This window comes from Argiope bruennichi, chromosome 6 (genome assembly GCF_947563725.1).
Source record: "Argiope bruennichi chromosome 6, qqArgBrue1.1, whole genome shotgun sequence".
In the NCBI taxonomy this organism is placed as follows: Eukaryota; Metazoa; Arthropoda; class Arachnida; order Araneae; family Araneidae; genus Argiope; species Argiope bruennichi.
Window position 1 is genome coordinate 116,335,256 of NC_079156.1, and position 72,089 is coordinate 116,407,344.

Genomic DNA, 72,089 nt, shown 5'->3' on the forward strand with positions numbered 1-72,089 from the left:
TGTTGACTGAATTAATCTGAATTATGGCGGACAAATTTCTGACAAAAAATATTATCTTATGGATTTTCTGTCATGTTTTTCGAATTTAGCAATCGTGAAATCGATTGTTTCCGGGTCATAAATACCGGCAATAGTATAAAAATAAAAGAAAATGCTTTAGTGAGGGAAAAAAAAAAGATTATGCAGTATTTTTAAAAATCTTAGTATGGTGATATTAGTAACGTATCGAAAGTAATTATTTAATCATGAATCAAATAGTATTCGTCGGAAAATGATATTATAAATACTTAGTTATTCTTTTCGTAGTTTTCCTGATAACAAGGATTATTCCGTTTCTGTTACATGAGAATGATGAATTTCCTGCTAGTTCCTTTTTTTCTCAATAGTTGGCACTTTAATCTGCTGTGGTAACTTCATAATCCAGATAGCAACCTCCGAAAGAGAGTGTACACTTTTTGTCCAGTAGCTTTGTTACTTGTCTATGAACCCTAACGCTGCGAGTTCGAACCTCAAACTTGCACATTGGTAACCCTAATTCTGAACAATCGTATCCTTCGTTCAGCTGCCGTGACTCCATCTACTGGCAATAACCACTCACCATAATGCTTGAAGCGATAACACGTTCGTCAGTCGCCATAACGCCTGGTGCGATAATCACGTTCGTCGCTCTCCATAACTGGCGCGATAAACTCCACCGACTCACTGGAGGGGGAGTATTGTGGTCGTAACTTCATAAGCCAGATAACAACCTCCGGAAAAGAGTCTTTTGTCTAGTGGCTTTGCTACTCGGCTATGAACCCTAACGTTGCGAGTTCGAACCTCAAACTTGCACAAATCGAATGGAATTCAATGTTAAATGAGATACCGTTAGCGTCTATGAGAATGACGAATAAATTCAATTTTCTGGTTATGAAATTATGTTCATTGAACTCTAATACTGCCTAATAGAATATTTTTGATAAAAAAAATATGAAAAATAAATTGAATAAGAATAACAGAAATTGAAGCCAATTATTTATATATTTTATGATCTATGTAAATAAGTTTTCATTATGCAGCAATTACCTGGGTAAATATTAAAAATAGACATGAATGTGATAAATCTATTCATTACTCTCGCTCACATTAATACTAAAGTTTTCCCTGGTAATATAAATAATAATCGATTAATCGTAACATATATATAAATCGGCATAATAAATTTGATGAAAATTTTCAGCAACACAAGAAGAGCACAAAGAATAACATTGCTATGTTTTATGGTAATTTTTCCAAATTTCATCTATAATCAAACTAACACTGAATTTCATCTGGCAACAGAATTTGTAAGAATTTAATTTAAAATTTACTTTGATAGAATATCTATGATAATGGCGCTGGATTTTAATATAATTTTAAAAGCGAACCTGAATCTATTTCTTTTATTTTTATTTTACGGCATGAATATGCAACATATGTATCGGTGAGAACAATTTGATTTAAATTTTAAACTAAAAATTTAATTTAATTGATTTAAATTTTAAAGTTGTCAGACGCAGTGCGCTTTCAAAAGAATGCTAGAGGCTTTAATGGCAGCTGATAGCTACAATGAAAATGAAATGAAATTCTAAATTCAATGATCGAAAATAAAATTAAAAGTAACTAGAAAACAGCTCCATAAATATATTGTTGGATACAGCCGATTATACGAATTTAAAAAGAGAATTAGTTGTTCATAATGAGAATAAGTAGGATTTTGAGAATGTAATTATCTGTTAAAAAAATGACTATGTTGAAAAGGTAATTCTTAAATATAGTGACAAATATGATAGTGAATAAATATAGTGATAGGGAATTCTTAAACATAGTGATAATGACACATCATAAGACGTTAATAATGTATCATTATTGTGTAAATTACCTCAAAAAATGTTACGGAATGGCTTGGTTTTACAAGTCCGCTTTCAAATATATAAATATATAATTATCAACCTTTTCTCTAAAGAACAAGTTCCAATATTTAATCCAATCGACTCAAGAAGGGTGTTTTAATGTTGCCGAAAGTTTCAAGAATAATGAAATGCATCTGTTTGCAGCTAAATTCCATTATTCTTGAAATAATTATTTTTTCAACAACAAGGAAAAGAATATATAACAAAGCTTTAAATCAACAGTCGCGCATGCCTCGTTCACGATTTTAGGGATGAATAGCGGAGAAGTTGAACTTGAAGCTCTTAACCAACAGATCTAACAATGTCGAAAGTAAGATGCTAAACAGATGCAGATATATAAAATGATTACAGAAAAAATAGAACATTAAATTATATAACAATAATGAATGTTTGAAGAGATGGGAAAAAAAAAGCGGAAAAGCGAAAAAAATCCCTTTTTTATAACAGAATTCTCGGTAAAGTTGATCAGAGAATGATAATATGCCTGTCAAAGCAAAGAGTATCATTCATTTCATTTCTCTGAGACGACCACTTTTCGACGATTCTATCTCATTAAGGGGAGAGACGCTGAGGGGTGAGAGCATTTCCGAAATTCTTCGTCATTCTTTGACCTTGATTTTCGTTCTATTAGACACTTTTTTGTTCAATTTTTTTCCACATGTATGTGAATTTCGTGCCATTTCTAACCGCATTATTTTAATTCAATCTGTGAATAATTCAAGTTTATTTTATTGTTAAATGTAAACATCCCTTCCTCATCTTTCCTCTCACTCCTATTTTGAAGAAATAAACCAATCCTAAGGCATGCGCAAAAGCGCGGAGGATTTTAAAATCCGTTGTCAAGCAATAGTAAATTGGAAGAAGACAGGCAGTAGTAAATAACAGATGTACTTTCGATTATTGCCTCGAATTACAAATGCTGGCAAACAGTTCATTCAAAAGAGCTGCAAGAATAGCCAAAGTCACACTTACGTAATGCTCTATGACAGAAATATATAAAACGAAGTTCTTCTTTAGTCTAACTCTGTCGTACTCATGTCGACAGGAAGATTAAATAAAAATTATTTTCATGATTCCTCATTGTCCAAATCAGGTGCTTGACAAATCAATGAAGTAAAAGTTATCTAACATATCCCCATCCCCACATAACACAATGAAAGCTTTTGAATTCATCAAGAAAATAGTTAATTAAAAATCAACGAGTAAAGGTATTTCGATCGTTTTTCCTTAAATTAGATGTAAATCTTAAAATAATGACCTGAATAAAACTAAAAAAAGATAAGATAATTAAAATTTTGAAGCAGTACATTTTGTAATTTAATAAATTTTAACGATTCTGCGCAATTTTTGTCCTTATTTAAGTGTTACAACAGTAGCGCCTTATTAGACGCTACTGTTTGACCTAAATCTACCTACCAAATCTGTCACATGTTTACCTCAGAGATCGGGAATGTAAAACTAGGAGTAGTTTTTTGAATATTTAATTAGAATTTTGATTAATTAAAAGTTAAACGAAATTATGGCATTTTTTCGAGATAACGTTCGAAAGTATTATAGCACAAAAATGATTTTTACATCAAGTTGAAGTTTAAAAAATTATTTATGATATCAATATTTTAATCTGCAAATTAAGTTTTTACCTTTAGTGACTTTTAAAAAAAATATTTTAGCCATATTTTCAACAATTTATTTTGCGACAAATAAAAATAAAATTTAACCTGCACGAACGGCAGGGGAAAAATTACCTTATGTCAACGTGTTGCAATCACGTTGACAAAAGTTCAAATTAAAAAAAAAATAAGTTAACTATTACTGCAAATTAAAGCCATAAAAGTGTAATTTTCCTCACATGCCTGCATGAAATAGAATAAATATGAAATATATTTCCTAAAAAATGAATACGAAAAAAAAATTTCTGTGACGTTTTAAAATAGCTAGATTGTAAAATCAGTACTTCATTTTTATTTAAGGTATACATAGTTTAATATATATAAGATACCCACTCCAAACAGGGCCCAACAGCTAATTTGCAAACCTTTAGTAATGCTAGCAAAGTGGTCTAAATGATATTTAAATAATTATATTTTATGCAGTTTGAATATATTCTGATGTATTACGAACCTACTTTTCTAACATATTGATCTTTTGTATTTGAAGACAGATTGGATTTAATGTACTTGAATTGTAACCTTTTAAAAAAATTAATATTCATACTTGGTATTTTTCACACACAAACACACTTGGAATAGAATTAATACTATTTAGCTAATTTTAATCTAAAATATCATCCGGATTAAAATGAGCATATATTTTTATTTCATGTTTTGTTTTTCTGCCGAATTCTTTTCTGTCACTTTCTATTATTTCATTGATAAATTTCATTCATGATGTTGAAAAATGTGAAATTCGTTCGAGTCAGAAAGGCTCAAGTAGGTCAAGGTAGATTACTGCACAGGCCACTTTCGGTTTCTTAGAAATCGCTCTCGATTTCTCAGTACTTTCGAAATCATTACGAAAAGGATGTCGTTGCTATCGATCTGAAATGTATCAGGTGGTTAACTGATACCACTGGACTCGATATCTTTTTATTTTTGACAACGCTTTGCGATGACTTTTGTCAATTGTTAAGACACCATGTCCTCTAGAGCTTGAGGACGTGCTGATTGTCATTTGTGTGGTCAATATTGTTTTCTTTTTGACCCAATTTCCCCCTCATTGCTAAAATGGTACGTAAATACATCCGTTACACGATAGTGTGTGTTGAAACAGTACTTGACCTAAACTGTAACGAGAATATTTTCTTTGGGATTTCTATATTTCATTATTTAAAAAATATATTTTTTAAGCATATTGTTTAACAATAATACAAAGACAAGTAAGAATTCTGAACGAATATTAAATGTATCACGAATGATAACATAAAAACATAGAAAGAATACAAAAGCTATAGATAAAAGTCACTATTAATATTATAGTAAAAAATAATTTTTCATCATTTAAAAATTAAAAAAAAAATCTTTTTAATGATGTCATTTTTTTATAATTTTTTTTCTATATTTCATTATTTAAAAAATATATTTTTTAAGCATATTGTTTAACAATAATACAAAGACAAGTAAGAATTCTGAACGAATATTAAATGTATCACGAATGATAACATAAAAACATAGAAATGTATCACGAATGATAACATAAAAACATAGAAATGTATCACGAATGATAACATAAAAACATAGAAATGTATCACGAATGATAACATAAAAACATAGAAATGTATCACGAATGATAACATAAAAACATAGAAAGAATACAAAAGCTATAGATAAAAGTCACTATTAATATTATAGTAAAAAATAATTTTTCATCATTTAAAAATTTAAAAAAAAAAATCTTTTTAATGATGTCATTTTTTTTATAATTTTTTTTCTATATTTCATTATTTAAAAAATATATTTTTTAAGCATATTGTTTAACAATAAAACAAAGACAAGTAAGAATTCTGAACGAATATTAAATGTATCACGAATGATAACATAAAAACATAGAAATGTATCACGAATGATAACATAAAAACATAGAAATGTATCACGAATGATAACATAAAAACATAGAAATGTATCACGAATGATAACATAAAAACATAGAAAGAATACAAAAGCTATAGATAAAAGTCACTATTAATATTATAGTAAAAAATAATTTTTCATGATTTAAAAATTAAAAAAAAACATTTTAATGATACCATTTTTTACTTATAATTTCTTTCTATATTTCAACTTTTTAAAAAAAATATTTTAAGCATATTGTTCAGTAAGAATACAAATATACGTAAGGCTCCTGAACGCATATTAAGTGTATCACCAATGATAATAGAAAAACACAGAAAGAAGGCTAAAGCTATTGATAAAAATCGCAAACAGTATTATAGTACAAAAATAATTATTATATCATCTAAAAATTAAAGAAATATCTTTTGCCTTATAAACTTTTTTTATATTTCATAATTAAAAAAAAAACACATTTTCAGCACTTTTTTCAATAAGAATACAAAATACGTAAGAATTCCGAACAATACGTAATACGTAGCAATTCCGATGGCAAATAAACGTAAGAATTCCGGAGGCAAATATATAATATAATATAATAAATATAGCGACGTAAGGCTTCTGAAATAGTATGAATTATTTATCTACCAAAATGTGAAACTTAAAAATATTTTGCTGAAAAATCTATTAAGAGCATATTACAAAAATATTAAAATTTAGTGACTATTAATCCTGTAGAATCACCTGGTAGCCAAAATTGGCTAGTATTTTATAAACTGCAAACGTATCGTTCATTGATTTATGTATTTTGTTTTATCTTAATCTAACTTTACCTTGGAGACGACTTTTTAGAAAATGTGTCAGGACTATGTTTCAACGCTTCTGCAATTTTCTGAAGAAATGCTTATCTGTGTTTTCTGCATCTTATTTGCATCTGTAAATTTTTCCGAAATCAAATCAGGGGAACTGTTGTAGTGGTAAACTTATAAAGCATCTATTTAAATCAATGAGAGAAGGAATATTCACAATATATAAAATATATCACATTAAAGAATAAAAGGCCTACATGATTCATATAGGAAACATAATTATTAGAAATCGAGTCTCAAACCCAAGGTCTTCTGCCTAAAACCTGACCGCTAATTACTGCGTCATCCTCTCACGGTGCTAATCCCATCCTATCTTTGAGTTTATTAATTAGAGTTCTCTAATTTACAAGAGTAAATTAGAGAAAACTATTTCTCAAAAAAAAAAAAAAAAACCTTCGTGATTCTAAGTACAAATGAAACTTAATTCTACTGAATCATCCATTAGTCACAAAGGAATGAAGCTTCTAATGATTGTTTCCTAGAAATTTGTAACTTGATTTTTCTGTTTCCTATTATGAGATGAAATAAGTAACAAATGATTTTCTTATTTTTTTAAAATATCACCCGAATTGAGTTTTTCTGAGAACAATTTTCATTGCAATTATCTTTTCTATCAGGAATCTGTCCCATCCTACTTTTCTAAGTGATAATTTCAATACCACGAATCTAAGATTTAAGTGGGGGAAAAAAGCCACAGCATGATTTTTCAGGCAATTTATTCTGCAAGAAAATAATCTTTTGTTGATATCATCAAACAAACGGACATGTTTAGAAGATTCATAGCAGCATTTTTTTCACTGATATTTTATGAAATATGAAAGTAACACATAATGCTAATATGCAGTTCATTATTTTTGACATTCTAAATATGACCTAACCCACTATACATAGGATGGCTACAGTCGTCAAATTTTTTGGGAACAATAGGAAATGACGTCTATAGCCGTTCATTAAGATTTCGTTAATAACCAGAATAGAGCTACGTCACGACATATTAATTCATTCGGCTTGAACTGAATAATCCAACTGCCACGACAGCACAGTCAGACACTAATGTAAACGCAAAATAGCCTCCATTATGGCACAGCTCATGTATCCATCCTTCATGAAGGAGGTACGATTCGACATCGGTATTAAAGCAACTCAGTCCCATAACATTTTTCTCTCACAGGGGAAGAGAGAACCTGCTTACTTATATGACAACTTCTTATCTTCAAATCTGAGATGTCCTGAGTGTGATTGATTTAGTTAATAAAATTATTATTAGAGCATATTTAATACATTTTCTAAATAATGTGGATCAGCGATTTATTGTTAGCCTAATTATATTGAGTGTATTAGGGGATCTATGTGTTGCAATCAGTTTTCAATTGGAAATATAAAATATGAGATATCTATTTCTGGTAAAAAGGTATCTGCATTGGCAAGACAATAGTAATCTCTCTACTACTTCGGCTTTCCCAATGCTTGAAATTCCTATACATGTGCGAGGACCCAATATAAAATGTACGAAAGCCTTTACAGGTAAGCTTGTCATACAAATCTAAATACTGAAAATCAAAGGAGCGTTTTGAGCATGCGGAGTGAACGTACAGGAGAAAAGAATGCAGAATATTTTGATGAAGGCGCTATTTTTAATTTTCACTATATATTAAGTTACTTTTTGCGAATATTGACTTATAATTTTTCACTTAATTCACACAATAATGTGGTAGATTTAAAATAAATAGTATTTACGCTTTGTACGTACAGGGGAAAAGAATGCAGAATATTTCGATGAAGGCGCTATTTTTAATTTTCACTATATATTAAGTTACTTTTTGCGAATATTGACTTATAATTTTTCACTTAATTCACACAATAATGTGGTAGATTTAAAATAAATAGTATTTACGCTTTGTACGTACAGGGGAAAAGAATGCAGAATATTTCGATGAAGGCGCTATTTTTAATTTTCACTATATATTAAGTTACTTTTTGCAAATATTGACTTATAATTTTTCACTTAATTCACGCAATAATGTGGTAGATTTAAAATAAATAGTATTTACGCTTTGTACGTACAGGAGAAAAGAATGCAGAATATTTCGATGAAGGCGCTATTTTTAATTTTCACTATATATTAAGTTACTTTTTGCGAATATTGACTTATAATTTTTCACTTAATTCACGCAATAATGTGGTAGATTTAAAATAAATAGTATTTACGCTTTGTACGTACAGGAGAAAAGAATGCAGAATATTTCGATGAAGGCGCTATTTTTAATTTTCACTATATATTAAGTTACTTTTTGCAAATATTGACTTATAATTTTTCACTTAATTCACGCAATAATGTGGTAGATTTAAAATAAATAGTATTTACGCTTTGTACGTACAGGAGAAAAGAATGCAGAATATTTCGATGAAGGCGCTATTTTTAATTTTCACTATATATTAAGTTACTTTTTGCGAATATTGACTTATAATTTTTCACTTAATTCACACAATAATGTGGTAGATTTAAAATAAATAGTATTTACGCTTTGTACGTACAGGGGAAAAGAATGCAGAATATTTCGATGAAGGCGCTATTTTTAATTTTCACTATATATTAAGTTACTTTTTGCAAATATTGACTTATAATTTTTCACTTAATTCACGCAATAATGTGGTAGATTTAAAATAAATAGTATTTACGCTTTGTACGTACAGGAGAAAAGAATGCAGAATATTTCGATGAAGGCGCTATTTTTAATTTTCACTATATATTAAGTTACTTTTTGCGAATATTGACATAATTTTTCACTTAATTCACACATTAATGTGGTAGATTTAAAATAAATAGTATTTACGCTTTGTACGTACAGGAGAAAAGAATGCAGAATATTTCGATGAAGGCGCTATTTTTAATTTTCACTATATATTAAGTTACTTTTTGCGAATATTGACTTATAATTTTTCACTTAATTCACGCAATAATGTGGTAGATTTAAAATAAATAGTATTTACGCTTTGTACGTACAGGAGAAAAGAATGCAGAATATTTCGATGAAGGCGCTATTTTTAATTTTCACTATATATTAAGTTACTTTTTGCGAATATTGACTTATAATTTTTCACTTAATTCACACAATAATGTGGTAGATTTAAAATAAATAGTATTTACGCTTTGTACGTACAGGGGAAAAGAATGCAGAATATTTCGATGAAGGCGCTATTTTTAATTTTCACTATATATTAAGTTACTTTTTGCAAATATTGACTTATAATTTTTCACTTAATTCACGCAATAATGTGGTAGATTTAAAATAAATAGTATTTACGCTTTGTACGTATAGGAGAAAAGAATGCAGAATATTTCGATGAAGGCGCTATTTTTAATTTTCACTATATATTAAGTTACTTTTTGCGAATATTGACTTATAATTTTTCACTTAATTCACACAATAATGTGGTAGATTTAAAATAAATAGTATTTACGCTTTGTACGTACAGGGGAAAAGAATGCAGAATATTTCGATGAAGGCGCTATTTTTAATTTTCACTATATATTAAGTTACTTTTTGCGAATATTGACTTATAATTTTTCACTTAATTCACGCAATAATGTGGTAGATTTAAAATAAATAGTATTTACGCTTTGTACGTACAGGAGAAAAGAATGCAGAATATTTCGATGAAGGCGCTATTTTTAATTTTCACTATATATTAAGTTACTTTTTGCGAATATTGACTTATAATTTTTCACTTAATTCACGCAATAATGTGGTAGATTTAAAATAAATAGTATTTACGCTTTGTACGTACAGGAGAAAAGAATGCAGAATATTTCGATGAAGGCGCTATTTTTAATTTTCACTATATATTAAGTTACTTTTTGCGAATATTGACTTATAATCTTTCACTTAATTCACACAATAATGTGGTAGATTTAAAATAAATAGTATTTACGCTTTCAAATGAAGGAATTCATTTGAAATTGATTTCAGTTTGACCTGCTCAGAGGAAAGAAACCATTCTTTTGTATACTAAGAAAAGGCATTGCAAAGACTATTCTGTGTCTTTGCTAATAATAAAGATGTGTGTGTGCGTGCGTGCGTGCTAGCGCTCTATGGCCAGACCTTTGACCTAGTGTTTTCAAACTTAGTAAATATATATTTTGGAAGGGGAAAATGTGCATTTTGTAATGATTTTTTTTGTGAAATTTTAATTAAAATTTTTATTAATTGAAAATTAAGCATAATCTTCACATTTGCAAGCGATAACTTCCGAATATCATATTGCCCCAAAATAAATTTTATACTGTTTTAAAATTTAAAAAAATGTCTTTGTAACGATATTTCAATATTTAGCGATTTTATATCTGCCTAATTTGTATAGTTTACAAAACAATATTAAAAAAAAAACGAATTTACTATGCAACAAAATTTAGAAAATATATGAACAATGCGTATGCGTTTTAAATAACCTTTTGATGGTCGTGGAACTGGTCTCCATTAGAAAAGTTAATATTCTAAATGAATGGAGCTTAAGAATAATAACTAAAATAACACAGTTTTAATGTCAGGAAATTTGATGAAATGATTTAATTAAATATATTATAATAAATTCCTCCATCGAACTAGGTGGTCAGCAAAGAAGTCTAGTATTTTAAGAAATGTAATTATTGCTCAGAAAAAAAAATTAAATCTTCCTTCGATTTAAAGTCTTCGGAAATTTTGTAATATCGAAAAATTTCGTAATGTCGATTTGAAGTTAAGATGAAGCAAATGACGTTTCCTTATTTCCGAAAAGTGAGACATGTGCCGGAAACCTAAAGGCTTCGGCTTGTTGCCGATAGCAAAGACAGGAGCGTTCTGCCTCATATTTTATTTTAAAATTGCCAATATGAGCTGTTTTGTGTTTATTTAAGTCTTGCAGTCAAATAAAGAAAGCTGTCTTTGAGTTTTGCCGCTTTTTACTTTGACTGAATTGGAGCAAAATGTGATGCAGATTTGTGTATCAAGAACTCAAACCAACTGTGGTTGTGTTCTTTGTTTGCGTTTTCGAGTTATCAGGCATCTACGGATAGACTAACAAATGTCCGGACAGACTAACAAATACATAAAAAGGTGTTTTAAACACTTTAATGCTTGCGCTCAGAGAGGCATGGACGTTATATTTTATGTTAATACTGGAGTAGAAATTATTTATAATATACTTTAAATAAAAAAAGTGAAAATTTCGTTACCTATGATTAAATAATATTATAATTAGATATTGCAAATTAAATTTTCACCTTTAATACTTGGCGAGTTTGGCGACAAGTTGGTTCGCCGGGATTAATGGTTGCTAAAAATTTCAATTGTTTCACCGGCAAAATATTCTTAGACTTCAAATTTTTAGACTTCACTTAACTGAAATTATTTTAAAAAAGACTTGCACCATTCTTTTTATCGTATTTTATATTTCCCTAATTTTCTATCTACATCCTAATACAACCAATATATCAAAGGAAAGAGCAGCAGTATTTAGAAATAGGCCTATTTTAAAGAATTTTCACTACTGTATGATTCAAAAGTTAAATTTTAATTTTAAGTGCAAGGCAATATCAAAGCAATTATTAAAAGCCTACTTTATACTGAACATGGAAAAGTTAACCGAATTTTCATACCTTGTTCCAACAGCGGAATAAAGCAAGGCCGAAATATTAGCAGCAACAATGTCAAGTTTCACTTGTTAACAATGTGAAATATTTAAGTTTCACTTGAGCAATGAAATATATCGTTTAAAAAGTTTTATTAAAACTAATTAAAAGTAGATTAAGTTGTATGGTAAAAAAAAATTTAGTGTAATAAGAAAGAAATTTTTGCATTTTAATATACTGTAGAAATCATTTTGTATTGTACTATTTTCAGAAGTTACCTTGGGAAAACGGCTACATTTCGCTTAATTTTTAACTAATTGAAATTCTAATTAAAATTTCAAAAATAAATTGCTCCGATCTGCATTCCCCCTGCACTATAACTCTATATGTGCCAAGTTTAGTAACTCTAAATTAAAAAAAGTCTGTATACTATCCTAAACGCCATTATTCTTATATTATTTAATATATTATTATAATTAAAATTAATTATAATAATGATAATTTATTATATTATTTAATGCAAATTTTTCTAAATAATGAAGTGAACTAATTAAAATTCCATTTAAAATTTACCCTCATCTTTAGAAAAAAAATTCAGTAAACTTTTGATTACCTTTGATTATTTAACCCAATATTTCACAAAAATCACTAAAAAGGAGATGTTGTTTCTGCATTGGGAAAAAAAAAAACCTTTTTTATAAAAAAAAAAAGTAGTTTAGTTATATTAACGTTCTGTTGTACAGCAACACTAAGAACTATTTTGGGATGGACCTCGTAATTTTGAACCGCCGTCAGATGACGAGGACGACACCTAAGTTGGCCCCCTCTCTCCACACCACACCTGCAGGAGGACGTTTGGCCTGACGAATTTAACGTGCAACAGACCCCCTTACACGGTGGGTCTTCGACAGAATCGGGTCTCGAACCTAAAACCTAACGGTTCACGAGCCGAGACCTTACCACCAAGCCACGAGACCTTGTGAAAACAAAAGTAAACTTATTGATTATAAATACGAAATTTTACTATCAATCGCGACTGTGTTTAAAAAAACTCTTACAGCATATAAAAAAATTTCCTACTGCATATAAAAAAAATTGTAAATAAGGAAGCAAAGCAATTAAAATTCCACTTAAAATTTACCCTCATTTTTTGGAAAAAAATGGAGTAAACTTTTAATTACTTTTAATTATTTATCTCCAAAATATTTCAGCATCAAAAAACAGTTTTTTTAAAAAGTCAACTTATAGTTTTTAAATACGAAATTTTACTGATAATCGCGACTGTGTTTAAAAATCTCCTACTGCGTATAAAAAATTTACAAAAACAATTTTGTGTCCATTTCTTTTTTTTTTTTTTCGATCAGTTTGAGTATTGATTATCCACGTTTGTTGCATTATATAATTCCATGGATAATTTGGATTTACAGCACAGCAGACACCAATTTACAACTAAGTTATAGCTATCCATCTTATTAATAGCCCGGAAAAATTAAAGCAGTCCACAGACGATAATTACCATTGAAAAATATAAAATACATAACTAGTTCTACTAACCTAATTTTGCAGGTATAAACAATAAAATAAAAAGTGTAGTTAAAGATCAAATGTGCACGTGAACTGGGAGCGCAAGTCTGAGGTTCATCCAACCGTCCAAGACAACCGCAAAAAATGTTTATATAATTCCAGCGGGAAACCGAAAATATTGTTTATCGCCATCTGGAAACAAAGTAGACCTTGAAAAGGTAGCGTGGAGGTTAAATGTCAGCTCCGTTGATTATACGGTCGCCAGGTAATGTTGATGTCAGTGGTTCGTCTTTAGTGACGTCACGGCGGGCTTTTCCGGTGCCTTATCGAAACCGGAATGCTGCGGAGGGCAGGATGTGTTTAGTTCTCGCAATTCGGCTTCGCTAGGCGCTGGTAAGTACTACGTTTTCTCTTCACCTGTTGTAGAAAATATACATTGTATGAATTTTATCCTTGTTGAAATTCTTAAAAATTTAAATAGGGATTCATAAAGTTTGATCGCAAAATGCAAGAATGCATGCAAGCAATTATTTATGAATTGAAGCAGTGAATTATCGCCAGGAATCATATCACTCGAAATTCACCTTGAACTTCCGTTATTTTACGTAGCACCTGCCGGTGCATTGCCTTCCAGTTCTAAATAAACTTTGAAATTTCTAAGAAGGCATAAAGTGTTAGAAATTGATTGTTCGGAAAATACTTATTTATGAATTCCAGTATTAATCATTAACTTTTCTTTGGGATACAAAAGATAATTAGTTGCTTATATTGCGCTATAGGTTGCATTCGCTGGTTAATTCTTTAGAAAATATTATTTTTTTGTTGATTAGCAACAACAAATTTTTTTTTACCGTCTTAGTGAAGATTTTTCTATATTGTTTGATAAAAGAAATGTATTATAGGTGCTTGAATCCTAAAAACCCAATATGCACCACAATGGCTGTATTAAGGAAGACAATAGAGTATTAAATGTTAGTGACAATTAACTGAACTTTCTGAAATCTCTTAGTATTGTATAACAGCATAAATTAGAAAAAATTGTTACAGTATAATTTATATTTAAAGCTATCTTTTTGCTGCAATTGAATTTAGAAAAATCCTAATTTGAATTGTCTTAAATATTTCATTTAGATTTCATGTTTATAAAATTAGACTGCCTCATTCCTTTGGGGTTTTTTAAAATTTTCTTTATTAGACATCTTTTTTTTTTGAGTAAATATAAAATTTGATGAAATAAGGCTTTTCTATAGTATGAGAACTTTAATTATAATATAGCAATTCAGTTTTAACATTTGGGGTTGAATTTCTGTGTCAATATTCTATCATTTTTATGATTAGTTAAAAACCATTGTTTTTTCGACGAATTTTTAAATTCTAACTAATTATATTAATATTAAATATTATCAGATATTATTTTATGCATTTAATTTTTTTTTAATTTTATGCATTTTTGAATTAACAAAATGTAGTTTAGTAATATAATATTAATTTCAACCGTTTATTTTTGAATTTTTTTTCATATTTTTTCTATTTCTTTTTCATCAGCATGAATTAATATATTCTTATAATGAAGCGTACTTGAAGAAAATTGTGCAAATATTTTGTTTTTCAATAAAATATTTAAATTAAAAGAATCATATAATTTTGTCTAATGCGTGTTATAAATTGTCATTTATATTTGCACTATATTAACAATGCAGTTTATTAGGGTATCATTAAATACCATTTAAAAAAAATACATATTACAGTTTACATTATAGAGAACTTTCTGGTTTTACTTCGAGTTCAATGCAAAATTCTGGTTTTACTTTGAGTTCAATGCAAAACTTCATTTATTTCTTACAGCAATATTCTCTTCTTTTATAACTACACAGTTTGGGGCAGTTGATCTTTTCAAGAATTTTATCAAAAATGTTTGAGTGACAAATATTTAAATGCTTTTAATTATTATTATTATTTATTTGAAGTATTATTATTTTTATAGGCTTTTTTCATTTTTAAATTCACCCCAGGAAGGCGCGATCATGTAGATGAGAAGCGGTTGTAGAAGTCAATTGTATATTGATAATGACGTGATTGTTCTGGTCTCACTTCCGATGACAAGACATTTCTTGCAAGAGGGAAGGTTGGACAGACTAGTGTGGTCATATTGTAGCTAATATCCGTGTTATCGAGATGACAATAAACGATTGAAGTTATAAATGAGTGAAATGAAATTATTCAAGTGTAAAATCAAACTAAATTTTATAGAAAATAGAACTGATTTTGCCGGCGTCCTGGCATAGGGGTAGAAAGTCTTCCCCGTGATCTGGGGGTCCTGGGTTCGAGTCCCTGTTCGGGCATGTTTGTTCATCTGTTCTATGTGTGAATATGCCCCCCCCCCTGTAAAATGGGGCTGTGCAAGCGAATGTGATGCATGAGTAGCTAAGACGTACTCTTGGCCCTAGTTGGCACTACTAAAAAAGAAGAGACGCACCCGCGGCTTAAAATCGCCGATTTCGTGAGCGGGAATGTCCATATCAAGTGCCATTAGAAACAACAACATAACTCACTTTGAAAAGAAATTAAGAAGGCTTCAATCTTATTTCCTCTTTCAGTAATAATAATGAAAATAAAAAAAATTGATTAAATTTCTTAAGGCGTTTTTACAGCGAACATGTCCGATTTCTTCAGTATATTTCATACAATTTGTTTAGATTTATGCACCAGTTTGAGGCCACACAAGATCTTTAGTTTTATGCAATTATCTGATGATAAAACTATACTTGTACCGACATCCCCAGTTCCAAATTTCTAATTCAAGCCAACATTAAAATCAATTGTCTATGTGAAATATTTGACACAATCGCATCTCAAACGCATGATCCACCGATCTTTCCAGATGTTCAGTCTTTTCAAAAAATTTAAAACTTTAATATGAGTATGGAGTTGTATATGATATAAAAATATTTATAAAACTTTCATTTTATTAATTTTGAAAAAAAAATTATTTTACTATTTATGACAACTGTCTTTGGCTGGCTGAGAAATAATAAGATTAGTTTTATCTGCATGGCTTCGACAAAAAACAGATTTAAAGCTGGCCTTCTTATACTAAGGCTTTGACCTCGGATAATCAGGATTGCATGAAGTTTGGAGTAGCAAAACATTAAACACTTTTTTATACACGATTTTCTTGTATTAGCAGACAAAAAAGTTACCGCATTTGTTCGGAAATTTTCGAAAACTTATCTATGTATTCTCTTCGAAGCGTTCTTGTATATTCTCCAATAAAGCTCCCGTCTCCTCTCCCTTCCATAAAACTGCAAACTTTGTGTCAAACCTCAAATCAGACGAAAAATAGTTAAGAAATATGCATCTTCCGCATAACTCTAGTATTCTTAAAGAATCTATCGCGAAAAAATGCATTTTGAACGCCTTTTTGTCAATCGATTGAAATTCCAATTTGACACAAAACTACATTAATTGCCTTCACAAGATAATATACCGAATTTCATTGATGCAAATGAATTCGAATAAATGAATGCAAATTATTGTATGCAAATGAATCCGAAAATGGACTGACAAATGGGCAACCATTAGATAGATTCAATTCGAAAGTTGAAAAATATATATATTTTAGATGCGAAATCTGTGTATCAAATATTATCTACACAGCTCCTAGCGTTTTGCAGTCATAGAATTCGTTGTACTCTAGCCAGCTAGATAGACTTCATCTGAATCGATTTCATTCAAAATTTGAATGCAATTTGAAAATTCGGTTGCAATTCCAAATACCAAATTTCAGCCAACCAGCGAAAAACTCTGAGTTATCGTGTCCATAGATAAATTGACAAATAGACAGATATAATGCCAAAAATGTGTTTTTCAGACACGGTGACATCTCAATCATAAGTTAGTCAAAATCTTGAGCTCTTTTCTACAATTATCATATTTTGTCTATTCTTTGTATACGATACAGTAAAAGAGGAATATAAACTTAAATGTGAAAATTAAAATTTACTATCGCATTATCGACATTCTATTGCTTGTAAACGAATTTTATACAGGTGAGATCCACTGGAGCATGTTGTAACCACAATTAGGAAAAATAGAATCTTATTGCCGATTAAAACAACTGCAATTCATGACTTACGACTGTGATTTATATTTTCTATCTAATTAGATTCTTCTTTCTCGACTATCTCTTGATTATATTCGAGGAGGAGTAATCCATTCGAATAATAATTTCGAATAATTAGCATTTGAGTTTATTGACTTGACTTGATTGACAAAATACAGACTTGTCTATTCATCTGTTCAGCGAGCAAGACATTTGGTGTTCACTCTTTAAATATCTTTGGCATTGAGTAAATTTTGCGCTTTCCTTTGACTGATATTGATCATGTACTCGAAATTATTCAAATTAAAACTCAAAAATCGTCTAAATTTCAGAATATTATTTTCAAAAATTCTTTTGTCAAGGCCTTCAAATTTGACTGTAAATTAGTGTGGTTTAGATATTTTTTTGAAACTATTTATTCAAGTCAACAGTAGAAGCTAATTTGTGTCTAAGCATTTAAATTGCTTTAAAATAATAAAGCAAAATATTCGTAATTCACTTAATTTAAAATTATTTTTAATTTAAATTTTTATCTGCTATATATAGAAAACAATTCCTCTGGAAAATGTCCTGCAACTAAATGCTTTGTTATTTAAATTTCTTACTTAAAACTACTTACACTAGTGTAGAGACTGAGTCAAAATACATGAAAAATGAATGTCTGGTTTGGGAAATTAATGAGGGGGAACTCTCAGAATTTGCATTGCCTAAGGGCCCCTACTAAGCTTAATCCGGCTCTGGTTCGAAATTATAATATTCTTTATAATTCCTTAGCAAAATATAAATAAGGCTTAAACTCTGGTTAGTCATATATAAGTTAATCCTAAAGTTAAATGGCTTCTATAGAAATAAATTGCAATTTCCAGTTGTAAAATGTTTGCTATCTATTACTGTTTAGTTTTAGAAAGAAGTTCGTAGAAGAAGAATAAAACAGATAATTACGCAATTTTTGGTAGGCACAATTTTATTTCAAAATGCAGAAAATGAGATTTATTTTTATTTATAAAATCTAGGTTGCAACTTTTTAAAATTCAGAATAAGTATCAACGTGCATCAAAATTTCAAGACAAGTGCCGGCTAGAAGAAATGAAATGAAATATGTAATTTGATGAGCTTTGCTATTAAGACGTACAATAAGAAAAAATGAAAATTTTTTGAATGGTTATATCAATTCGATTCTTATCTTAATAAAGTAAAATATTTTTAATGAAGAAGGAAATTAATAAAGTGTAGAAATAACAATAATTAAACACAGCAGAGTTCAAGAGCTAGAAAACAGTGGATTTATTTGATTTGAAGAGCATAAGTTCTAACGCATACAATTCTATTTCTACTACTATATGAAGTTTAATGCTATGAGAAGGAATAAGAAATTATTTTCAACAATTAATGTGTTAACAACAAGTCCGTAAACTTAAGATACAGGATATACATTTTATTGATTGAACCTATTGCTCTCATTTCTGCTACTTGTCTAAGGGGCCCCTTTCATTAGAATGTTATTTATCTTGCGTTTGGTTCTGTGACGTAACTAAGTGTCGCAAATATAAGTATACAGCTTTAACTGGACATCAACAGCAGATGGTGCTGCATATAAAAAATTGATTGATTTTTAATTTAAAATATGCGGATTATAACAAGAGAAAGTATTGCGCTTGTTAAAAATTTCAGTGAAATTTGATTTTCCATCTTTTATGCCCTATTATATGGTTTGGCACACCATAGTTATCTAAGTGGGATAATCTCGGTTTCATATAAAACCATCGGCCCCTTTTGAGGTCATCAATAAAGTTGGAACTTCTTCATGGGTTCAAACAGATGAAATATGAAGATGCAATGTCCAGGCTGCATCGTGGTTGCTTCGAAGGTTCTCAAACAAATCTTTTCAGTTTTTGCACGAACGGAGTAAAACTGCACAAATTGTTGAAAAGTTTTCGAATGGGGTGTTTTAGACCACTCGCCTTACAGCCAGCCGGGACTCGAATTCTCATATTTTCATTTGTTTGGATCCATGAAGAAATTCCTCTGCTTTCAGTAGTTTGATTCCGGTGACGACTTCAAATGGGCCGATGGTGTTCTAGGAGACTGGAATTTTCAAACTGGCTCGGCACTGGACCAAATGCCTCAATGTGAATGGCTTATATCGAAAAGTAATAAATTGGTAATATTGTTATTCATTGTACTTTTTATAAGAGTGTACAAAATTATGTTCATTAATTATTAGTACTCTTTATTATATTCGCCGTTGTACCCTTAATCTCCTTATACTTTCTAGATACGTTGTTCGGAATAAAAAAAACTAATATAAAGAACTCTTAGGAATTAGCTCGCAATGCGCTCGAAATGAAACATGGTAATAGAAATCTCGTATTTGATTATAACACCAAATTGTAAATTTCTATCAAATTTTGGATGACAAACACATTTTTAAAGTTTTTGCCATTTGATATGGATCAAATCCCCTCCTGCTGGTGTGGTGTAGAAATTTGGATATGAGAGGGACAGCTCAGGTGGTGTCCTCGTCATCTGACCGGGAATCAAAATTACTAGGTCTGTCCCAAATTAGCCCTAGGACTGCATTAAAACTGGACCTTAATACAACTAAACTTGCCATTTGATATATATAAAGATGTTCATCTCAAATTTGCGTCTAATATACAGAATACTATGCAAAAAAAAAAAAAGTGTGTTTTGAAAATTATATGCTGTCATAATATGAATATTATTGCATTTTAAATAATGATGATGCACTTCGCGTAAATGCAAAATAATACGAAATAGCTTTAGTATGGAGCTCTATAGTATGATTAAAGAACTAAATATAATGCAATTTTGTGATATTTAATATGTAAATATAGTTAGTTACCTACTTGATAGTGAATAAGTATCTTCTATGGCACGCAAATTTGGAATTTTCTTTTCAAATATAAAGGAAAGGTTTGAGGGCGCACGAAAAAAACTAAATAATGGGAATTGCCATGACAGCATTGGAAGGAATTAAGCCTGAACCCAAAGGGGCATCACCGACTATGGTACAACCCTTCATGTAGGAGGCCCCTCGCGTCAGAGGTAAAGGGTAACTGTCTCCACAATATTTTTACACCCACCAGGCTTGCGAGAACCAACTACCATTCCGGAAGCTTTTTATCCACATGTCTGAGATCTCTCTCTCCACCTCCAATGAGAAAGGCTGTCTAGATTCAACTACTACTCATATTTTTACTTCTAACTACAAAATTAAATTTTTAATTTCAAGATTAAATGGGTGTAGCGAATTCTTAAGTACTCCTTGAGCTACAACCTCATAAATTTATTAGATAAAACCATTTTAACTATGAAATCTTGTCATATTTTTTTTATACTGGAACAAATCAAATCTGTTATTTCGCATGACAAAAATATTTACTCACTTAAAAAAAATATGTCCGTATTCTAAATTTTAATGTCATAACATTATTACATTCAGTTTTTCTTATAGAGATGCTTTTTAACATAGGAAATTATATATATATAATTACATTATTTATGCAATCCGTAAATACAGAAAAATTCTTCAATCTCTAACTCAGAAATATTCTTCTATTTTTTCACTGAGGAAAAACTTCGGACAAAATCCATGATATATTTTGATTTTAATTTCTATTCCTATTCTTTCATTAAAATGAGGGAAAAAAACAAAAGCAGCTTCCAGAAAATTACCACTTTTAACGAAGTATAAAAGATCTTTCAATCAAATATAAAATAGCAGTCATCAAATTACTACATTCAGCTTTTCTCTTTCCAATAGGAATTCGACTCTACCGTAATTTAATAATAAAAAACATGCATAATTTCCTATTATGTAATCTGTAAATAAAGAAAAATTCTTGAACACCGAATATTCTTACATTTTCCACCACGAAAAAAAATTGGGACAAAAGCCAATATTTGTTTCGTTTTTAATCACCTTATGTTCTATTCTTTCGTTAAACAAAAAAAAAAAAAAAAAAAAAAAAAAAGCTTCTAGAAAATTACCACTTGTAACGAAGTATAAAAGACCTTTCAGTTAAAAATAAAATGGCAGTCATCAAATTACTACATTTTTTTCTTTTTTTTTCCAATAAGACTACTTTAACGTAAAAATATAAAGACTAAAAAAAGAAAATTATCCCTTCAAAAAACATCCGACAGCTACTTATTTACGAAAAAAAAAAGGGGGGGAGAGAAAAATAAAAATAAAAATTTAAAAATACTCAAGGTATTTTCCCCAGAATCGCTCCCCTTTGAACTTAAACGATAGAATCTTGTGCACGGGGAATTCCCAGTCTCTTAGTAGTTTTACTTTTTCGAAAGCGAGAACGTCTTGAGTCTTCTGTATGACTAACAGCGGGATTAACCGCGATTTGAAGATAACATTTTTTTGGAAACCCGTTTTCCTTTCATTCGGTATCGGCGACCTTGCGGCGCGTTCCGTCACTCAGATTCGTGTCTTTGTAGACACTTCTGTGTATTTCCCGCCCCCCTGAATGTCACAATCACATTGTCACTCTCGTCACTGCTTCCTCGTAACCACTTTCGGTTCCCTTTCGTACCGAAACGGCAGATAACATTCTTGCTTTTGAGGCGGTGAAATGTGATACGCACTGGTCAGTAATGATTTACGAATTGAAAAAGTTGAATTGTTGCCAATATTGCGCGCTTGGTTAAGCTTTGTCAAAAGGTAAGTTGCGAATATGTTTTATGAAACTCTTATTGTGTGATTATATTTTTATAAACAAACAATGGGTTTTATTTTTTAAATATACATTATGAAGGTATTTTCTAATTTGATAAATTATTTTTGATACTCGGTCAATCTGGAAAATTACTTGTATGGATATATAATGTTCGAAGAAACGGTTGCCAATATATTAATAAGTTTGTGTTCTGTGAACAGGTAGGATATGCTAAAGTTTTTTCGATTCTTCGTTGTATAGTATTGATTCCAAATTTATAAGCAATAAATTTTATTAAAAAATATTTCTAATTTTTGAGCTACTGTGATAAATATTGGTCAGTAATGATTTACGAATTGAAAAAGTTGAATTGTTGCCAATATTGCACGCTTGGTTGAGCCTCTGTGAAAAGATAAGTTACGAATATCTTTTATAAATCCTTACTGTGTGACGATATTTTTATAAACAGACAATGGGTCTTATTTTTTTTAAACATACATTTTGAAATTTGATAAAAAATCATGGCAGAGTTTAGGAAAGAAATATTTAAATATAAATTTTTCTACCTTTTTGATTGTTTTTAATGCACAGCCAATCTATGAAGTTCCCTGTCTGAATATATAATGTTCGAAGAAACAGTTGCAAATATTCTAATGTATGGTCTGCGAAAAGGTAGGATATGCTAATAATGTTTCAATTCTTTATTATACAGTATTGATTCACATTTAAGCAATAAATTTTATTTAAAAAATCGATTTTAAATTTGAGTTTAATTTATTACGAGTTTAATTTTCGATTTTTTAGTGTTATTTGAATTTTATTATTTATTTTATTTATTTATTAAGAGTTTCATTATTTATTTCATTTAGTGAGTAACATTAAGCATCAATCTGTGATGCTAAATATATGACCTATATTAATTAAAGAAATATTGCAAATATTTCCAGATGAATCTATTTATTAGAGATTAGCATGCAATGCTGGCTGTATGAATTATATTATTTGAAGAAATATTGAAAATATTTAAATAACATTTCATTTAGTGGAAATATAGATTAGGATTGTTTTTTTTTTAAATTATCGAATTTTTTTCTGACGTTTTATGAATTAAAAAAAATGGAGATATTTATTTTATTAAAATCGTAACAGAATTAAAGAAATATTTATTTTTATAATGTTGTACTTTCAGGATTTTCTTAATACAAAATTAATTTAATGTTCTCTAAGAGAGTATAAAATGTTTTTCAAAAATAGTTGCAATATTTTAATAACTATTTTAACTGAAAAAAAATTTCTGGATGAACTAGATATCTAGATTAAAAACACCTTCTAAATGCTTTCTTGGTGTTTATGTTCTGACCAATTCTTTTTTAGAGAATCTCGAAAATGCTGCATATAGAATTACACGAACAAAGATAGCTCACTACGTGAATTCTAACATTGTTGAAAGTTTATTGCTGTGATTTGTTTATAAAAAGACTAAAGTGAATGTACTTTTTTAAAACAGTCGATTTCGTTTCAGATGTTGCCTCAGATTTCTAGATTATTATCTTACATTTTATGAAATTTAAGAAGTATTGTCAACCTTAAAAAAAATCGTCTACCTTATTTATGTTAATTTTTAATATCGCTTTTATCAAGAATTCTGAAACCTTCCCTAATAAATAATTAAGCTCTATCATTATAGTTATTCGTACTTGTGAATTCACTCTATATATGAATTCACTTATCTTGATCATTGCAATGTCATCCTATTCACCCTACCTCAGGAATGGCATGAAGAAATAGAACTGCGTTACATATGTCTCAATGAACACAAAACGAGTTATATTTGCAATACACTTGCGCAAACTTTTATTTTCTTGAGAGTGAAAAAACATCTATTTAGAATAGGTTTTAACTTTAATTAAAATAAAGAAATATGCTATATCGGGTATAAATGCTGTAATATCTGGAAAACCAAGCTGCGCTCGGCAGTTTTTTGGGAGGAAATATTTAGATACGAATCATATACTGAATACATATGAATATTTTTCAATTTTACCTACATATGAACCAATAATTTAAATTTAAAAAAATCATTATGCAAATGCACTTAGTTTAAAATATTATCCAAAATAATCTACTATATAACAATAATTTTAGTTTACCTATTATTACTTATATTTTTGAACTTTCACTCAATTTTATGATAGTGAAATCGTGCCCGAAATGACACTGAATGACATTGTCAGCATGAGAGCAAATAGAAAAAGGCTCTAATAATTAGTTATGAAAAAAACGTATTTGTGTGTGTAAAATCGAGTTTTTTTTTCTGAAAATGCACATTATATATATATATATATATATATATATATATATATATATATATATATATATATATATATATAATACAAGAATTGCTTGTTTAAAGGATCGAATGGAAATGAAGGGCTATGTTAAGGGAATGAATAATTTCGACCTAAAATTAATGTTCATTGCCTATAATTTTCACTTTTTAAAAACTTAAGTTGCCTGTTTTGAATTTTAGATCAGAAAACGGTAAGCTGCATAATTTAAAAATTGAAATAGCAAATAACCAAGAGAAGGTATTGTACTCATCCAGAAATTCGACCTCGAGGTTTTGACGCATCTAATCGTTTCAGAACTTCCAGAATCCGCAAGAAACCTTTCTTACTTTTTCTTAAACGAAGTAAAGAGAAAGTATTGTAATTGTAAATGAAAAATAATAAAAAATAATAAATAAAAAAAATCCTCGAAATTTTGACGAATCGCCACTTTTCAGATCTACCTGAATCTGAAAAATGTATTTTTGGAATTATAGTCTGTCTGTGAACGATAAAACCCCTTTGAGCTAGAGTGATGAAATTTATTGCATTAGCGAAATAGAAACATACAACCAAATCATCTTTGATTAAAAAAAATTACAACTAAATTTTTAGATTTATATCAAAAATTTTAAAGAAATCCATTCACCAAAGTTTCTCTCTGGATGTTCGATAACAAGTGAGCCGGATAAATTTAAACGTTACGAGCTAGCCAGATAAAAATTTTATACACAGGTTTAATATCTGAAATATAGATTTTTATCAAGTTCTGAACCAAACATGTCAAAGGATTGACTGTCTGTTGGTTTAATTTTTGCATGCATATAAATGCAATGAAAAATGAAGGAACTGCATTAAATCAATGAAATTCGGTACGTTATCTTTTGACTGTAGTTTTATGTCAAATGTTTATTTCATTCGGACGGTTGAAAAGGTGTTCATAATGCGATTAAGCGATAGGTTCAATAGCATTGTTAGATTCACACCAAAAATCTATTTTGCGTATCTATTGTTCCCTAATGCCGTGCAAGACATTTGCAGCTTTATCCAAAGCTCGCGTTTTTAAGTGGGGAAAGAGGGATAAGAACGTTATTGGAGAGTACGCGAGAAATTTCTGAGAGACCGCTGCTTCTGGTTTGAATTATACCTGTTAGTTTGTTTAGGAAAATAGCTAAAAAATGCATTGTGTTTCATATGTAATTTTATTGGTAAATTTGCAGATCTGTCGAAATTTGGATAGAAATCTGACAAAGGGATGATTTTTGCATATGCATGCAAACCCAATAGCTCAAAAGCTCAAAAATTTATATGAATAAAGATATATAAAAACTAACTTAAGATGTGCATTAAATATTAGACCAAATCTGTTAAAGAGGTGACCATTTGCTGTTCTATGTATTCGCTCGTATTTGAATGGGATAACTCAAATGCACCAAATAATAAAAATAACTAGATATGGTCTTATGGTCAAAATTATAGATCTGTCAGAATTTCGATCCTTTTGTCAAAAGAAATGCATCCAAACTACAAACTAAGTTTTCCGCCTGGTACATAAAGCATTCCATATTGCTTTACTGCAGACGAAAGTTCGGGACTGTCATGATCTTCGAGGGTTTGTCGACTCCCTCCTTACATTACCTTATCCAAGTATATATTCAGGAAACATAAGAGAATAATAGGAGAAAATAAAAAAGTGTTAGATTATCTAAATCCGGAGAAAGTCTAGTTCTAAATTATTTGCAATTGCTGTTGCAAAGAGTTTCATCTTTTGGTAATTTATTTTGCTTTGGCAAGTCTCATTTACACAAAGCAATCTGCAAAGTCTTTTATGTTTCTTAAATTCAAAAGGGCCTCTCTTATAGACAGGGAAGTTACATGTACCTATTACTATAATGATTATGCAGAATTTAATGAGAGAGGCTACAGCGCCTTCAACGGCGAAGTAAGGAATTTACAAAAAATAAAGGAGTGGCAAAATAGTTCAGTTGGAAATATATACGCATTACCATAATAAAACACAGAAAAATATTTCATGGAATCGTCTGTAAAATTGGTGGAAATATTTCTGAGTAAACTTATGAATTTCCTATGAGTTGAAAGAAGGTTCATCCTAAAAAATACCCTCAAAAACCTCAATTTCCTCCATCAAAATTTTTCTCCGTTTCTCTGATTTATTTTATTATATTTGTTTACTTTCTTAGTTCCTTAAATTTCGCTTCGTCACTCTTAACTCGGAAAAACTGTATGATAATAGAGAAGAATACTATTTTCAGTTTTTAGACAGACCCGTTTTAAATTCAAGGGAAGCTCATAAGTTTAATGGCAAATATTTACTGCAATTTTGCAGATAATTCCATGAAACTTTCCTCTCTTTTTATTACGGTATAACGTACGTTTTTACTTTCTCGTTTATGTAGTATTGAGAAAAAATAATAATTGCCAAAAATTCGAACTAGAGATTTTAACGAATCTCCACATTTTCAGAAATCTATGAACCAGAAAAATACATTTTTAGAATTATGATCTGTCTATGAACGATAACACAAAAATGCTTTCAATTAGATTATTGAAATTTGGTTTACTGTCTTTAACCCTTTCTAGGGCCGTGGGAAGTATGCATCCCACCAAATTTATCAATCTTTGTATGAAATTATGTATGTTGGCATAAGTTCTGACAATTTTTTTAGTAAGTCAGAAACTTAGATGCTTCAGTTCTTTATCTCAGACAAAATGATGTGTCTTGATTTGTTACTTAATTATTAATTAATTAAATTAAATTTATCTAATAAGCTAAATGAATCCCTTTTCTTATTCTGATTTCAAGCCTAAAAATATTTTAACATAATATGATTAGGAAAAAATGGCCCTTTAGGGTTAAACCAAATTTGCAGATTTCTATCAAATTTTGAGTAAAATCTGTTCAGAGGAATTCAGTTTGTTCGGTTGTTAGAATATAAATTAACACAATAATAGCAATGAAAAATAAAAGGTAATTAGATAAAATTCGATACACAGATTTAACATCTATAGTGTAACACCTATTAAATTTTGAGCCAAATCCAACTACGTGTTGACTGTCTGCCGGTCTGTACTTTCAGGAATATATGAAAGTGATAATTCAAAAACGTAATGGTTTGATATATCAAATTTGGTATGGGATTGTGTGATTACAAGTAGAGTTTTCTGTCAATTTTTTGTTTCAAACGGTTGAGAAAACCTGACTAAAACATAAATTCAATTTTTGCATCAATTAATGATTCAATTAATTCAATTAATGATTCAATTAATTCAATTAATGATTCAATTAATTCAATTAATGATTCAATTAATTCAATTAATGATTCAATTAATTCAATTAATGATTCAATTGATTATTCAATTAATGATTCAATTGATTATTCAATTAATGATTCAATTGATTATTCAATTAATGATTCAATTGATTATTCAATTAATGATTCAATTGATTATTCAATTAATGATTCAATTGATTATTCAATTAATGATTCAATTGATTATTCAATTAATTCAATTGATTATTCAATTAATTCAATTGATTATTCAATTAATTCAATTGATTATTCAATTAATGATTCAATTGATTATTCAATTAATGATTCAATTGATTATTCAATTAATGATTCAATTGATTATTCAATTAATGATTCAATTGATTATTCAATTAATGATTCAATTGATTATTCAATTAATGATTCAATTGATTATTCAATTAATGATTCAATTGATTATTCAATTAATGATTCAATTGATTATTCAATTGATTCAATTGATTATTCAATTAATGATTCAATTGATTATTCAATTAATGATTCAATTGATTATTCAATTAATTCAATTGATTATTCAATTAATTCTTCAATTAATGCATGCCAAAGATTAATTGTCAGATATCTCACCATGGATTATTCAATAGATTTAGTAAAAATGCTAAATTCATCAAAAAATTACATTTCGTAACTATAGTACGCCTGATTACATATCTGATTATATGAAATTTTTGGATTGCATTTTCTTGTGTGACAGATCACATCTGGAATTTTAAGCATTGCTTTGATATTTTTGCTGTAATGTTCTTTTTTCATGTAAATCTTAAAGGCAAACGCATCAACATAATCACATCATTCGAAAGCTTACGCCAGCTGTTGGATTGAATTGGACTGCCCGGGACGTGCAGTCCTTAGGAGGGGGACAATGTTACGAATCTGCGATTTTCCAGCATAGTTGATTCCATGGGAGGTCCCAGAGCTTGGCGACAAACTTGTCGACCATTTCGCGACTTGGCGACGAATTTTCAACTTTGGCGCAAAAATAGATTATACCCGAAACATCGAGAATTTTCCCGAACCGTCCAGTAGGAACGGAGATACGCCTCGAACGTTCCTGCTTGGTTGAGAGGCTTCTAGCCCCGCCTCCTGAGACCTATAAATCCTAATAGATTTAGTAAAAATGCTAAATTCATCTAAAAGTTATATTTCGTAACTATAGTACTCCAATGCTATGTAAGAAATCCTGACAAGTTTATTAGAAAGTATGCGAGAAAGTCGTGGGGACACACACTCCCACGAGTTCTAATTCGACTTTTTCGCCTATCTCCTTTATTTTTTTGAACTTTTTTACTGTACCACTAGGCAGTTGCAACCTGTACGTTTTTTTCTCCCTAAATTCAGCATACTCTCTCTATAATAGGTATAGACTTTCGTGGCTATTCGAGACGCCGTTTTAAATTTAAAGAGCTTAAAACGACTTTACCGATTACCTTGTATAGCAGTAATCTTAATTATGTCACATGCTCTAAATTAATTATTATATATCTGATTATATGAAATTTTTGAATTGCATTTTCTTGTTTAACAGATCACATCTGGAATTTTAAGCATTACTTTGATATTTTAGCTGTAGGTGTTGAATTTTAATTTTCATTTGATGTCGGACGAGAATCATAATTTCAAAACTGGTCTACAATTCTTTATAAGCAATATGGAGAATGTTCTTTTTTCATGTAAATCTTAAAGGCACATGGTCATATTGTGAGTGGTGAAACAACTTTGATTCCTTCATAATTCGCTATGTTGTTGCTAAGGTAAGAAATGGTTGAGATGGGATTTTAAACTTTGAGATTTGCATAGTTGATTAAGGTATATTTTTCTGAAAGGATGCTGGATTTTAGTTGAATGAAAATTACGTATAATGTTCATTATTCGCTTTCTTTTCTTTAATTCCTTCTCCTTTCTTTAATCATTTACCAGAACATTGCTCCGGTATTTGCTTAAGCATGGATATCTTCATGATTAAACTTTGATACTGAAGTAAGTCCTTCTATGAGACAGAAGTTCTATTCTTCAAAAAAACTGAATTGGATAATTCAAAGTACATTCCGAATTAAATTGCTTAATTCAACAGTTTTAAGAGCGAAACATTGTGTTTTTTTGTAATTTATCATTCATTTTTTTTATTATAAATGAGAAACCTAGCAATTCATAATGTTCGACATTTTATTTCGAGAAATGTATGGGCCGCGGTGGCCTGGTGGTAAGGTCTGGTCTTTGGAACCGGAGGGTTTCAGGTTCGTGACCCGATTCCACCGAAGAACCGTCGTATAAGGGGGTCTGTTGCACGTTAAATTCGTCATAACCAAACGTCCTCCCGCTGGTGTGGTGTGAAGAGGGGGGTGCCAGCTCAGGTGTCGTTTTCGTCATCTGACCGCGGTTCAAAATTACGAGGTCCGTCCCAAAATAGCCCTAGTGTTGCTTTAAACGGGATGTTAATATAACCAAACCAAACCAATCGAGAAATGTATACGTTACGGTCAATGTGTTATTAATAACCATAAGTGGTCAGTGTGATAAATCAATTAATCCCTTTACAGTGTATTATTAATAGTAACCGATTAATCACATTAACCGTAACATATTTGCTATAAATAAAAACCGTTATAGTTTATATTTTAACTGCTTAACTGTTTTGTCCGAGTGCCATACGTGCATCGATTTATCAAATTTTGATAGTTGTAAGCAAAAAAATAAACCATTCATAATGATTATAATTCAATATTAAAATTACTTCGAATACATAGGTAAGTCAAATATTCAATAGATTTCTATTTAAATCAAAATGAGAAAATATTCCCAAAATAGAAGGTGTCATCTTATTAGATAGTAAAGAAAATAAAACAGTTAAGTGGTTAATGAACTGTGAAGATTTCGAACTTGTAATCAAAGTTTCTTATTAAATTATCTTTAATATGATACTCGTTATATAAAGTTTTCTAGAATAAATTTCATTGCATTTAATATTGCTTAAAACCATACATAGTCATAAATAGCATGATTCACAACTTATACATGTTCTGAAAAATTACGATGATCTAATAAAACTGACATCAAATATATATATATTAGAGAAGCGAATTTTTGCTATTTAAAATTTATCACTAATGTTTATATTTGCATTCAATCTGAGATAAATAACGAGTAGATAAATATTAATTTTTACTTTCTTTTTCAGTTGCTCAAATCCAGTACCTCCAAAATTATCAGTTAAAACAAAAATTTTGCCATGCTTCTGTCACATATGATTACACAGCTGCAACTAGCTCTTCTAACCTTTTTCACCATTTCTGCTGGCCAAAGTAAGTAGATGTTATTTTTTTAACATAAACTTCCTAAAATTATTCAAAATTGGCAACTATTAGTTTATTAAATGTGTTTTGATTTCCTTAAAAACATAAAAAATAGTATGAAGCCATATAAATAAGGGCCAATACGGGACTTTAAACTTTTCATTACAAGTACAAATTATTCCTTGCTACTCATCTTACTCCCATTCTGGAAACTTATCTAATATATTTATACCAAAACAAGTTAACAACAAAAAAAAAATCATAAGAAGTATTAGAACTTTATAGGAGTATTTTGAAATTTGCTATCTTCGACCATAAAGTTTCATAAAAATGAGTGACAGTAATCTTTATGGTGCCATGTCTGTTGGTAATTTTTATAGAAGAAAACAAATTTTACTTCATTAGATGCTGATGATGATTGAGTATCATCAGGTTTTGAGAATCGCAAGTTGTGACTGTTCCGATTTACCCTGAGGTACACAGGTAAAACTGAGTGATCGGACCGCCATGACAGCATTGCCGGGAACTGAGGTTGAGTCTTAAGGGACATCACAGGTCACGATACAATCCCTTCAATCAGAGTGGCGTCCCGTCATTTATAGGGGATAGCCGACCCCATACCATTTGTATATGAAACCAGGTGGGGAGAATCAATCACTATACCGGAAGCTCTCATCCTCATTATCTAAGGTCCCCCCTCACTGGTGGGACCTAGTATCAAATTTTTAGAAAATAAGTCAATAATAGGAAACAATAAAATAAAATTTTTAATACTTTTAGGCTCCTAAATTACTGTGCTTCGATATGCTAACGTGTGTTGACAAACTGGAAGAGAAAAGTATGGTTCAACTAGTTGCTGATTACAATGGTGTTCACGATCCAATTGTTTGAGCTAAAAATTGAGGATGTAAAGAATAATTTTTCTTTACTTTTGTTTTGATATAAGGAGAATAGATCTCTATATTTTTAAGCTTTGAAAGAATTTTTATTATTAATTTCTTTACAATATGCATTAGTTCACAATCTCAAGGCTTGTTCCGCTATGTTTTTATTTTTAACATATCCTTCCGTTTTTGAAGAGAGTGTGTATTGAAATATTTTGAAATATACTCGAGTTTTTCGGTATAAACTTTCAAAGAGAGCTTCCTGAAGGTTGTAGATCATCAGATTGCGTATATAGATGTGTGCATTAGAATTTTTTTTATGTAATAAGATTTCAGAATGTTTCCTTAGAATAAGGATGTAGTGATATCGATTCCTCCTTTCTCGTTATAAGTCCTCATCTATTAAACTTAATAACAAAATTTATGAATAATAAATGTTGACAATTTTTAAGTTTTCTTTCATATTGAGTGCATATATACTTACAATTACAAGAATGATGCATTTTACATCATGTTATATATTTTCTGAAAAGTTACATTTGAATATTGCACATTGTCTTGTTTTAATATCAAAAAGACGATTTAGCGAATTATTTTGTAGTGGCAAATTATTTTTTATATGTGTTTAAATGAAACGGTAGCTCAGCTAAAAAGTTAATCTTGAATGCTTGTTAGTTACTCTTTTGAATGAAAATACTTAAGTACAGCATAATTATGTATGTATAACGTAATATTCATGATTAAAATATTTTTAAAAAATTACACTTTTTTACCAATACACTATCATATCATACCTAAAAGCGAGTAATTTATTTAAAACAATTGAATTTATTATGTATGGTTATAACTTTCTTGTAAATAATGACCGAATCCATAACGATATACCCTTATCTTTCTGTATTACTTGTGATAATAGGAATAATTAATTTTAAGAGCTATTTCGAGTTGCACCCGAACTTTACCCGAAAGAGGTACGTCCCGTCAGCGGAATTAAGGCAACTTGATCCCAAAAACATTTGTACTACTTGGAGAAACGAAAACCGGCTTATTTGATTTCTCATCCATGTATTTTTCATGCATTCCGAAGAATTAAAGAGCTACAGAAGATAAAAAAAAAAAATGATCCCAATGCAGAATAAAACTTAAGCATTTATTTTACATACTTAGGATAATCGCTTTGAGCAATTACTTGGGCACACATATTGCCTCAAAGTGGTAATCTACTAATTTCTATTGCACTTTCAGTTGGTTGCATGAATTAAACAAAACAAAAGAAAAAAACATTTAAAACGCAGTGTATGACATATCCCAATGAAAAGATGACGCAAAAGTAATTTCAAAAGATCAAAATAGCAACAAGAAAAATACATAAAATTAGTTGCATCTACAATTAGTTACAGAGCATGATTTATAAATTCTGCGTGAAATAAACTACAGTATAAACTTGTGAGATCAAATGAAATAATATGGATAATTATTATATAATGAAACATAGCTGCGCTCTGTTCTGCTTTAAATTGTTCTTTCCTGTACGTGTTTACAAGAAAATTTTAACAGTTTGTAGCCAATGCAATTCTTTTGAATTACTCTGTAGAACAAGAAAATAAAGCCTTGAAAATATTAAAAATATCTAAGAAGTGAAAATGCAAATACTTTTTAAAAACTTTCTACTGCTTTAAGTGGAGAATATTTCCATCAAGTGATGTATAATTTTGACTCCATTGGTTTCATTTAATATACTACAAGATTAACATATTAAGTATGTGTTTCTATTTACTTTCAATTTTTTTATTCTTTTCCATCAATACAAAAAATATTAATTTAACATAGGATGACACCAATTAAATATCTCATTATTCTTCCTCCACAACTGTTCTATAGTTCTATTTGAAGACACTGACGAACGCAGTAACCGTTCACCCAACGCCAACTGCGTAACTCCTGAAAATGAAATGGGCACGTGCGTGCGTTGGACCAACTGTCAGAAGTTGCGCCGGATAACTAACTGGAATCGTCTGCAGCCTTACGTCTGTGGCTTTGCCGGGAGTGAGCCCAGGGTATGTTGTTCCATGGAACAGGATAACCCGGACGTTTTATTTCCTACAACGCCTCCTCCAAGACGGCCCCCTCCAAGAAGAACCACTCCACCGAGGAGAAGAACAACAACGACGACAACAACCACTACCTCCAGACCGCCACCCACGCCTTTTAGACGGCCCGATGGTGATGGTGGAACCAAGCCTCGCTTTTTGCCAAACAGTAAATATATTTTTTCCTACTATTTTACATCAGTGAATATTTTTACCAAGTTAATGCAATTTTATAACTCAATTCTTTATAAAAATTGATAAAAATGCTTGAATTATTGGCCATTGGAATTAGTGTTTTTTTGGCCAATCAGAAACTTTTATTTATCTTTTATTTAATCCCCGAACCCGAAGGGAGAAGACATTTGGATCTTTCGGGCCTTCACGCGTTCTCACGTTTTAGTCATTTAGTCACTAGAGTATATTAATTTAATTAGAAAGTTCATGAATTGTTTAAATTATTTTCCGATTTTAAGCAGATTATGATATTTCTCATGCAACAAGTGAAGAAATGTCATGTGTCGCTTAATTAAAGCCTGTTTAATCGAATTTAACTGCAAATCGCACATGCGCGCAATTTGTGATGTGTGACATTCAAATTTTTCTGTCATGGAAAAGGTCATTATGATTACTCTTTGACAATATGGTGTTGTTTACAAATTCTCTTGATGCCAAATTAAATGTCAATATATCGATTTCAGAAACTTCCAAGATCAGTTATTCTTACATTTTCTTCGAATGAGCAATTTACTTTTAAGGGGCAACGATTCTCACGTTCCGAAAAAGTGCAGCTACTAGTGGGAGAAATCAACAAATGAGGCTTGCAATTTGCATTTATATTTTGATATTATTGATCTGACAAAAAGGTGAATAGTTTTACAGGGTAATTATTTTAATAAAATGCTAAATAAATTTCATCCCCATCAATTTTCCTATAATAATAATAATAAAAATTCTGAACTTAAGTTTCTAAAATCTAGGAACTAAAATTAGCAGCGCAGATTCATTGCCGTACTTATTAATTTTCTAGTACAGCGATGAAAGATAATTTTTCTAAAAATGTTTCAAGTTCCAGTAAAATTTAGCTTATTTTCGTAATTCAAAATATTCCCGGAATAGATTTTAAAATTTGGATTAGGCCTAACTACATGAATCAATTTTAAGTAAGATCATAAAAAAAACCATTAGGGTTCATCATTAATTATCCCAAAGTGATTCTGATGCATGCTAAGAGAAAAACAATGTCCTTCAATTTGTTATTACGCTCTCCAATATCCATACAAGAACCAATACAATGGTTTTTGAACCTAAATAGATTAACCTGGGCTTCTGTCAGCACACAATAGAACTTCTGTCGAAACGAGATATGAATATGTGGTTTTCTAGTCGCAAAAGTTATATGTAAACTGTTATTATATCAAATTAGATCTCAAATCAGAAAAAAATCGTATCACGATCATATAGAAAAAGAAAATTAGACTTTAATTTTTGCAATAATTTCTTTTTCAAAAGAATTACATATATTGAAGACACATTTTTCACATTTAGTATTCATTTGGGTAGAGCACTTGTGACTTCTGTGTTTCTGTTGATGCATTATTATTGTTTATATAACATTTTATACAGGACATGCCTTCATTCATTGACTTCTTATTCGCTACCCTCGAAGCTGATCAATAGCAGTGACTTGTCAGCATAACGTTTTGTTTTGCAACTAGTAGATGTGTAACTAGAGTAGTAGATGACGAGCTGAAGTTAATTTTCTTTTTAGGCTGAAAATCTTTCGCATTGTCATTCATCTGTATTTAAACTGGAAAACGAAATGATAGACTGGATGACATCATTTTATCTAAAATACATCAGAATTATAATATTCCTTTTCATGTATCCCTTGCAAACGAATTACTGAACTATCTTTGATAGAGGACGATAATGAAGCAAATCAATAACTCAATGTTTTGATCACATTTTCAATTTCGATAATAGATAGTAGATTCTGGCTAAAAATCAGTATGCTGATTCCCAAATGTCTCTTTTCAGACTGTGGGACGACGCTCTTCACCAAGACGCGAGTGGTTGGAGGCCAAGTAGCGGAAAAGGGAGGATGGCCATGGATGGTGAGTGTTCGCTCTCGTTAAACAAGCTGCTAGACTTCTAAATGTTAAAAGTTGCTGGACTTCTAAATGTTAAAAGTTGCTAGACTTCTAAATGTTAAAAGTTGCTAGACTTCTAAATGTTAAAAGTTGCTAGACTTCTAAATGTTAAAAGTTGCTAGACTTCTAAATGTTAAAAGTTGCTAGACTTCTAAATGTTAAAAGTTGCTAGACTTCTAAATGTTAAAAGTTGCTAGACTTCTAAATGTTAAAAGTTGCTAGACTTCTAAATGTTAAAAGTTGCTAGACTTCTAAATGTTAAAAGTTGCTAGACTTCTAAATGTTAAAAGTTGCTAGACTTCTAAATGTTAAAAGTTGCTAGACTTCTAAATGTTAAAAGTTGCTAGACTTCTAAATGTTAAAAGTTGCTAGACTTCTAAATGTTAAAAGTTGCTAGACTTCTAAATGTTAAAAGTTGCTAGACTTCTAAATGTTAAAAGTTGCTAGACTTCTAAATGTTAAAAGTTGCTAGACTTCTAAATGTTAAAAGTTGCTAGACTTCTAAATGTCAAAAGTTGCTAGAAATCTTGGATAAAATATAGTGAATTGAGTATTAGGTATATTTATAACATTATGCTAAATTGCAGCACAGTATATATCATTTTATGAATTTTAAAATACATGTTGTTGTTAGATTGTAATTTATTGCACTTGTCATAGACAAGCCCGCTGACAAAGTTATCGCTTTAAGCCGAGTTTGTGCAGTAGTTTCTCAAAGTAAAGATCCTTGAGGGCAGAAGTCTAACTTCTAGCTCATATGAAGATGACACTCACACACTCGCTTGCACAACCCTGTTTTACAGAGAGGCTCCTTCATACACTTCGCAGATAGAACGTAGGGTAAAGAACAACCTCTCCCGAACAAGTTAAAATACATCCACTGAATATATTAATTTCGAAACACCAATTTTGAGATCAAGAGGATGATGTCAAGAATTATACTCAGGATGCTGCCTATATTCTTGATTTCATAGCGAATAATATTTCTGAATATGATAATTAGAGAAATTTTCATTGATATGAACGGGTAACGTAATGTGCCATAGGGAGAATGAAATTCTCGGCCAAGTTCGTAGATAGAACATTAATCTAAAAATAAGCCGAATTGTTGGAGTGGGTTGATGTTTTTTATTTTCGCATATCTTTCTTGCAATTGAATATAATTTAAATTAGATGAAATTTTCCCTCTTTTTAATAAACAATTTTGCGTTAAAGATTTTATGCTGCTGCAATTCCTTGAAATTCGTAGACAGGAAAGTGATTTTTACCCTAAATTTCAACCGCTTTTTAACTTCGGTATGGGCATCTTGTTAAAGACCTCTTATTCTAAAAACATTAGGTTTCATCTTTTAGCACCAAAACTTTGTAAAAGCGAATCAGGAAATGGCAGATGGTATGAAATTTTATTTTTCCTTATATTTCTGGATATAAGGAATCAATTTCCTTTTTCCGAATGGATTAAATCGATTTAAAAATTGAATGTTCCAAGCTGAAATAGTACGGAATAGAAATTAAAGTCGTAAAATCATTTATAGTGTCTTTTTTCGTAAATGCGAAGGCTTTTCGCATGTTGGAAGAAAAATGCGCGAAAAAAACTATCTGCATGCAAGAAATCTCATGTAATTTTTTTTTCAATTTATAATATATCGTCACTACTCGCGTTGCTTTCCCTTTATGAGACCATTAAATTTTTTAGATATATTTTTCTATCTGAAGAAGGGAATTAAATTCGAAAACCAATCTTTAAGTACAATTTTGTAGTTCAAATTTATATGCTAAATTTTATTTTAAGGTTTAATCTGAATTTAATTTATAGCAAATTAATAATCATGTTGCGGTAGGGGAAGCCTTTAACATTGCATCTTGCTCTTCATACAAATAACCTATACAGGGCTCAATGCATTCGGCCTTTAGATTAGAAAAGCGCAAGCTTCACTCAAAAACATCCTTTTTGCATTTGAGGCTAAAAGTCTATGCTTGAATAATCAAAAGCAATGACAACGGGAACATAAGTCTGTACAAGAATCGAAAACGTTAGTCAATTAAAGATATGAGAGTTTGAATGATATGTGTTACCGATCTTCAGAATTCGCTAGCGCATAAAGCGTCATTCTTCAAAAAAATATATATTTTTTTCTTTTAAAACTTTGTTTTTATGAAGTTAATATTTAATCTGCTCAGTAAATTCTCGGAAAATGCAGTTCTACTTCTTCCAAAAGACCGGTCTAATAGTAAACTGGTAGCAGTGGGATTCTGAGATCATGAAGATTATGGAAAAATAATGAAGGAATAGAAACAATAACAATATTTCAGCCGGCGTCCTGGCATAGGGGTAGCGTGTCTTCCCCATGATCTGGGCGTCCCGGGTTCGAGTCCCGGTTTGGGCATGGTTGTTGTTCTATCTGTGAGATGTGTGAATGTGCCCTCCTGTAAAAAGGGGTTGTGCAAGCGAATGTGTGATGCGTGAGTGGCAAAGTCGTACTCTTGGCCCTAGTTGGCGCTGCTATAAAAAATAAGAGACGTTCCCCCTCAGGCTTAAATCGCTGTCCTCGTAACAGCGGGCTTGTCAGTGGCAAGTGCCATAAGAAACAAACAAACAAAACAAACAAACAAAACAAACAAACAAACAATATTTCATTAAATTTTTCTTTGTGCTAATAACCGAACCTTGAAGATATTGAAAATATTTCATTACGTAACATTTTCTTAATGGGTAATACAGATTATGTGTTAGAAAAACATTTACCTATGTCTGCGTGGGCACAGTTACGGTACCATTAAAAGAAAAGAATTTCACTCTCCCATGTTAAATTAATCTGTTTCTTCTTATTATATATTTCATTCCCTTTCCACATTAAATCTTATGATGATTATTTGATTCATCATAAGGGAAAATAAGAGTAGTTTCTCCGTGCTTAAAGCACAAGATTTATCTGCTGTGCTCTTAAAAGAGCGTTAAAGAAGGATATGTTAAGCGACTTTAAGCTTCCTTTTTAATCCATTAATTTTGTTGTTGTTGTTTCTCTCGAACAGCGGCACTTGCCATAGGCAAGCCCGCTGTTCGAAGACAGCGGATTTAAGCCTGGGGTGGGGGCCTCTTGTTTCTATAATAGCGTCATCTAGGGCCAAAAGAATGACTTAGCTACACACACGTCACAACCCTTTTTACGGGGCAGACTTCATTCACTCAAACACAGATCGTAATTTAGACCTGAATCAGAGAACGATCACCCCTGATCCAGTATCCCCAGTGGTATTACTCTCGACATGGAGGGCTTTGTGACCACGACAGATTTAACGAGGGGAATCTTCGGCAGGCGGGGCTCGAACTCGCATTTTAAGGGAAGCGAATCCGACGCTGTACCAACCAGGCTATCCCGGCCACAATCCATTAATTTAAAAATTATTACGTATTTTGTAGTATCAAAACTTATGTTGTCATTACTGTCACTTAAAATGAATAAAAGCTCTAAGTCTGTAAATTTCCTTGTCTCTTTTCTCATTAATTTATTATTTATCTAGGCTAAACTCTTGATCGTTTGTACTACCATTGTGCATTTCATCCATTCATGAAATATTTATTTTGATATTAAAGAATTATGAAAGCTAATTGCATTGGAAACATTTTAGACATAATTTTCTAGAAAAATAAGTTTAGATTTCCATATTAGGATTAATTACAAAAAAGGCTTCTTGAAAGTAAGCCTAACATATTGACATACGAATTTAACCTCCTAATTGGATGATACATCCTATTTTGGACATATATTGTTATTTTGTATCTTATAATATTATATTGAACATTTGGTGATTTTTGCAATTTTAAATACTTATTTCTGTCCTTTAATTGCAGTTTTAAAATTAAAAATTCAGTACTTTGAGGCGCGTGTCAGAGACGTCATTATATGCGAAGGGGTTAATGCCATTGAATGTGCTTTTGGGTTTCCACCTAAAAAAAAAAGTATTAAATTTAATATTTGTTATTTTAAATTGTTATTCCCGCTTTGGTTGCTTATTGGTCTAATAATTAATTAATGTGAAATTGAAAAAAAAATAAAATATATCTTGGCTTACAGGCTGTAGTTTTTGTGGAAAAGAGAAACGGTGCCCGAAGTCCAGATTGCGGCGGCGCTCTTGTGACGGACAGACACGTGGTCACGGCCGCACATTGCGTGGTGACCGGAAGGGGTTCTACTACGTGAGTATCGTTTTCTCTTATTTTCTTTCAATAAAATAATGGCCTTTAAGCATACAGATTGTGAAAGTGCAACTTGAATGTACAAATTAACATGTCACCCATTATGTTGACAATGTACATAATGTTCTGCATTTTCCAGCAGAATCGTCTGGCAAATTTTTTGTTACTATCCATACGCACAACTGATAATGAAAAGTCATCGTCTTGCAGGCGATATTTATTCAAGATAATTATAAGCTGCTAGGAGTTTAAGGTGTATGTACACACTTGAAAATTCGAAAATCGTTCAAAATATCGATTTTTTTTTTATTGCTTAATAATGTTCTCTGATCCTTTAGCTTTCAAACGATACCAAGATGTTGTCAATATTCGAAATATTTCTCGAGTTACAATTATTTTTCTTGAGGTGCTTTCATTAAAAACTCTAGTTACGGTCTTAAAACTCACTTTATAAAGAATGATATTTTTTCACTATTTTGCTTCATTTAAACAATCATAACTCAACAAGAAATGAACCAAATACAATTATTTATATATCAAAATAATCTGTATGAAATAGAGGATGTTTTGTGCTTCAATCAAAGTTATATTTATAGAAATACATTTTTAATAGCTATTTAAAAGTTAAAATTACGGAAAAAATCTCGCTTTTTCTATTCATCGTTGAGGATAAAATTGTTAAAAAAAGACTATATATTTTTATAACTTGATTGAGGCAGACAACATGAAGACTAATATTAGGCATCATTTCCAACTAGATTTGTTTGTCTGTACAAATTAGAATTTAAAATATCATGTTCCAAAAAAATATGCTAATTAGCTCATTAAATATAATAAATATTATTTTTCTCACTGAAATGAGTTAAAACATATATTAATGACCTACTGGGAAAAAACTGGATTTTTAAAGTTAAAATTTTAAAAAAATCTTCTAGTGTGTATGTACACCTTAAATACAAAACAACATGAACTCTTTCAATATAAAGAAAAAAAAAATTTTTTTTGTAATAATGGATGCTGAATAGGCATGTTTGAATTACGTTTTTTACATTTTTTCAACATGATACATAAATACTCCATTTTCTTTTGGACTGGAAATCGTGCATGCACTTCTTGAGTCGATGGTAATATAGAAAATAAATTAATCTGTGAAAAACTCCCAAAGAAATTTTTATTGCCAAATGTATATTCCATCTGAAGTGAGTGTTAATTATAATGAAAAATTACGATTCTACACAAATTTGTTTCACAGTTTCTTGAGTAACGAAAGCATAATATACAAGTATAGGACCAAATAATAGTAACACTTGTGAAAAAATGCAATATTTTTGAGTAGGGAATTTGGCCACCTTTCGTCCGAATTGCAGTTTATATCCAATATGGAAGTGATAAATTAAATTTGTGCTCAAAGTTCCAGGTAATTGAGATCATTTCTCTCGCAGAGCGGTTTCAAATTCAGGTTATATGCGTGGAAAAGGAAAAGCACGGCTTTTGTTCCCTAAAAAAACTACTCAAATGCTAAATAATGTTGAGATCAGGGAACTAATTACTACATGGAAGGTTTCATTTTTTTATTAGATTGATCTATCCATACTAGAACACATCGAGCTAAAAGACATCGATGCTTGAACTATTGCCAAGTTTCAGTAAGAAATTATAAATTTCCTTCTTTTGTTATTTTTTACACATCAAACAATAACATTTAAATTATTTTACTGTATTTTCTGGTTATGTCAATTTTTCATTACAAATGAATTCGAAAATGACAACATATCTGTAATTGTAGCTCGCTTTACAAAAATATCTTTAAGCTACATCTTACTTTCTAGGGTATTTAAGTATGGTAGAGCATGATGCATTTCTAAAAGTAGTTGGAATTTAAAACTTTTTAGCCTTTGACACAGCAGTTTAGGTTTTTGTTTATTTCTTGAATATTCCACCTAATGCTTATTTTTAGTACCTCAAAGCTTACTAATTTTTCTTTGTTGATTCCGATGTCTTAATTTGATTCTTTTTTCTTCACTAGTATGAATCCTAATCAACTCAGTGTGAGACTGGGAGCACATGACCTACGACAAAACAACGAACCCGATGCTGTAGATATTCCTGTCGAATCCGTTCGCCGACACGAACAGTTTGACCCTCGTACCTACAAGAACGATATCGCTGTTCTCCGTCTTCGCAGACCTGTTCAGTTTTCGAACCATACCTCTCCTGTCTGCCTTCCCTATGACAGTCTCCGGAATGATGATCTCACCGGCAAAACTTCTACTGTTACTGGATTCGGAACCACATCCTTCAGTAAGTTTGACTTAAATTAGGGCTATTTAAATTTTTAAGTCCAGAATGCATGCTTGCAGGAATTCCATGGCGTCGGAAACATGGAGTACCAGCATTTTTGCTATATTCGTTGATACTGTCAGCTACGAAAGGTATCAGAGGAAAGCATGAGGAATCTGATTTGCCGAGTAGCCACAAGAATAATACGGATATTGTGATTAGTCACAGGATGGTAATCACTGTTCCTATCACCAATAATTCCCTCGGGACAATTACTGTTTCAACCAGAGAAGAGATTGCTATTTATAAAACAACTTCTTTTCCTCATAATTGAAATATTCTTTCACCCCTAGATAAACTTTTATAATAAAAATCATATATTAAATATGTATCATATTGCATCGTATTGCATATTAAATTGACATCATGTATTGGCATTGCATATTAAATTGACATCATGTATTGGCATTGCATATTAAATTGACATCATGTATTGGCATTGGATATTAAATTGACATCATGTATTGGCATTGCATATTAAATTGACATCATGTATTGGCATTGCATATTAAATTGACATCATGTATTGGCATTGCATATTAAATTGACATCATGTATTGGAATTGCATATTAAATTGACATCATGTATTGGCATTGCATATTAAATTGACATCATGTATTGGTATTGATTATTGAAGATCAACCTTGACCTTAAATACATAGTCGCTTTAAACATTTTGTTAAAATTCTACAAAACAACATTTTAAGCCTAATTATCTTTTGTTCGACATTAATTCTTCATTAATTTCTTTTTTCTGTTTAGAGGAACATTTATATCGCATGATATTCTTGTGTTTGATATGAGGTTTCGAATATTAAGACTAAATAGTAGTATATTGGACTCTAAACATGACAGCGTGTTTGATTTTTTAAAGGATTTGGATTAAAAACAAGATTCCAAAGAAGGAAATTCTCTTTCCCATAAAAGGAAATTTTCCTTGAAAAACATTCTAAATGAAACACTTAATCTCGAACTTCTATCTGTATTTTAGTATGTACTAAAGTATAAAGGGCTGCGGTGGCCTGGTACTAAGGTCTTGGCTTCGGAACTGGAGAGTTTCAGGTTAGAGACCCAGTTCCACCGAAGAACCGTCTTATAAGTGAGTCTGGTGCGCGCTAAATTCATCGAGGCCAAACGTCCTCTCTCTGACGTGGTCTGGAAGCTCGGAGAGAGAGTTCCTGCTTAGGTGTCGTCCTCGTCATCTGACCGCAACTCGAAATTGCGAGGTCTGTCCCGAAATAGCCCTAGTGTTGCTTTAAACCGGGATGTTAATATAACTAAAACTAAGCAAAACTAAAGCATAATTTACATAATGGTGCTAAAATATCTCTTAAATAAAATATAAATATATTCTTAAATAAAATACTATTATATTTTTCAATAAAATATAAATACATATAATGGTGCTAAAATATAAAATTTATTGGAATGAACCGAAATGTAACATTTCGTAATGGGATACAGTAGGAGAAATAATTAGATAATGTTGAAAAAAGGCGCAAATAAAAAAATATTTGAGATTTTATTTATAAGATAAAATCCTAGTCATTTTCCTCTTTGGTTTACTTTATAATTCACGTTTTTATAGAAGACTTATTTATCAGAAAAGATTTTCCATTAGTTTTTAATTTGGTTTGGAATACAATTTCTTTTACAAAAATGCTTATTTAGTCCGCTGAACGGCAGAACACACGCACGCACGCACGCACGCACACACACACACACACACACACTTTTCAACAAGCTATTATTCTAGTATGAAGAAGTTACATGTATATAAATAAATTCCTTGTTCATAAAATGATACATACTGCTTGAAATCGACACCAGTGATCACAATTTATGACGCCTTCTGCCACCTCAACGAGTCATTTGCATAATATATTATATTACAAAATTTGCTTATACTAACCCATTTATATATCATAAACTTGATTTTGTTATTGTAAAACATAATACTATTTTTATTTAGTGGGTGAGATTTGTTGTAAAATGCATGATATATCGCGATATTTTTATTAACCTTTTTAACTCTCCATTTTTTTAAAAAAAATTAACTAGACAACACCTTCCATTTTAAGATTGTGCTGTCCTAGTGATCTATTAAGAATCAATAGAATATTTATGGTCTACATATAGAATATTTATTTATTTATAAGAATCTATAGAATATTTATTTACATCGAATCATAGAATCTTTGAATGATTTAATTTTAGTTTATAAGTTTGAAAAACGATAATTCAAGCCCATATGATGACTTATGAATTAACATAAATAGTCCCTCTCAGCCAAATGCAGTCCAAATAAAATGATAAATATGACCATTGCGACAGAATTCCACCTACACGAAGGTATAAATGATATTAGACAGAATGATAGTGGAGATTCGGCATCCAACTCTTTGTCCAACCCCCCTAAAAGAACGCGCCTTCCAAGATCACAACCAGCAGAAACTATCACCCCAAACTGAAACGCCGTTCCGATTTCTAAAAACTTCTATTTAGTTAAGTATTTTAAAGGGATGAATACTAAAAATTTAAATCCATTATATGTGTTAGTATTTCATTTTCATGGATCTTGATCTTCTGGTTTATTTATTCTTAAAGTTCTTCCAAAAATTTATATCCATTAAAATGCTATATATACCTGTAGTTATTCAAACTAATACAGTGTGAACTCCTTATAAAAAATATCGTAACGAAGAACCCCTCGCTTTCTCGTTTTGCAGATGGCCCTTCAAGCGATGTCCTGATGGAGGCGAGCTTTGACATTCAAGATCAAGAGATGTGCCGGAGAGCTTACGAAAGAGAGCTCAACATTACAGATGTTTACCTGTGTGCCGGAACTGCTGATGGATCCAAAGATTCCTGCCAGGTAAGGATAGGCAATAATTTAGCTTATGATCATTGAAGCAATCTTAATTGATTTGATACACTTTTTAAGCTGGACGTTAGCTCTAAATTGCATGATATGTCATGCTAATATAAAAGATCTTTCCTGAATTAACTCAATGCAGAATAAAAGAAAAATTATAATTACACTAGTGTAGAAAACTTAAGCAACACGGGCTTTTATGTCATAACTCCACGAGAAATCATCTGAGAGACATGAAATTCAAAAATGAGAGACAGCATTTTGTGCTTAAACGATGACGGAAGCATTGTTGCGCAAAAATGAATACAATGCATATAGTATGGATATGCATATAGTATGCATGCATATAGTATGCATGCATATAGTATGGATATGCATATAGTATGGATATGCATATAGTATGCATGCATATAGTATGGATATGCATATAGTATGCATGCATATAGTATGGATATGCATATAGTATGCATGCATATAGTATGCATGCATATAGTATGGATATGCATATAGTATGCATGCATATAGTATGGATATGCATATAGTATGCATGCATATAGTATGGATATGCATATAGTATGGATATGCATATAGTATGCATGCATATAGTATGCTATATGCATATAGTATACTGCAATTATTGCTTCGCACCGTTTCTCTATACTCAGCACTAAATTCTCCAACAGTTCTTGAGATAAAAGTGCCCATTCCTCAATCAATATCTGTTTCAGATGTTGGGTTTTTCCCCAGAGGATGTAATATTGCCGCAAGGCATCTCCCAAATTCATCCGGCATATGTTCTATGGGATTTAAATCAGGATAGAATGCTGGCCTATCCTTTCGAGCGATATCTTCATTTTTCAGAAGCTGCTGAACATCAGCAGTCTGGAATGGCTGTGCATTGTCATCCATAAAAACAAAGTCTGTTCCAATAGCACCTCGGAACAGACGCATATGAGGAAGGATCACCTCCTTACAATAGAGATCTCCGGTTACAGAACCTTTGTCTGAAACATGGAGCTCAGTCCGCCCATTCAGCATACCTCACCGATGACAACTCCAGGACCACCATAATGATCTCCTTCCTTGATGTTACTGGGATGAAACCGTGTCCCGACCTCTCTCTAAATAAACTGGCGTTGAGAATCACTTGTGTCACTGAAACTAAAGAGGACACGACTCCATTGACTAGATGTCCAGTTTCTGTGCTCCTTACACCACTCTAAACGGTGCCACCGATGGCCAATTCACAAAGGGATGCAGCGTTCTGGATGGTGGGCGAATAGACCATCTTTGTGAAGGTGTCTGATAATAATAAACCGCAGCTCTTGTTACCCTGTTGCTGTACACAGTTGCTGAGCAGTGGCGCTTGCTGACTGGTATCGAGCTCTTTTCGCCTGTAGGACGATATATAGGTCATCCACTGAAATTGGTTTCCTAGGGCGGCCACCACTAACCTTTCTAGCAACTGTACCTATGGTTTAGAAGGCTTTCCAAGCGCGCGAAGCGACACTTTTGTTGATTCCGAAGTCTTCAGCTACACTGGTGAAATTGTGCCCCTCCTCCAGCTTTCCGACCATTCTTCCACGTGTGAAATCGTCCAGGTGATTTCTCCTAGCTATATTCACGAAAGAACTCAATTTCACTTACAGCGAATGTCTTTAATTGCGCCTCCGTTCTTCCTTTCCTTGCAGTCTTGAGTTGCGTGCCCCGACTGTACTTGTTTTGCGTACACTCACGTCATCTATGATGTCTTGTCTCTGATATTTGCATCCGCATCACCCTTCTACTGAATTGCTTGTTCATTGAATTGATCGCAATAACCCCTTTTCTGAAATTTAATGGCTACCTGCTTAAAATCTACATTGTTGCTTTTTGAACACTAGAGTACTATAAAACATGCGAATGCAGGTCCCAGGTTCAAAGATATACGCGAGAAATTCGAAACCTTAATATGCTATAAATGATTTCTATGAATGTGAAAATATATGCTACAAAATATATTAAAATTTTTTAATGCAAGCAAGATCCATGTCTGATATGGGCTTCTTGTGTTCCATACCGTATATGAAGTTCATAATGCAACTCTTGTAATTCTTTCTGTAAGTCTCTGTCGACACTGATAATAGCAAATGTAAGACAAACTTGCATATCCCCCATAGCTAGTGGGCGTGAGTTTTGATAAAATCTTAGAATTCGTACAGAATTCGATTTGGGTATTATGGCAATCTAGGTAGCATATCTTTATTAACTAAACGATCAATGCGCCGTTGCCCTTCTATGACGTTGAGATTATAACACTCAAATGAATCACTTACCTTCCTATTACAACACCATCAATAGAGAGGTGCTAAATAAAGTGCAATAATAACGTTTATAGACTTGATGTCTGCCGAATAATAAAAGTATATTGAGTGTTGTGATATTTGTACTTCAACTTTAACAAGCAAGTCTGCCAATAGATGTTTAAATAATCTAAAACTGTATTATCATTATTCTGCAGAGGGCTTTCGAAATTTGAATATGTAATTGATTGAATTATCTTTCAAATAAATACTTGAAACTTCTGCTTCAAAATGAAACAGAATTATATAACCATAACCGGCTCCTCCGACCTGCCCGAGGACTCACAGAAAAATCTAAATGACTGGACCGCCGCGACAGTAACACTGGCGGGAACTATGGTTGAGTCCTAAGGGCCATCACTGGCAACGGTTCAACCTTTAGTATGGGAAGTACATCTCTTCATTGATAGGAGATAGCTGATCTCTATCATATCTATACACACCAGGATGGAGAGAATCAATCACCATACCGGAAATTTCTAATCCATTTCTGAGGTACCTTCAGGTGCGATAACAGTTATATAAAGGAGAGAAGTTTTGTTAAGTTATATGAAGAACAAATACCTACATGAAGGTTTGCAAATAACTTGGCATAAATTTGTTTCATGCAAACAAAATACAACTTCCTGAAACATAGCAGAAAATTCTTTAAAACGCGCCTTTTGTTTTAATTACAACAAATTAAGCCGTAATGGATCATCTGTGAATTGACTGTTCAGTTATTCAGTATTTGTTTTGTTTTAAAAGCAGCATAGTATTTTAAATCTGATAATCTATCTGAAATTTATTTTTTTTCTGCTCTAGGGTGATTCTGGAGGTCCGCTTGTGACCATTGGTAAAGAAGGTCGGTACTATTTAGTAGGAGTGGTATCGTTCGGAAAACTGTGCGCTCAGCCTGGTTATCCTGGAGTTTATACTAGAGTTACCAAATTCTTGGACTGGTTAAGAACTAACCTTGCCAACTGAGATTCATTACAGTGATCACAAAGAAAATTGGACAAAGCTCAATACATAAGCTTGAGTGAAAACGAATTTGAAAATTGTTGAAAACTTAAAACTATATACATTTTTTAATAAGTATTATTTCAGTTGTAATACCTATTTTTTTTTCCATATATCTAACAGGTATTTTTCAATCCGTTTTCACTTGTTGTTTTGAAGTTTAGAATTTCTTTTGATGGGACAAAGTGGTTTGAAACTTTCATCATCGAGAAGAATCAACACCAAAAATAGAATGCGTTCTTCTCTTTTTAAATAATAATGTATACTATATTGAATGTATAATGTTGATAGTTTTTATTTGATGCTCAATTTATATTTGTGTGATGAATTAGTTTCTTGAATTAATTGGAAACAATGATTTGTTACATTTGACATGTATAACATGAAGTTTTTTCAATAAGAAAGGAATTTTGAACTGACATTTATTTATTTTAACTTAGAAAATGCCGACCAAATCTTTTCAAAGAAGCCCATTTGAAAATATTTGGTTTTACTCAAAGGATAGTATGTAGTTAATATTCGCACAATGTATAAATAAAATGCGCACAGCAATGAAAAGTATGATTTCAGTGTTTTATTCTACTTTTAAACGAAACTGCTTTTACAAAACTACAGCTGTAGTTTTTTTATAGACTATAATGAAAAATGATATAGATTATTTTATCCATTTACTGTTAATGTATTTGACTTTGTAAAAGGGAACAATTTTTAGTTCGATGACTGTCGATAGATAACATGATATCGATTCATCATCTAGTTGTAAATGAAGATCGACATTGTTGTGAATTTACAGTCGCCGTGTGGTGCAAATGGGTTAAAAAATTGCGTTATAACTGAAATGGATGTCTTTTTGTTGTTATAAAGTGAAAGCAATGGGAATTCGCTGTGATTTATGAATTATATTTGTCAATATTTTAAATAGTTGTTGTGTATAAATTTCCAACTTAATTTTAAAAAGATTAAGAAATTGTGGATATAACATGCTCGCATTTTTGTTACTTATGCTTGCATTTTTGAATGTAAATAAGTGATGCTTTTATTGTAGATTGTATTTTCTTCTAGTTTCTTATTTCTTAAAAAAGTGTGCTTTTATAATTACACATCCTTTAAAAAAGTAGCTGATACGCATGGTTTACAGAACTATATTGTATAGTTTTTCATTGTACGAAACATTTTTTGTTTTATGTTTAACTTAGAATGAGCATCACACAAAACTCACTGGCTTAGCGCCTACTTATACGATAGTGAAAGCGATTGTGTTTCAATACAACATTACTCATTTCGAATTTTGAATCTACTACGAAAATTATAAGTAAAATGAAAAGTAATGGGAAAACTCGTAATTTTAACAATATTTTTCACAACTACAAATTATGATGAACAACTTCATGATGGCATAAAGATTATTACTCTTGGTTTTGTTTTTAGTTTTCAAGAAATCTCCACAAATTATTTGGGTTTCGAAATTCACAACAGAATTGCTTATACATTCCATAAAGTCATATTAGCGAGTAATGAAATTGGTAAAAGAAATCAAAATTGAAATTTGATTTTAGTTATTTTCTTTGCCTAAAATCTTTTATCTTAATTCATTTACTTGAATTCATAACGCATTGTTTTTTTTAGATTATTATCAGAATCTTACCAATATCTATTGGTCATACTTGGATCAAAATACAATAGAAATCTCAATTATCCGTTTATCGATTATTTGCAATTCTCTATTGTTGGTGTAATTTTCTTTATTGCGTTTAACTTTGTGAGCAAGAAAATTGTAACGCATTCAAAACTGCTGGGAATAAAGATTTTTCTTCAAACTCGAAACTGACAAATTTCTTAAGAGAGAATATAAGAGAGTGAATTTGATGATATTGGTAGGAGTATTCAAATAATAATAATTAAAAAGTTGAAAAAGTTATCGGAATCTATTTATATTCAATTTAGCTAAAACTCTAGGACTTTTTCTTTTCGCATTAGTACAAGAAGTAGTTCTAAGCTCCTATTTTAATAAGGATTTTCAAAGGAAATTCCAGGCAAATTTCTAGGAATTACATTTATTTCTGTAATTTCAACTATTTTGGTATAAAAAATAGTTCAATTAACGATAGATAAGTATAAAATTTAATCTGGAAAAACGTAAATAAATTATCTAATTCCTCAAAAATTAAAGATGAGAAAAAAATTATTCTTTCTTTATTTTTTTTGCATGAGCATTTTTATTTTTCGTGTTAGTGTTTGTAAAATTCAAACTACGATTTATAATTTTAAACATGGGAAGTATGAATTTCATTTCGGTTGTTTTATACGAAGATATGAAAAGTAATCTGATAAATTATGTAGCATGAGATTATTAGTTTTTGTCTGATGATAAAAAATCGATATCATATGTTAAGCATGTTTCTGTGTTGAAATGTTGATACATTTAAACATGTTTTTATATATATATATAAATACATAATTTTTTCAATTTTCTCTTCGATGAAGCTTTGAGAATTACCTCATATTATGGAGAGATGCTCGCCATATTTTTGTAAGTTTTATTTATTTTTCAAGACTAATTAAATTATTTTATAATTTCAATTTTTGTGTGATTCATTTCTGTTGCATAAAACATTTGCTTTGCCATATTTTAACTAGTACATTGTTATCATACTAAAAAGACAATTTGAAATCGTAACAAACTTCATATATATGAACTCGCTTTAGGATTGCATCGTGACATTATATAATCTGTATATTGATTATCGTTATCTGGATATTTTCAAAAGGATATGGAATTGGAAGGAATCGACATCAATTCGGAAGTATAAAATGTAGGTTGTGTATTCAGTTTTGAAAAAAAAACAAAACTATTTTTTATAGATATTATTTTATTTAAAAACCGGAAGATATCGCTTGATAAATCTATAACTATTTAAAATAGAGCTCTGTGTCATAAGTCTGACTATTACTTAAATATATATATATATTATCTCTCTTCAAGAGGTTCGAATCGCATACCCTTAAATATATGAATTATCATACCAGTATCTTTAGAATAAAAAGCGAGGAATTCCAAACAGGCATTTAAGCAAAGTTTTCCAATACAAGCGCTTATTTATCTAAATATCACACTTAGACATTTTTTTCCAATTACAGTTTTATTTAATAAGACTGGATATTGAATTTGATTTTTGAAATTGAAAAAAAATGCAATTAAATTCAAATTTTGAATTGAATTTTAAAATTAAAAAAAATTAGGAAATTGAATTTAAATTTTGAAATTGGGGAAAAAAATTAGGAATTTGAATTTTGAAATTGGGGAAAAAAATTAGGAAATTGAATTTGAATTTTGAAATTGGGGAAAAAAATTAGGAAATTGAATTTGAATTTTGAAATTGGGGGGAAAAATTAGGAAATTGAATTTGAATTTTGAAATTGGGAAAAAAAAATTAGGAAATTGAATTTGAATTTTGAAATTGGGAAAAAAAATTAGGAAATTGAATTTGAATTTTGAAATTGGGAAAAAAAAATTAGGAAATTGAATTTGAATTTTGAAATTGGGGGAAAAAAAATTAGGAAATTGAATTTGAATTTTGAAATTGGGAAAAAAAATTAGGAAATTGAATTTGAATTTTGAAATTGGGGAAAAAAATTAGGAAATTGAATTTGAATTTTGAAATTGGGAAAAAAAAATTAGGAAATTGAATTTGAATTTTGAAATTGGGGAAAAAAATTAGGAAATTGAATTTGAATTTTGAAATTGGGGAAAAAAATTAGGAAATTGAATTTGAATTTTGAAATTGGGGAAAAAAAATTAGGAAATTGAATTTGAATTTTGAAATTGGGGAAAAAAAATTAGGAAATTGAATTTGAATTTTGAAATTGGGGAAAAAAATTAGGAAATTGAATTTGAATTTTGAAATTGAAAATAAATAAATAAATTCGGAAATTGAATGTGAATTTTGTAAAACTGATAATAAAAAAATATTATATGGCCACACTAGTATGAAAAGGTTAAACAGCAAAATATTTCAATAATTGCATTCATCTATGCCCATACAACATTTCACGCTTCTATCTATAAAATTTGTAAAGATATATTGATTTTAAAATTTAAAAGATCTAATCACAAATAATAATTTAAAATAATAATCTGACTAGCTAATACAGATTGAGTATTTCTATATTCTTATAAATACATCATTCCCTTATATATATATTGATGTATATTTTTCTGTTGATTTTGTCTATTTAATTTAATCTTTCTTTTTTTTATAAATGTAATTTTTAATTTTTGCAAATCTGAATATTTTTTTAAAAAATTATTGATAAATCTTAAGTGAAAAGGGACTCTTCTCATTTTAATTTTAAGGAATACTTTTATTGTCGCTGCAGATTTAAAAAATGTCTAATTATTTAATGATTAAACGTTTTTATAAAATAAAAATTTGACATAGAAGCTTTTATTTTCAAAAAAATATTTAAGATAATTTTGGCATCTACTAATTGGGAATGCACTAACTCTTAATGAAACTTGCCTTTGGAAATCTAGTTTATAGTGGAAAAGTCGTTCAAAATAATTTATTATTATTCCTTTTTAATATCTAAAGTAAAGGATTGCGCTTGACTAAAGACAATGAAAGCATTTATTGCAGAAATAATTAGTCACCTACTTTTCGGAAGATGGCAGCACCAACAAAGACAATTCTTAAAGATTTTGGTTCGTGCATGAATGTTTTTTTTTTTTTTTTTTTTTTTGCCTTCAAGCGATTCAAATTCAGATGAACTTTATGTGAAATTGATTTTACAATGGGGGTTTAAAAATTTTCCAATTTTATTCTAATAGAGGAAACTTTTAATACAACTTAAATTATATGCATATTCATTTATAAAAATGATTTCTAAATATGAATGCATTTAAATTTAGTAATTAAATATTCTTTCTAAATCATTTCTTCTATATTCCTCTTTCTAAAAATAATTAACTATCATTAAAATACAAATCCGCATTCACTTTATTATTTTAAGAAATAAATATGAAAATAGAAGAAATTCTCACTACGAAAAATAGTTTTTCATTAAATGCATTTAAAATCCAAAATAATTATATTTGCAATCTTATTTTTAAGATTATCGCAATTTTTTACAAAATAAAAGCGCATGTAAAAGATGATCTGATTAAAGCGCTGAAAATTTAATTTGTGCACATTCACTTATGCTCTTTAAAATTCATAAATATATCGGTGATTAAGCTAGAATGTTGATATTTCGGCGAATAATTTTTCGGAATATTTCGATTGGTTCTAATTAAACCCTTAAGCGATATAACGCATTAAACTCATAATCTAATCATAGAACTTTTTTACATTAAAGTCTATATTTAAATTAAAGTGACAACCCGCTTAAGCATCTCGAATGTTCATTTTGTTCTAATGAGGATGAAAATAACGAGTGTGTAAAATGAAACCCGACACCTAAATAGGAATTTAGCATAAATTCGACAATCATGGAGAGGCTTTGTAGGTTAGCATAATAATTCCTGGGAAAAAATAATTTGTTTAGAAATCTGGTGTTTCAAAACGAGCTGTTCATATTACTAAATTTGGAGGAAATGTATACTTATATGAATAAATCTGTGCATATTTTCAGTTCCGTATGTATGTAATTTATTGACTTTTCAACAAAATGAAAGAAAAGGGACTTAACAGGGAAATATATACTTAGAAAATTTGAATATGTTTAGCATATGCAAGTGAACGGAGACGATGGCAATGATCGCTTTTCGATTAGGAAAGGAAGAAAAATGATATTCGAAGTTTTCTTTTGTAGAAAGAGAAATATAACAATCAATATATGTTAGACAGTTTTTTTAATCAATGAATGCGATGCCTTTGCAATTGAATCTATACTCAGACAATCCCCTATTACCATAAAATATTATGCAATATTTCTAAGATGTTCGATATTCCAAAAGCCGTCTAATAATGTGGAGCATTACAATGTTGTTGGGCATATTGTGCTAATAGGTTAACATTAGAAGTGTCTCAAATGAAATCTTAATGCAATTGAGGCTTTTACATTCCCTCAGGGTGCTACTGCAAAAGAATCTTTCAAACTTAAAATGCTATACTCAGATTAAATCAAGATTATACTATAAGCCTAAAATGTCATAAAATTAAGACCAGGATTTAAAATTAAAAACCTATCGAAATCATCAAACTTGCAGCAACGCTTCTTGGGATCCTCTAACGCCAGAATACAGTTTCGCTGAAGATTCCAAGTTTCGCCTTATGGCGGGGCCAGGTGTAATCGCTCCATCATAATAAGTCAAATATTCTTGAAGTGGCATAGACTTTTGGAGAGTGAATGTTGGTTAAGTATTCAGTTTGGTCATATGAATATGTTTCAGAATAAGAATATCCCGAAATTTCTATTTTGTAGCATCCGAACGAGGTGTTAATCTAACTAAATTAACTTTGGGAGAATGGGAAAAAATATCAAAGATTCTTCTTAAACATAAAATAAATATTTGACAGTAATTAATTTTTAAAAAGGCAGATGGATAAATTAGCAGCTTTTCAGGAACTATTACATTAATCTTGTCTTTATTTGACTAAATTTATACTAAAGAAAAAAAAATTAAAAGTAATAAATTAATTTTGATTATTCCAGCATTTGCAAGGATATACGTTAAATAATTATTTTGTATTTTAAATAAAAACAAACCTTAACTTGCAATGCAGGAAATTGGTGGTTCATTGCAGGTATCCTTGGATAGAAAAAGATGTGTGGAAGGATAATAAATGTAAACAAATACAAATTTATTCATATTATAATGATTGTATTTATCTCAAAGAAGGAAATATTAATTTACTATACTTTTTGATATTAAAAGTGTTGTGAGCGTTCTACTTTAGCATTTCAGTTATTCTGTAGATCCTTTCTTCGAATGAATGTAAATTTTGCAACATATCTTAAAAATTTACCTCCCCCCAATAGTTTCAAGATACCCTTATTCTTAGTATATTGTCTTCATTGAAAAATTGATTAATTTTGCACTAATAATAAATGTGATTTATGGTGAAAATGAACTGTTGTTCGTCAACTAATTCAGAACCGAAAATCGCATTGTAACATTGTACCTTTCATTACATTTGCAAGCATTATTTTAATTAATATTATTTCAGTTACTATGAGCTGGGATTGATTGCATTTACTTCCATAATATCGAGTAATAAGTAAGTCAGCCATCTGACTCTCCGACTCGCCACGAAGGTACATGGATTTAAACCATAAAAACTGAATGACCGGACCGCCACAACAGCAACATTGGCGGGAACTGTGGTTGAGTCCTAAGGGCCGTCACCGGCCACGGTACAACCCTCCCCGAAGGAAGTACGTCCCGTCATCGATGGGAGGAGTCAGATCCTCCACCTATTAGTGTACCCTCCAGGGTGACGAGATCCAACCCCCACGCCGGAAGCATCTCATCCTCATCCGAGGTGCCCCCCCGGGGGCTTCAAGTAAGTAAAAAAAAAAAAAAAATCCTCGCCTGCTTTAGTAACCGGGGAAATTTGAAAAACATGAATAACAATGAAATGGAAGATGAAGTTCTGATCTGGCAATGCTATATTTCACCAGAAGGAGGTATGTTTCATCGTTGAAAAGAAGGCAACTGTTCCCTAAATCATTATTACATCTTAAGAATGGTTAGAATATACTTATTTATCAAGCGATTTATCACCATGTTGACATACCCTCTTCCCTCCATCTCTTCGAAAGATTTGACATTGCCGAATATAGAATTCAATAATAAATTAAACGAATTTGATAATTTACAACTATATGATGTATTTTATGCATATATATTTATATTCACAATTTTCTTGAAAGAGTTTCAAAACTTCCCATAACAAGTCAAGTACTTGCACGCATGGATTGAAACATTATTTTGGAAAGTGATTAATCTGCTCATAAATCTAAACCGAATGGATTCCATAATTTATAATCGGCAATCTTGTTGTGAGTAAATCATTACGGTCTGCAAACACGATCAAATGATTTAGAGATCATCTTCAGCACGCACTAACTTTGTCTGATGCCCCTGCAAGTTCCGATAACCTGGCAATAAACAGCTCAACCACAGCTGGGAAACATGCATATGTAATTCATTAGGGTTTCTAGGGCCATAAATTCCATTTTCCGTACTTATTAAAGTTGAGTTATCGCGAATTTCCATTCTGCTTAGAATGCCGTTAGTAAAGGTCAACAAAGCTGTCACAAAGTTCAAAGAGAACGAGTAATTTTAATTGTTATTCCTGCAATTTGATGGAACGCTGGTACAAACGATTTCGATGCAGCGATTATCGAATTCGATTGTTTACTTTGGCGAAGAGTAGAAGAATTGAACAGTATGGTGAATATTTACAGCTTCAAGAAAAATAATGCTTATAAATGTAAAGGGATATATAATTTTTCAGTATATCTTATTTTAAATATTTTATTGTAAGATTTTGGTGGTATTGTAAATTAACATTGAAATAAGATCACTTTAAAAAATTGTTCTGATTTATCTTTATTGCTCAAATCATTAAAAAAAATCTGATTTTTAAATTTTCGTATTATTTTTCCAAATTTGAATCATTTTACTTCAAATTTTATTTGCAGATTCACTGAATTATATTTCATAGAACTGTGCATGTATCTCAAGATAATCATAAAGCAAATTTCTGGATCTCTGAACACTGATGCGTGTGTTTTCATTTCAATGTGAGACTATTTAGAAGAAGGTCATAATTAAGTTTTATTTCCAATTTTAATATAATTTTTTATTAATAAATAAATATTCCAACTTACGTCTTCTGCATGTTTACATTTGTTAATTTTTAAAACATAATAAGTCGTAATTATTTATGAAAAAATATTTTTAATAGTGAATTTTCAAATGTTATATTTATCTAAAAATTTCTACTTTATTGTCATATATTGTGCTAGTATGCAAATAATGTTTTCTGAAGCATAAATGTAGTTTCCTTTGTGTTTAGAAAAACAACAACAATACTGGAACTGATAAGTTCCGATTCTTGTCCACAAATAAATATAAAGAAAGAGATCTTCTCGGGTAAAAAAATTATTCAAACATATAATGAAAAATGGTAAAATTTAACAGCACTATATTTTATATTTTATGTATATAAAAATAAACTTAATAATTGAATGCTTGTTGCGTGCACTTTTTTATTACAAAAGTTAATAATAAAAGTGTACAAAAAATTTGAAAGCTTTGTATTAAATAAGAAAAAAGCCTTAACATTTCTAAACCTAGAAATTTTTAAAAAATGATGAAATTATTTATGGGTATAAATTTCATTTCACATCGTTTTTAAATAGCTTGCGAAATATTGTAGCTACAACATTGACATTAAAAAAAAGTGTGTAAGAAAGAAACGGCAATGAAGAATCGACTAATTTTATTCAAAAATAAGGGACCATTTAGTCTGTTTAATTTAAGTGGCTACCACAATTCAAAATTGCTATGAGCTAAATAATCAAAATTTTCTATTTTATTTCACCATTAAAAATACAAAATTATGTCAAAGTTTGAACCTCCAAAAAAGTATATCAAATGCTTATTTCATTCTCTTCCATGTATATTGAAACTGAACTAAAAAATATTTTTGCATTTATAATAAATTCGAGCATAAAGAACTTCATCTGGATAACGTTCTGGAATATTTATAATTTCATTCTATAATTATTAACAACCTGACCTATTCTTACCTAACATTGTCATATAACTTCAAATAATTCCAAATATCTAATATTACTCTTATCAGATGCGGAATTTTTACTTATTTCTTTTAAAGAAAGATTGCCAAACGAATTATCCTTCATCAGCAGACGATATAAATAATTCATTACATGCTGTTTCTGATCCAGTTGCAAATAACAGCAGAAAACACTGCTATCGTTTATGAAGATATCGCAACTTCTACCTTTTTTTTGGGGTGGGGGGGGGGAGATCTTAAATTTAAATGAAGCTGATAATTTTTCAGAAAACAACCATTGCATTTTTTTTATTATGTCTCAATTTAAAACGACAGAAATTTTTGATGTTATGTTAGATTCTTAATTCAAAATGATATATTTCTTGCATTTGTTTTACTCTCTATTTCTTGGAAAATTAAAGGATGAGTAGTCAAAAAATAAACATCATATTTTGCTTATTTAATTTTGTCTGCAAGGAATAAGTAAAAATTATAATTAATTTTACAGTTATTGTGCAGTTTTACTGTTTGAAATAAGACTGAATGTCGGACAATATATTGTTTCTAGAACTTAACAGAATTATGGATTATTATTATTATATCAATGTTAAAATCTTCATCTGTTTTAAATAAAATTTATAGTAGAAAGCAATGTTTGTCTAGTCCTTATTTCTTTTGTCTATATGTTCGTCTAGACAATTGAAATAAAGATTTAATTGCATACTTGAGAATATTTCTCTTCTTATTTGACTTTTAATTATTTATTGATACTGTTAATCATAATCAGCATATTTATAAAGAGAGTGTATTTAGGTAACTACTGATTAAAAATCTCTTGTTAGCAATATATATATAATATAAATGCATAACAGGGAAACGGTTAAGATTATAAAAACAATTCTTGCAACAAGTTCATGTGACAGGTTATAAGTTTTTCTTTTCACAGTTTTTGATTTTAGTTAAGAAAAAATTTGTCGGCAGATGGTGATGCAGACAGTAAACAAACAAATAAAAAATAATTCAAAATTACATAACAATTCCTCTAAATCTTTTAATAAATGAAAATCAGTACAAAACTTTCCTACAAAATCTACTGTTCAGCTCTCTACTGCTCATCCAGTCACAAAACACTCCTTTCAAAGTCGAATGAGTAATCCCTTCTGAGGCTGCGCATTTTGATGATTTGCATGAGTGAAAAACAATAAAAGGGACTTATCGCCGATTTTTTTAATGTAAAAACCAAAAACAGGTGGGAGGAAAAATTTATGCCCTGTCACAAGAATTTGCTATGTATTCTTGAAACTCGTCAATCTATTTGAGGGACACAAAAGCAAAAAGAGGGCAAACTTTTTCCCTTAGTTATTTTATAAGAACTGAGAACTAATAAGAATGGAAAGTTAGCTTTAAAATGCAATTAAATGATATATTTAAAAAAAGCTTGTAATTTACATTTTGTTATATCTCATCCTTAAAATTAGAATTTTAAGACTGGTTTCATTTTTCAATTTTAAAAGGAAACAGCATCTTTCACGAATGTAATAGAGTTTTTCCCCAATGTTCTTATATGCATTACAGTATTTTAGTCCAGTTGAACTTAATTTTGGAAATCTAATTAACCGTTATGGCAACTTTAACCTTAATAACAAATTATGGTAGCTCTTTTTATTTTATTGAATCAAATGTTCTATTTTATAGATGGTTTCAATATTGGTCCATACCTCGATACAGTTATAACAACAACTATGTGCGATTGTGATCTTCCGCCAGAAAACATATCCGCTACGGTTTGATGCAAAATCGAGAATAAAGTGCTTTCATGTTAGCACGGTTTAGAAGTTTAGACAGTAGGATGTCATCGAGATTCAAAAACTCTATTTAAAATTGAAACTCCGTCGATTGCAATGGCTTAACAATCAGGGAACAACGGGTGTTCTTATGAAGAGGCATGCAGTCAAACGCTATTGATTTTTATATAAATATTTGAAATGAAATATCATAAAAGGAATAATAATACTAGACGACTGGAGGATAAAATATTATATTATGCCCCAGGCTCTTGTTTCCTCGCTACGTTATTGGTCTCTAGGATAGCATCAAAACATAATGCCGATTTAACAAAAAAAAAAAAAAAAAAAAAAAAATCTGCATTGCAAATTGTTGAGTAGTTTAATGTTGAGTAGAAATTTTTTAAACAGTAATTAAAATGATTAAAGAAAGAAATAAAAGAAATTAATGAAAATAATGGGCCCCTATTCTTTCCAAATGGATACAAAGTACAATATAAATATATATATGCATGTAAACATGTTTTAGCAGTTAAGTGGCCGAGTAGAAGAAACTTTAAAAATTTTAAAACTTCGATTTATTGCACCACGGGAAGTATAATTTATGTACAAAGAATAAGTTGTAAAAAATACGTCAGTCTACATCGCGACACAAGTGCAAAAGAGACCAAATTGTTTCCCTATAGTGGTTTTACAATGAAATTTTGATATGGATTGCTTTGGTACGTGTAGATTTAGTAAAGGGACATATAGGTATCTTAACAGAATTTGCTAAGCATTAAATATTTTTATTCCTTCACTTGGAAAATGCAGAAGTAAGCATTTTTATAGATAGCACGTAGGATTACTTAAATAAGAAAGGAGGAATTGGGTTAGGAAATAATAGACAATTTTAGAATGAAGTTAATATGGGTTAAATTAAGATAAAAATTAGGAAATAAATAAAGTTTTAAATTAGTTTAAGAGATATCATTACGCACACACACATAGTACATATGTTTTGGGAGCATAAACTAATTTTTTTCATTCTTTTGTGAATTAGAAGTTTATTCTTAAAGAGATGATGAATTAAATTACATTTTTGATTAATATACAGTGGCTCAAAAAATTGAGAGTACACCTTACTTTTACTTCATAAATCCGACTTTCAATATAAATAACACATTACCGTGGAAGTGCAAACATGATTTTATTTTTACACATAACAAATGGTTTAATTTAGAGTAAAAATAAAGAAAAATCAACGAAAATTTTCTAAATTGAAAATTTTCAGAAGCATTTTAAATAAACATACGCAGAATTTTGCCTAAAAAAATTGAGAATACACCAATGAAATTTTTGCAATATCACACATAGAAATTAAGTGTTACTATTAAATTGCATGTCTTTTGGCTCTTATAATGGCCTCTAAACGTCATGGTACCGATTTGACCCATTTTTGGTGGATTTGAAGATATTTCACCCCATTCTTCTTGCACCACTTGTTTTAAATGGGTTTTGTTTCTAATTTTGTGTTTTTGAACCCCTTTTTTGGGTATGGCCCACGAATATTCAATGGCATTGATGTCGGGGTACTGTGATGGTGAGTCTAACTACTATTTACAATGAAAAAGACACCATATTTTGAAGTTACGTGTATTCTGTTTGGGGTTGTTGTCTTACTGAAAAATGAAATTTCCATCTAAACCCAAATTTTTAGCACTTTCCTTTAGATTGTTGCGAAGTATATCCAAGTAAACCGTATCATTTATAATGCCATCTATAAAAATTACATTTCCTACCCCGGATGAAGCCATGTAACCTCAAATCATCACGGAGTCACCATCATGTTTAATTGTAGGACGTAAATTTTTTGAATACAAAGCAGTATTAGGTTTTCTCCATACAGTAAGATGGTTGTCACTGCCAAAAATGTTGAGGTTTCTTTCATTACTAAATATAGATTTCTTCCAAAGGTTATTGGTCTTCAATTGATGAGTTTTTGCAAACTTCAAATGCTTTTTCTGAATTTGCAAGCTGGTGAACGGTTTCTCTCTAACAATACTACTTTTATATCCAGCTTGTTTACTGGCATTTAGCACAGTTTCAGCGCTTACACATCTTCCTATGATTTGAAAAGTTTCTGCAATAAGTTGGATGAACCATATGGTAGCAGCAATCTAAAGGAAAGTGTTAAAAATTTTGGTTTAGATGGTAATTCTATTTACCAGCAGGAAAACGACCCCAAACAGAATGCACGTAACGTAAAAATATGATGTCTTTTTCATTGTAAACAACAGTTACACACACCACCACAGTACCCTGACATCAATGCCATTGAATATTCGTGGGGGATACTCGAAAACGTGGTTCAAAAATACAAAATTAGAAACAAAACCCATTTAAAACAAGTGGTGCAAGAAGAATGGGGTGAAATATCTTCAGATACCACCAAAAATGGGTCGAATCGGTACCATGACGTTTAGAGACCATTATAAGAGCCAAAAGGTATGCAATTTAATAGTGATACTTTGTTTCTATGCGTGATATTGCAAAAATTTCATTGGTGTATTCTCAATTTTTTGAGACAAAATTCTGCGTATGTTTATTTAAAATGCTTCTGAAAATTTTCAATTTAGAAATTTTTCGTTGATTTTTCTTTATTTTTACTTTAAATTAAACCATTTGTTATGTGTAAAAATAAAAACAAGTTTGCACTTCCCGTTAATGTGTTATTTATATTGAAAGTCGCATTTATCAAGTAAACGTAAGGTGTACTCTCAATTTTTTGAGCCACTGTATATTTTATAATTTGATACACGAAATTGTGCAATATCTTAATTCTAAGTGGTTTAATCATCGGAATATTTAGAAAAATAAATTTAGTAACATATGATTCTAGCTAGTTAGAAGTACTTTACCCTACCAAAAGATTTTACCTATCAAGAATTTATATTTACTGGTATTTTTTGATATTTGGTGTTACCATATCTGCAAAGCATTTAGCCAATAGAAAATATGGAATACATTGGACTGCCAACGGAAGCGCGTAGAATGAACAAATGCAAACCCAATATTAGTTTTCTGAAAAAAGAATTCCGAAAATAATAGAATTTTTAAACTATAAAACTGAGTAATATTTTCCTCATTTCCTAAATAGTACAATACTCTGAATATAATTTAAAGGAAAGAATCTTTTTAAAACTATGGATTATTGTATATGATTTACCCTTTTGTTCAAAAATATTCGTTAAAAATAATTAACTTAATGTGATTGAAGTCATTTCTGTGTTTATATTTGTTTTCATAATAAATCCAAAAATATACCAGGTTCAGAAGTACAGCACTATGTTATACCATCGACCATCATGTAAGATTTATTAAAAATGTTGAAATAGAAAATGCTTGTTTTAAAATTGTAATAAATGCTAAACTAAATAGATTTAAGGTCTGTATTCGTTATTGAATCGTAAATTTATAATGAAAGCAGCAAACAATAATAATATCGAAAATCTCTTAAATTAACATACTACTAGTACTAATCTATCAAACTAAATATTCCAAATAGTTACTTTTTTGCTAATAATTACGTTCTGAAAAAAAGATATTGAAAATTTATTTAATTAAAATTAACTAAATATAAATGTTTTCCATGATTATTTCGATGCATATTATTACAAAAAAAAAATGAATCCTACATAAATATTTACACAAAACCAATTTTTAAGATTACCAAAATCATATTTACACTGATACTAATTTAATTCCGAATGCTTTTTTTTCTTTAATTACAATAAACTTCCCAAAATTTAATTCAGAATTGACTTAAGCTATAATTGCCGCCATTATTTACTGAAAGATATCACTGAAATAATGAACTATTTATTTAATTTGGAGTTGGGTTTCATTGTATGATTTTTAATTAAAAAAAGGGAAATTTTCGATTTCAAAATATTTAATTTTCTATACTTGCTTGAATTAATTATAAAGAAATATCTTGAATTATTTCACTATTATCTAGAAAATTAGTATAGAGAAATAACATTATACAAATGCAGACGATAAAATAAATTATGATGTCTAAAAAGATAATATTGATATAATTTTATAAATTTTATTTCGAAGAAATTCGGAATAGCATAGTAAAAAAGCAGACGATAAGATGAATAATAATTATAAGTTATTTGTAGTGATTTCAATAAATTTGTACATGCGGTAAAAACGGGGAATTTGTACTTCAAAAATACATGTGATAAAATTTTATATTTTTAATATGGCATTTTATTCATAATATTTCAAGTTGGTTTAGAAATAAAGATAAAATAGTATATGAAAAAGAGACGATAAAACAAGCAATATTTTTTAAAACATCAACGTATTTAAATTGGCATTCTTTTTGTAAATTTCACGTAGAAAATATTGGGGCACAGAGTATCGATACAATTTAGCTGGCCGAAGACAAATAAAATGAATGGAGTTTGAAACATTGTTAAGATATGATATTTCAGATCGAAGATTCAAATTTCTTTCTTTTTTTTATATCCATTTCAAATTGAAAATTAAATGTATTTAAGCAAATATTTCATCTGGTAGAATTTTGTTCTTTTAAACTAATGGATTGAATATATAAATTTCGGAGAATTTTCAGACAGCTTTAATAGATGAAATGGCTTTGAGGAATATTAAATTTTAAAAGGAAGGAAGGAAGAGTAAGAGGCTGAGTGTTGGAAAAAAAAACTGTGAAGAACAGTAAGAGTTTAACAGTCAACAGAGACAAACGAACTGTCAAAACAGCAATTTTCTTTGGCCATGAAATAGACGTGGCGAAAAAGATCTTAAAGTTCTTTCATTTCAAAAGCATTTGTTTCTTACTATTTTTTGTTTTTTTAAGAGTAGGTCTATTTAAATTGCAATGCGTCTGCTTTTATGTATCCTTTATCTTTCGTTTGTGAAAAGGAAAAATATATGTTGTATTTAAATTGAACTTCTTTTACAGAGGCCATTTCGTGTTTTCTGTGTGAAATTGTGTGTATATATTTCAAAATTAGGAATGACAAAGTACATGCTTTGTTACAGGAAAAGTCTGGTATTAAAATATTTAAAAAAAGATTCAGCATTTTATTTCGGGGGATATTTTTAAAAGAAGAATAAATTTTTCTATTGTTCTAAGACTCATTTAAATAAAGAAAATGTATTGTTTAAAACATAACTCAGCCTCTTTATCAAGTGGTAAATATTTCCTTTCTTAAAAGTAAGTCTATAATATTTTGTATAAGAGATAAGAAATTATTTTACATTTTCAGTAAAATATAAGATGAACATGATTTAGTAAAATGCAAGAGTATTGTAATGTCCTGATCTAGACTGATCAAATAACGAAGCAGAATTTCCAGACCATTCTTTATTTTACAGCCCTATATACACAAAAAAAACTTGTTATAATCTTGGTTAAATAAATAGTTATTTACACCTGTAGTAGGAGATACAACAGTCGAAGTCGAAGGTTTTTCTTGAAACTCAATTCTCCATCACGTCAACACAACCACTCCAGGGGTAGTTTCTCAGACTCCGAACTTGTGGGCGTAATTCAACCGTCTCCTGCAATTCGTTTCTTCTCTCACCTAAAAAAAACTCTCCCCACTTTATTTCGGCGACAATCTCCGCCTCTTAATTTATATTGGTCATTTGAGCTCTCTTTCGGCCAATCGGGGTTCAGCAATATGCTTTCTCAACGCCGCCAGTGGGTCGTGGGAAGGTCCTTTCACAAAGAGAAACATCTAGCATCCAGATGTTTGGACACCTCTTTCTCTTTGAAGGTACTATCAATACCTCTTAGACAAGGAATACCACATGTGGTCTTTCATTGTAGTCGCTAATGAACAGATGCGAGACCACCCAGGTGAAAGATCCACCATCTGGCTATCTCGAGGAGTTTAATAAGTAACAGTGACGACACAGCTGGCTGTAAATGTCTTATCGGTACTGGGAAACGGGGAATGTTACAGTATAACTATAGTTATTATAGTTACTATAGTTATAACTATAATAACTATATACTATAGTTATTATAGTTACATATCTGTCTTTTGCGAAAACAAAACATTTCAGTTTTAAAAATTCTATGGAGAGCCTTTTGATAATGTGATATTCTTATGAATAAAATGATATATTTATATCATAAATGAATGTTTAAAAAAATAAAATAGCAAAAGAAAAAGCGCGAGGAAATGTAATATGAATTTCAATATTTTAGACTTTTATAAATTTGAAAATAATAGCATTAAACCTATATTCCTTGCATTTCATGCAATAAGCAAATATTTGTCAAAAGTCTTTTAAAATATAAAATATTTTTAATATTGGTAAATATCTTAAATTCAATCGCCTTTTTCAAAATTATAATTAATCTCATTTTTTCACTTTTTAAATGCAATTTATACCTATCTATATTTAAAAAACCTTTTTATAAACTCATCATCTGTCTCACACTGTTTCACTTTGGCAAAATATTTTTTACCGAAGCAACACTCTCTTTATAAAATAAATGTATCAAAAACCTTTTATTCAGCGAAATATGTGTGATCTGTATTCAAGAGCATGATTCACAAACTGGAAAAAAAAAAAAAACGATCATTTTTGAAAAGTTTTTTCAATGCATATTAACTTAAAATACATCGAAGGTCCAAATTGATTTTGTGAGCTGATTTAGGTAGAAACTAATTCCTCAATTTCTGTGTCGCCAGTAAAGGAATGGAATTTATCTATCCGCCAAAATATGATAGTATCTTCCATGAACGATAAAGGAATTTTACCCTAAACATTTTCCCTTTGATGTGAATAAATATTTATACAAGGAACAACTTGATGTATCGAGTAATGCAATCTTCAAAAAATGTTTACCAAATCAAATTTTGAGGGGTTTTTCGTTTCTTGGAAGATCCTCTTTCTAGAACCTAATTGAAAGCAGATACGAGTCATGTTCACGATGAATATAGGCTATTTTTACCGTAAATAATAATATTGATTCAATGTTATTGTTCTCCTAGGATTTTATATATATATATATATATATATATATATATTATAGTAACCAATCTATAGTAAGTATTGTTTGAAAACGAAACTATAATGCAAACGAAACAAAAAAGTTTCGAAATCGCAACTAAAAATTATTACCTATTCAAACTAAAACCAAAAAAGAACTTCATAGTATTTAGAGAGCGCAACTGCAGCTACTTCTAAAACACAGATGAATTGATACAAAAGCATTAAAATCAAGTTAATAGGAAAATAAAAAAAACCAAATAAATATTTGGTTTTTTATAGTCCTCGTGTATATAAAAAATATAGTCCTCGTGACCCGAAAATCCGAATCATTATTAGACTAATGTCTGCATTTCCTTCACAGAAAAAATCCCTTTCTTTGAATCCCTGTCTGAGGGCGACCCTTGAAAAAGTCTTCAGGCCGGATTCTTTTTTATATTTTTTTGGTTTAATATTTATTTGGTTTTTTTGATTTTCCTATTAACATGATTTTAATACTTTTGTATATATATTATAGTATATAGTATATATCTTAATCTTAAGATATATACTTAAGATATATATTAAGTATATATCTTAAAAATAGTATATATTTTGAGGTGGAAGTATTAATTAATTTTTGCCCTATCATATTCTTAAAATTTTTTCTGGAATTGTATTTTGTATTGATTCATATTATTACTTAATATTTAATATTATCTTTAGTATAATAACTCTAAATAGCAGTTTCTAAGAATAATTAATTATTCACTATGTAAATACAGAGCTTATATAAGTCTTGAATCATTGAAGAAATGTGAAATAAAAGAAAATTCATTTCGAATAATCCGTATAAAATGTAAACTGTAATTAATGTAAATATTACTAAAATATTCTCGAAAATATTTCCAGTAAAATGTTTTATCAGTTATTTTATATTTTAAGATCATGTGTGTATGCAAGTAGCATATACGTATGTATGTTTCAAATGATTTAAAAGCAGATAAAAATTGTTTTATAGCATAAACCTCAAAATTTTTTTATTCCTGTACTTGAGTTCATGCAATATTATTAATTTTTACATCTCTTCTTGGGGTAACGAATTGCCTTAAAATATAAATTATCGCGATTAGCCACTACACATGACTTAGATCATAGGTTTGTTCTTCTCATTTTACATCGTCACTTTGTTCACATCTTTTCTAATCGTCATTTAAGTTCCCATTGGTTTTTGCGTCAGCTTTCGCTATTTTAAGCACTCTAAATTATAATTAATTCAGGAAATAAAAAAAAAATGAAATATAATTATTTCATGTTAATATGATGGTGATAATTTATTATTGTTAACTTATCCTGATTAGTCAACTGATACTAACTAAATACATGAATGAAAGGCACCTAATAAAAGGATAGTGTGTCAAACTCTGCTGGTAAAAATGACTTTTAAGCTATTAAGTAGCTGAGAGCCTGAGTCTGATTTTGACTCGGGCTTGATGTGGGCAGGTTTCCAGATAGATTTTCAGGGGAATCTAAACAAATGTATATACATCTAACTTTGAGGAAAACTAAACAAAAAATTTTCATGCAGCTAGCCCGATCGCATTAGATAAATATTCAGTAAAAACTTTCTATTTTTTTAAAATGAGGTTGATTAAGAGTATAGCCAAAATAGAAGCCATGATCCTTTCCTTCTGCTTAAAATCCTTCAACTTTACCTTGTTTTAAACCATTAAATCAATAGTGATAAAAATATTTATATGTGCGCAATGTAGAGTTTTCTATATATCCCTATAGCTTTATGATTAATTGCGCGTTTTTTATTTATTAATATATTTTTCGATTCATATTAATGTTTTGATATATGGCTATAAGAATCTTATATAATAGTCATGTTAATTATCATCACAAATTTTCTTCCTTCATTTATATAAAAAGTTGATAAGCTTTACTTCTACTCAGCAGCAAAAGAATAAAAAGATTCAGTTTCTATTTCAGTTGATACGAGTTGAAGACATTTGCTGAATGTTTTTTTAATGGGAAAAAAGAAGAATATTTCACCATTTCTCAGATTTTTCCAATATTTAATGGAAAAGAATGTGAAGAGAGATATCAGCTGTGAACTTTCTCAAGAGCAGCTGTCGGCCTGACTTCAAATGAACAGGTACTGCGTTACTTGGAAGAAAATGAAACAAGAGTGGACCAAAGAAATATATCTGAAAAAAAAAAGTCCAGATTATGTGGGAAATTAATTAAAATATTTTTTCTTTTCACTTCCTTTTTTTGAGATGAAAAAGGAAAAAAAATATACAGAAGGAACTATCTACCATGTAAAGAATCGGAACATCTTATTGCAAATAACTAATATACTATAAATACTATTTAATTTCAGTTAAGGTAACGTGATACCATTTGCCCAATTTTTAAATTTTTTAGTGTTTGGAATTAAACTATAATTGTATTTTATGTAGGTTAAAATGTATAGAGGCCATTTTGAAAATTTCGTATTTATTGTGAAGCATTTCTAAACTTTTTGTTAATTTTTTTAATTTCTAAAAAATGATCAAATATGCATATGTTTTTACAGTTTCAAGTATTTCTCTACTTAAAAGTGAGTATGAAGTTTCTTCTACTTTTGATATTTAATTTATTGTTATTTTTTATAGAGAGATATATAAAAAAATTCTCACCTTTAAAAACAAAATGTACACATCTTAGAATTAATTCTATATATAATTCTACAAGGCATGCGCATTGTGTTGCGCATGCATTGCGCAAACGATCCATTATCAACGGATGATTTAAATTATTTTTAGGTTAGTTGCATGCTTTTGTAATTAAATTGTATATATGTTACTTATATATATATTTTGTATATGCTTATAGTTTTAAGTACATCGTTTTTCAAGTAGTTTTTTTTAACCTGTTTTCAATGATTTAAATTATTTTTAGGTTAGTTGCATGCTTTTGTAATTAAATTGTATTTATGTTAGTTATATATATTTTTTGTATATGCTTATAGTTTTAAGTACATCGCTTTTTAAGTAGTTTTTTAAAACCTGATTTCGACCGATTATTTTAAACGATTCCTTTTATTTTCTTAGTGTTTGATGCATTTAAAATGAAACATTGTTAATGAATCGATCTGTTCCTGATGAATCTGAGAATATATGAGTGAATTATATGACTATTAAAATTTGAAGTTTTAAAATATTTTAATGAAGAAGCAATTAAACTGGGAGTTCCATAAAATATTTAATTATTAAAATTTTAACGTGCATTAAGATTCGCGAACCGGCTGGTCGCCAAAGGCGGCTAGTTTTTAATAAAGATAAAGGATAATACGCTCTTATCATTCTAGATCGCTTAACTGATAACTATTAAATATTGCGAATATAAACATTGAAAGATAGAATGAACACCTCGGAGTGCTATTTGAAATTTCAACTAAAATTTTAATTAATTAAAAAATAAGCGGTATTTTTGTGCTTTCCACAAATTTATTTAGGAAATATTATAGGAAAAATATTTTTCACTCTTTTTGAAAACCTAAACAAATAACTTTTAAGGACATTGAATTAATAAACTTTCTAAGGATAATAATTTTTTCACTATTTTGTAATTTTTAAAATTTAATTTCCTTGCATCTTTTTCTGCAATAGTTTTCATCGTTACAATGAAATTTAAACCGTTTTCATTGTTTTGTTATACCTTAATTCGTACAATTTTCTTCCGTAAATAAAAAACAACAAAAAGTTTTTTTTTTTTTTTTTTTTTTTTTACACGCATTTTTATCTGAGCAGTTCGCATAAGGAATTAGAATGCAAAAATGGAATAATACAAAAGATATAATTGTAAAATTTTCGGCGAGTAAAATGGTTGTCAAATTCGGCTTGTTTCTGATAGTATCAATCTAAATATTTTTTCATGTTTTCATATCCAACTTTCTATGTCATTTATTTACCCTTTCACTTTTTCAGAAAATTTTTTTGGTACTTGTAAATATTTTATGGATTCCGCGATTAGTCACCAAATAATTAAAATCTCCTCTAACTGACTCACGATAAATCACCAATAAATGACAACGAAATATAATCAATCATGTTAGCAAAATCTTGGCATCTTATGCAAAATGCAGTTTGGTGTAATCTTAAAATAGCCAGGGCCCCGTTAATATCAATAAATACAGGATTTTCCTTATGAATGTTAGAAGACAATTTGTAATTGAATGGCCGATGAATTATTTTAGATTATTTCTAAAAATTTCTGAACAAAGATTGGCCCTCTTTTTTCATAAACTAACAAATTTTAACTTTTTTCAGTTATAAGTTCAATTTTGTCTCTATATAGATTTGAATAATAAATCAACTAATTAAAAAAACAAACTTAGGATTTTCTTCAGTAGTGGTCTGGAAACGGAAGATAGATTTAGGAC

At 29.9% G+C, this 72,089-nt stretch overlaps 1 protein-coding gene across 2 annotated transcripts; it reads left to right on the forward strand.

Annotated features, from left to right (window-relative positions):
• The first annotated feature begins 13,723 nt into the window (after nucleotides 1-13,723).
• On the forward strand, nucleotides 13,724-51,694 carry LOC129972902 (proclotting enzyme-like). 2 transcript variants are annotated; one of them, XM_056087211.1, is made up of 8 exons: nucleotides 13,724-13,870; nucleotides 31,126-31,249; nucleotides 34,006-34,383; nucleotides 36,252-36,328; nucleotides 40,441-40,562; nucleotides 42,589-42,863; nucleotides 45,633-45,778; nucleotides 48,925-51,694. In XM_056087211.1, the coding sequence occupies exons 2-8, from the start codon at nucleotides 31,177-31,179 to the stop codon at nucleotides 49,084-49,086; spliced, it is 1,233 nt and encodes a 410-aa protein (XP_055943186.1). In that variant the 5' UTR covers nucleotides 13,724-13,870; nucleotides 31,126-31,176; the 3' UTR covers nucleotides 49,087-51,694. The 2 variants fall into 2 exon arrangements, with proteins under 2 accessions (XP_055943186.1, XP_055943185.1); XM_056087210.1 differs by lacking the exon at nucleotides 13,724-13,870 and adding an exon at nucleotides 22,085-22,278.
• Nucleotides 51,695-72,089: the final 20,395 nt, after the last annotated feature.

Excerpts from the sequence above, each read along its gene's own strand:
- LOC129972902 (XM_056087211.1), top strand. The coding sequence starts at position 31,177 with ATGCTTCTGTCACATATGATTACACAGCTGCAACTAGCTCTTCTAACC. Across the intron at positions 34,384-36,251 it reads GCCTCGCTTTTTGCCAAACA|ACTGTGGGACGACGCTCTTC; the intron begins GTAAATATATTT and ends GTCTCTTTTCAG. Across the intron at positions 45,779-48,924 it reads GATCCAAAGATTCCTGCCAG|GGTGATTCTGGAGGTCCGCT; the intron begins GTAAGGATAGGC and ends TTTCTGCTCTAG.